General features: G+C 43.4%; 2 protein-coding genes across 4 annotated transcripts; one reads left to right on the forward strand and one right to left on the reverse strand.

Moving 5' to 3' along the window:
- The first annotated feature begins 15,361 nt into the window (after positions 1-15,361).
- Positions 15,362-51,490, forward strand: LACTB (lactamase beta). Its single transcript, XM_044980566.1, has 6 exons — positions 15,362-15,671; positions 21,934-22,000; positions 26,195-26,385; positions 26,763-27,120; positions 29,587-29,752; positions 47,946-51,490. The coding sequence occupies exons 1-6, from the start codon at positions 15,390-15,392 to the stop codon at positions 48,475-48,477; spliced, it is 1,596 nt and encodes a 531-aa protein (XP_044836501.1). The 5' UTR covers positions 15,362-15,389; the 3' UTR covers positions 48,478-51,490.
- Positions 51,491-54,161: 2,671 nt separating this feature from the next.
- On the reverse strand, positions 54,162-59,547 carry RPS27L (ribosomal protein S27 like). Of its 3 annotated transcripts, none has more exons than XM_044981115.1 (4): positions 59,414-59,547; positions 57,750-57,858; positions 56,544-56,654; positions 54,162-55,301 (listed from the first exon to the last, which is right to left on the reverse strand). In XM_044981115.1, exons 1-4 carry the CDS (start codon positions 59,417-59,419, stop codon positions 55,273-55,275), a joined length of 255 nt encoding a protein of 84 aa, XP_044837050.1. In that variant the 5' UTR covers positions 59,420-59,547; the 3' UTR covers positions 54,162-55,272. The 3 variants fall into 3 exon arrangements, with proteins under 3 accessions (XP_044837050.1, XP_044837052.1, XP_044837051.1); XM_044981117.1 differs by lacking the exon at positions 59,414-59,547 and adding an exon at positions 59,220-59,238; XM_044981116.1 differs by lacking the exon at positions 59,414-59,547 and adding an exon at positions 58,676-58,834.
- Between the last annotated feature and the right edge of the window lie 1,401 nt (positions 59,548-60,948).

Here is a 60,948-nt window from a genome sequence, read left to right on the forward strand (position 1 = left end):
GGGGTTTGTCTGAAGAGAAATTCAGGAAAATCAGGAGGTAAACCTGATTGTTATTTTTATATTTTTATTTTTACACCATTAAAATATGTCTTTCCCCAAAGTTTCTCCCACCACTTATTTTTAATTAGTCAAAAAAAAATCTTTTTAAATCCCAGGAGAATTAAGATGATCTCAATACAAAGTATGTAAAATCCTCCACATGAGAAAATGGAGTTTCTAAATAATTTTCTTTTTTCATGAAGACATTACACATCTGTGTCCCTTTAATTTGCCTGCAACCAGACCATGGTCTCTTCAGGATTATTTTCCCAGGCATCTGGAATAATAATAATAACTTTCCAGTGCCCATTCATTGTTCCCAGGAAGGGTTTCAGTCTGATATAGCAATTAAGTAGCATTGTGGTGCTGCAAAATACCCTCATTTTCTATATTATTTAAAGTCAGTCTTTAGCAGCTAACAACCTATGCATATATAGGAAAGGGGAGTAAATCAAGATTTAATCACATCACTTTTGTGACATGTATAAAGAAACAATAAACAGCCTATGGTTGTACAAAACCCAGGGCTGCACAGAGGAAGCCATTTGCAGTGCACAACCAGTTCCTACAGTACGTAGGAGCTGTGCTACATAATTGTGAGCACCACCTAGACTAACACGGCTACCCCTCTGATAACTGCCACCTTATCTGTTAACTACTTACAGATACACAGCTATAGAGCATTCCTATAACACCAGTCCTGCCACAGTTACATCAGTGGTCTTGTCTAGGCTAGGGAAAGATCATGCTTAACTAGACTAGACAGGATGTAAAACCTTTAAATTGTGTTGGCTGGTTGTGGTCCAGCTACAGTTAATCATGACCATCTAATTCATTTTTAAAGTTGCTAGAATTGTCTGTTAGTGTTTACAGAATTCTTAATTAAAAATGACGTCGCTACCATGTTTTTCAATGCTACTATTTTGCTAGTCTAGGTATGGACAATGGGCATTTTACAATTTACTTCAATAGGAGTAGAAGTGAGCCCATAGTATCTTATTCCCAGAATCTTGAAATTAAATAAGCATTGGTGAGAAACAGCTGGCTAGTCTATCCTGCATTTGATATGGGGAAGGACAGAGGAATGTGTCGCCAAACATACCTATAAACTCTGTTCCTCTAAAAAGCAATGGAACTGGTTTTTAGAGGGACAAAATGAAAAAAGATAGATCTTTTGCTTAAAAAAAGCCACTTGATCATGCATAGTAGAGCTGGTCAAATAGTTATAAAGCAAATAAACCCTGATTTGTAAATATTTTTATGACTCAAAGTGGTGAGTTCAATTTCTTGGGTCACATTATTCATTATTGGTAAGGCTGCGGGTTTGTCATGGAAGTCACAGCTCAGGCGGCGCCTGCACCAGTCGCACTGGCTGCTGCTGGGGCAGTGTCGGGCAAATTTAAGTGTGCCCCTCCCCACCAGCAGCAGCAGTTGGGGTGTGGGAGGGGACAGGGGGTTGAGGAACGGGACTGGGTGAGATGGGCTCTGGGTGGCGCTTACCTGGGGGCAACACCCCCCTCACTCAGCTGCTAGGCTGAGGTGTGGCTTCGCAGCTCCCATTGGCCAGGAACCGTGGCCAATGGGAGTTGTGGGGGCAGTGCCTGCAGGCAGAGGTGGGATGTTACTGCTTCCAGGTAGCCCCCCAGGTAAGTGCCGCCCAGAGCCCGCCTCATCCCATCCCATCCCATCCCCCAACCCCCTGCGCCCCCTCCCACACCCAAACTCTGCTGCTGGGGGTGGGAAGAGGTGCGGAACCAGGTAGGGAGCCTGCTGGCCCCACCAAACATCCCCCCACCAGCACCAGTGGGGGTCCCAGGCAGTGTGCTCTCCCCCCCCCCGCCCAGTACCAGGGCTGCCCTCCCCCGATACCTTCTCCCTCCCAAGTTTTAGTGGGGGTATATAGTAAAAGTGATGGACAGGTCACGGGTCAGGAATTTTTGTTTACTGCCTGTGACCTGTCCCTGACTTTTACTAAAAATACCCATGACTAAAACGTAGCCTTAATTATTGGTGATCATTCAGACAACCTCTATGAATTGCTGAAAAGATTTGCAAATCCTGAAAGCTTCAGAAATGTTTACACACCTGTAAATTCATGCTGGAATGGCACAATGCCTTATTTTCCTATTTTAAAAGATTCCGTCATCCAATTAAGAAACAGAAACAAGACAGAAACAAGTTACTCAGGGTTTGTCTACACAGGGAGTTATTCCTAATTAACAACATGTCTGGACACTCTTATTCCAGAAAACGTATGTCCCCATGTGGACTTAATCAGGAACAATAGGTAGACAAATCCACACACACTCATCTAGAGTGAACAGTTGGGAAATAACACAGAGATTGGAAATTATTTGGCAAATTATTCTTACACAAATTTTCAAAGAAAATCAGGATCCACTTGCAATGATTCACAAATGGGGGAAAGGAGGTGAAATATGTAATGCATATAATTCACAACAGATGGTTTACATCCACATCCACATAATGAATGGTGCAAGGCAGGTTTTTCCTCTCAAAGCAAAATCTGTAACTATATAGCCACTTACATACCTTTGGTGAAGGAATGTCTGGATTTCAGCCAGGTCTAGGCATCCTAGCATAGAATTTTGTTGTTCCTCATTGGTGAGGACAGCACTACTTCTGTAAAATCTCACATCCAGCAATAATACTTAGCATGGAGATTTAAAAAGCTGAAAATTGTAGTTGTTGCCCATAGCAAAAAAATAATGTGTTTGGTTGGTCAGTCTGTTTTAGAGCCAGTTTAGCTAGTGTGTCAGCTAGTATAGAGTCCTACTGTAGTGCAGCTATTTCTTTTTCTGTTGCTGGTTGATTAAACCAGTAAGGTTTCTTACTGCCACCTACTGAATGAATATTCCATGTCAAAGGGAATTTAAAGTTCCATCCCTTGGTTCTCCAAAAAAACAAAAAGTCTGTCTGAAGAAATGATTGATTTCTAACTACATTTAACAGTCTCTCCTTTACTTCCCTTCATCTAAGAGTTTTTGTCTTGTTTTGAAACGTCCCTTTCATAGTATGAGTGCGGAAGCATTAGATGTGGTCAAGTAAATCACTAACCATGCTGGCTGAATCTTCCACTAACTTGTCTGTCTTCCCACAGAAAATAACCATGTACTGATCTGCTGAAAATGCCTTAATCTCTTCTAGATCCTGAATTTTTTATTACACAATAAATCTTTTAAGTTGCAACCTTCCCACCCCCTTATTTTCCTTCTGGCATTTTCTCCCTCACAAATAATAAATTAGATTCCTAGTAATAATTTTCACTTTGCACATATTTATAGGGACCTTTCCATTTGATTTAACTTGCTGATGGGTAGAAGGGAAAAGTTGAGGACCTAATTTTAATTTATTTGTTTTTAAAAAGTTTTACAACTGTTATAGACCCTCATATTAATGAAAAAATAGAATGTGTCAGTCATATCACATTAAAATTATATTTTCTTTGGATTTAAAAATTCCTCTCACATCAGTGGCTTCTGAACTCTTTAAATTTGAACCTCCCTCTTCAGGAAAATTAAATCAATTGTGCTCCAACTGCAGACTCATTGTCTGGTGTTAAAGTCAAAATGAGTGGGCACACTGAGTAGATATATGTGGCACTTCTTAATATGATATTTCTTCTTTCTGAGGCCTGGTCTATACTGTGAAGCCACCTTGTGTCGACTTAGCTGTGCACATATTCACGCTTAGATTTGTCTCCTGCAGATGAAAGCATCCCATTATGGCAACACACCAACACCACTTCCCCAAAGAGCATTGCACCATGAGTGAGGTACTGAGGTCAATGTAGTGTGACTGTAGTCATGGTGTGACCTATGTTGACCCTAACAGTTCTCCAGCAGCTGTCCTACAATGCCCAGCGGTGATCGCTCTGGTCACAGTGGTGAACTTCACTGCCCAGACGCCATGGAGACTGGAAGCCATCCCACCCCTGCTTTAAAATTGTAGTGAATTTTTGTAATGCCTTTTCCTGATTGCCCAGCTTGGTGAGCACCCCCAGCAACTCTCCCTGTGTGCTGCTGCCCATGTCAGCTTAGGGTGACCAGACATCCTGATGTTATTGGGACTGTTCTGATATTAGGGGCTTTGTCATATATAGGCAACTATTCCCCTCTCCCACCCCATGAAAAAAATGTGTCTTGATTTTTCACACTTGCTATCTGGTCACCCTATGTCAGCTACATGCTCCAAACGTGCTCCTGCCTAGAGTAGACAGGAAGTATTGGATCTCCTGGGTCTATGGGGAGAAGAAGCTGTGCAGGCACAGCTACGCAGGTGTCATAGAAACATTGACATTTATGAACAGATTGCACAGAGGATGCAGGCAAAGGGGCATGACAGGAATCAGCAGCACCCCAAGCTCCTTCGACACTGATGTCTCCATGGGCAGAGGGAGATCCGCAAGCTCAGCACTGTGCTGTCTTGTGGCCACAGCAGGAGCAGAACATCCAACTGGGAGGCAACCTTTTACTGAATGTGTTGGGAGCAGGGAGGGGCTTCGCCCTTCCACCCCCACTTGCGGCGCCCCTGCTGGGAGGTCCAGCCATGCTGCAAGCCAGGACATGTTTGAGACTCCACCACAGTCCTGGCAGTTGAGCCTGGGCAAGCCTGATGCAGGGAAAAGAACCTCGGGTAAGTGTGTGACGCATGTCCAGTTACAACATTTCAATGTACTGATGGCATCCAACCGCAACATAGCAGGACACTGCTATCAGCTTTTCATTAATTTACTCGTATTAGACAAGGTAGCAGTGCAACGAAGAGAGGCAGAGAGAGTTATAATCTGCTTTTCATGCCCCTGTAGAGTTAGGCAGGAGGGGGACGTGCAGAGCAATTTGCTTATGTGCACAGGGATGTCCCTTCAGTACTCCTGAGATATCTTGATGAAACGTACATGGAGGTACTCTGCAATCCTCTCCCAAAGGTTTCTAGGGAAAGCACCCAGTCCTTGTTATTGTACAGGGCACTAGAACTCATGGGATGAGTGGCAAACACAGCGTATTAATTATAAAGGTACAGCAAGCACTGCAAAATGAATAAGTTAATTAACAAACAGTGTTATCATAAATATACACCAAGCACCACGCAGTCCCTAATAGCCCGGTGATGGGGTGTATTCCCCACACTGGCCCTGAGATGGTAAATTAGGCCAGGCAGGCCTAATTAACCAATTGAGCAGCAAGTAGGGGAGAGACACAGGCTACAAGGAGGCTACTAATTAGAAGCAGGCTCATCTGGGCAGGAACAGGAGGAGCCTGTATAAAGGGCAGGAGCTATGAGTAGCAAAGGTGGGCTGCAGGGAAAGAGTTACTCTGAGAGGAGGGAGAGTGCGCTGGCAAACCCAAAGAGAGAGCCAGAGCCAGTTATGTGGGAAGAAGCCATGGGAAACTGCAGCAAGGACTAGGACAGTACAGGCCTTGGCTGTATGTTGTAGGGTCCCTTGTAGAGGGTGGGCCTCTACCAGCCACTGGGCAGTGGAACAGGGCATTAGAGACATCATCTGGAACAGCTGGACTGGAAGGACTGAGATTTCCCCAGAAGGGAAGGAACTTAGTGACCTGTCTGGAGGGCCAAGCCATGAACTGGAGTCAAAGAGGCTGCAGACTGAGAGAAGACAGGTAGAGAGACCACTGAGGAGGGCACAATGCTTGGCAGAGCTAATCCCCAAGACAAGCAGGAGGAGGTATCACAAGCGGTGAGGGGACCCCATCACAAGTCCCTCAGATGTAAGGGCCAGGTGGAGCACAGTCCACCACACTGTGTTTCTGTGGCTGATGGTAAAAGTGCTCTTTCAAGGCTTCCCTCAGTCGCAAAGCTCCATGCTGAGTTCCTCTAATAGCCCTTGTGTCAGCCTGTTCAAACTTGGAAGCCAGCCACTCCCCCTCTACCTTCTTGGCAACCTTTGCCTCACAGATATTATTCAGGACACAGTGGGCAGCTATAATTATTGGGTTTTTTTTTTCCACTGAGGTCCAATTTTGTGAGTAAACAATGCCAGTGTCCCTTCAATTTACATTCAGCTGTCATTCTGCATCTGCTGAGAGGATAGTTGAATCTTTCCTGGGTGCTGTCGAGGTTGCCGATGTACGGCTTCATGAGCCTAGGGAGCAAGGGCTGGGTTCTCCAGGATCACTGCTGGTATTTCAACATCGCCAACATCATAATCCACCAGCTGGGAAAGAAAGTCCCTGCTTGCAGCTTTCTGAACAGTCCTGTGTTCTTAAAGATGTGAGTGTCAGGCACCTTCCCTGACTAGCCAACACTGATGTCAGTGAAGTATCCTCGGTGATCCACCAATGCTTGCATAACTATAGAAAGTAGCCCTTTCTGTTGATGTGTGGCCAGGTGGGCTGGTGCCAAAATAGAGATATGCATGGCATCTATTGCTCCACTGCAGTTCAGGAACCTCATTGCTGAAAATCCAGTGTATCCTGCCCATTGCCAAGAGTCACTGTCCTGTATAGCAGGAAACAGTAATGGCCCCCCACTGTTGATTTGCCAACTCCAAAATGATTTCCCACTGACAAGTAGTAATCTTGCATTGAAAGCTTCCACAGTATGGTCACCAGTCACTTCTCCACTTTCATCTCTCATTCGGGTCTCCCTGCACTGGATGGGTGGAATGGGCTCAGCACACAGATCCATTCCGCATCTGAAAGTTCTGCGACCACTGCTCATTGACCAAACCCGCATTACAATGTGATCCCACCAGTCAGCGCTTGTTTCTCAGGCCCAGAAGCGGAGCTTCACCATCTACAGCTGCTTGAACAACCAATTCAACAACCTTGAATTGGTTTTCGCTATGTTGCACAGTAATCTGTCCTCCATGAAATTGTCATGTTCCCTACTGCTGTGGTTCTTCTTGCAGCACTGCAAATACCAGAGGATCGTGCATCCTGCCTTTGCACTGCTCATGACAATAGTGCAGAGCTGTGTGGGTCCATGATTCTGTCAGTGATGGCGGACAGTGTCAAGTCCTGAATCAGTAAATGAAAAGCAAAAAGTGAACATGTAGCATCAATAGTGAAAAATAAACTCAGTTAATAAAAAAAGTCCTGCTTTAATCCAAGGTATTGTCAGTAATACATATAAGGAAATAATTGCATTAAAAAACAGTATAAGGACAAATTCTGTACTGTCTTCCATCCTGTGCCATCCACGGACATAAGTGGGGTTGAATGGGATATAAATCAGGGCAGAATTGGGCATGTGATTTTTTTGACCTAACATTGTCCCTTTATTGGAGGAATATTACTATCTACTGATAACTTCTTATTGTGGTTTTTTTTTTTTTACAACCCTACCAAAACAAAACATTACACTGCACACACACAGTTGTGTAGGGAAGAGAATGAACCATATGTGACAGATATGCGTCATGTTGCTTAGTGCGGTACTAGAAAGCAATTGGCTACTATGGGGATGAGGGTGGTACAAGAATCAATAGAGACTAACAGAATGACTTCAGTTCCAACACAAAAAATTCCCTTAGGATCCATTAAGGTTGTATCAGAAATGGAGGAATGTCACTAGAAATCATGGAAATGTTTCTGAGACTGACTTTCATAGTACCATATCTGGAAAAAGACTGAAATAACTTCTACTGAAACCTGACTCCTTGTCATCCTTTCTAGACCATGCAGCCTGTAAATTTGAATTAGCATATGAAGGACTTAGCATATCACTCTATTTTGAGGGAGGGGCAACTGTTGAGGTGCAGCAGTGCAGTATAAAGTAACAGCTGCTACATGGATGAGTTATCCATTCCCCAGCTCACATACTAACAATATTATGAATGGGCCAATTAACACAATAATCTTCAAATACCGGAGCAGGATAATTGGGTGGATGCCTGAGTACTTTGTTTCAAAGACTCATCTTGTTGAATGTTTTGTGTTTGCCTTACTCAGAGGCGCTGAGGCCTAAATGGATTCTCCATGGTGAGGTGGTAGGCAGGGGCTGAAATTAGCCTGTTTTGAAATGTTAGAATAGCAATGTAGGTGAACAAGGACATGGTTTGTGTTGCTGCTTGTCCTGCAAATGTGGAAGAAATGTGTAAAGACAGAGTCAGGGGCGGCTCTAGGAATTCCGCCGCCCTAAGCAGGACGGCGCGCCGCGGGGCGCGCTCTGGCGGTCGCCGGTCCCGCGGCTACGGGGGACCTCTTGCAGACGTGCCTGCGGAGGGTCCGCTGGTCCCACAGCTCCGGTGGACCTCCCGCAGGCACGTGTGCGGATGCTCCACCGGAGCCGCGGGACCAGCGGACCCGCCGCAGGCATTTCTGCGGGAGGTCCGCCGGAGCCGCCTGCCACCCTCCCGGCAAAATGCCGCCCCAAGCGCACGCTTGGCGCGGTGGGGTCTGGAGCCGGCCCTGGACAGAGTTTTATGACACTTCCTAACTAAGGCCCTCTTTCCATGCAGGCTTTTTCAAGCATGATGAGTTCTAAAGCGTGGGGGGTGAGAAGGGAAGCAGAATGGTGTAAGATCCAGCTATGCTGGATTTAAACCATCTGGTGTCTCCCCCATGCCAAAAGCAGCACCAGCTCGGGCTTTCTAGCTACTTTCCAGCCCCTTGAGTGGCACAAAGAAGCTAGATCGTAGCTAAGAATCTGGCCCTGTATTTCTGAGTACCATGTGAAGCTGGAAGAGGCATAATACACTATTGAACAAAACTGACTCTTTTCTTTTATTCTTTTATTTTCTTCTAAAATTTAAAAGTGAATAAGTGTCCAGTCCTGCATAGTGCTGAGTGCCCTCAACTCCTATGTAAGTCAATGGGAGCAGAGGACGCTCAGCAATTTACAGGATTGTAACACTACAACACTGAAGCACACAACACAAATAATTCAATTAAAATGGCAGCTTTGAGGAATCCCCCGTTTACTATAGAACTATGGGCCATATTATTACACTGTTTTTTATGCAGAGCTCCTCACTGAAGTGAATTAGAAAACTATGGCAAGATCTAGCCTGGGAAGATTAATATTTACAAGAATGATGCTAGAGTCACCCTGCTGAACAGGTTATTTAAGAATGTAGCGAATCCTCTCACTGCAAACTGTTTCCTTTGTAAGTATTATAATATGATGAAATTAAATGCTACACTGCTAGAAAAGGGGTTCAGCCCTTGTGCATGTTAGGTATGAATTTGCAGTGTGATAAACGACCAAGCTTTATTGAGAAAATAGTAAGAGAAATCAAATCCTGTACACTGAAATGTGTATCATCTGTTCTGCATTTGACTTTACACATGAAAGCTATTTGGTCTGGCTTACTGCCAAATCCTGTAGTTTGAAAGATCATCAGATGTGGGGAAGGATGTCAAAATTCCTTAGGCTGGATTCCTAGAATTTTCTCCTAGTTTATTATATGATGAGTTCTAACAGCTCAACCCACTCCCTGCAGACACCCCCACCCCCTTCGTGGCTCCATTTTGTTGCAGTTTTTAAGCTGTCCTGTTCCCAGTCAACGGTAATAAGATTTATGGAGTGGACATTGTTAACACTCAACAGCTATTGTGCTGGATTACTTAAACTTGCATATTTTTTTTAAGTCACTATTTAAATGCCCTGAAATTCACCGGAAAAGGAAGCGCAAAACCCCGGACAATCCATTTAATATGGCACTATAGGTGCATACCCTTCAGTGTTATGCATAATGAAATGTCATTGCAACAATTTGGAGTGAAACTTCCATCATTCCTGTCTGTGCTTTGTCTATTCTATGGATCATTGGAGGAGTTCAGGCTCCAGTGCACGCCATTAAAATAACTAAATTAAAAAGTTTAACAATAAAAGTCACTGTGATAATTTCTCAACCTTACTGAGCACTTTATTCTTTCATCCATTAGTCGTATGTCATCAAAAAGAACCTTTGGGCTCCTTTTTCCCTATGTTACACCATCAGAGAGAGATTGATGTGAAAAGTTGAAAATCCAGTGACTTGTGTATGTCTTTGACCCTTGTCTCTTGGTTAGCCGATAAACTCCTCCTCTTGCTAACTTGGCCACTTAACTAGTTATTGTTTCCCTATCAGTCAGTAGATCATCCCCTCCATGGAAAAACACAGGTAAGGGGCCCAGAGGGAGGAAAACTCAGTGAGGTATCCCCAGTTCAGTAGTTCCCAGATTATTCTGAGAGGAAATGGTTAATCCAGCTCTCCCCTTGGGCAAAATAAGTGAAGATTCAGCCCTGCCAAATTTGCAGATCTCCCAAGATCTACAAGAAGTTAGGGCCATTTGTGTAGAGGCCCTGTGCCTTTACACTAGTGCTGCAGCCTCTCAGGACCTTTTTGGTTCCATGACAGCACAGCACCAATGGAACCGCATAGCCAGGGGCTCCAGTATCTCCTTTAGAATTCACTGCTTGCCAAGGAGGATAATGCACCCATCCCAACCCCTCCCTGTGCACAGATCCCTGGATTTGTTGCTCCAAAGAGGGAATGTCATGAAGATGGCTGACTCCACTGCTTTCCATGAGGTGAAGAGGGAGAACCACGTGCACAGTTCTTTTCCTTAGCACAGTGGTCCCCAAACTTTTGAGGGTTGTGCCCCACAATACCTCTGTCTGCGCCCCTCCACCCCCCAGAACTGGGGCGGAGAGTGGGGCCAGTGGGGGGATGTGGACGGAGGTAAGGTGGCCAAGGCTGGGGCCGCAGCTGGGGGTTGCCTGGAGTCAGGATCCAAGGCTGGGGGCGGGGGCAGAGGCAGGAGCGGAGTCACAGCTGGGTTGTGGCCAGGTGTGGCTCCACTCCTGGCCCCACCCCCCCAGACTTGGCCCTGGGCCAGGAACGGAGCCAGAGCCAGCTCACAAACCAAGGCTAGGGGCAGGGCCAGGAGCTGGGGATGCAGCTGTGGGTGGGACTGGAGCAGAGCTGAGGGTGGGGAGGGGCTGGGTGGTGCTTCCTCTGCACCCCCCATGGGAGCTGGCCCGGGCCCCGCTTGCACCTCCCTAGAAGGTTCCACCAAGTCTGGGGACCTTTGCCTTAGCAGATCCCGGGGGGATAGTGCTCCTCCACCCCTAAATCATTTGACTCAACCCAGGGCCGGCGCTTCCATTTAGGCGACCTAGGCGGTCGCCTAGGGCACCAGGATTTGTGGGGGGGCGGCAATTTGGCGGCGGGGGGTCCTTCTGCGCTCCGGGTCTTTGGCAGCAATTCTGCGGCGGGTTCTTCACTCACTCCGGGACCAGCCGCCGAAGTGCCCCGAAGACCGGGAGCGCAGAAGGACCCCCCCACCGCAGAATTGCCACCAACGACCGGGAGCGAGGAAGGACCCCCGCCTAGGGCGCCAAAAACCCTGGCGCGGCTCCTGACTGAACCACTATAGGAACAGCAAGTTGCCCTTTTGATAATCTCACTAATGTACTAATGAGGGCACTACCAGAGAGTATAGGCTCAAATGTTAGGTTTTGTACAAATCCTAATAAATGTTTTCACAGTTTGCTAATGCCAACACCTTTGTTTTTTTTAGCATTTTTCCTCCACTATGTGCACCCCAAACACTGCAGCAGTGTGTTAATACATGAAAACCAGGACATGCCACTGTGTGTGTAATGTGTGAAATGGGAAACTGACCTCTTCATTGTCCCCACTGAGTGAAATTCAAAAAAGTAAACAAATAGTATCAATGCTGAAAAGATAATGATCTTTTTACCATTGTTTGGGACCGGTTCTGTTCTCACTTCATCATATTAATAATTTTATAACACCAAAATGATAAACTAGTGAGAGTGGAGGAAAGAAAAGGATTAAGGGGATGGGATTGCTCAGCAAAGGGTCCAATAATAAATACAGCTCTTCATCAACTCACTTAAACTGGTGTAAATTGGGAGTAATTCCACTGATGTCTGGGGGTAACTCTGGATTTGCCCTGGTGTAACTGACGTCAGAATCAAACTCTTTAATGTTAATAATCCAAGGGCTCTTTAACTGTCAACTAGACTACTTCCAAAAATTGTCAGGTTGCCAGCGTTGCAGATTTAGCTGCTTGGGTAGCTCAGTGGAATCCTGACTGTTGGACCCAGACTCTTGGCTAACTGCCTGGCTCTTGGTGAGTTGACACATAACTCACCAGTTGTCATGCTGAATCTGCTGATGACATGAAAATCACTTTTCTCTCTGCCGTCTTGATTTTTGTTCACTTTAGTCTCTGTATTTTTCATTCCCTTTTTAAATCAATATTCAAACTGCAGAGTAAACTATTAAAGGGTGCTTGGAAAACAATTATATGGAAAGGCTAGTGAAAAACCCCAATGTGAGATGCTTTAAAAGTGTCATGCTAGGAAACCTAACTTTCCCAGCTAGTCTCAGCTCGTAAGAAAGAGGATAACTATAGGAAAGACTGTTTTTAAAGGGAAATGCCTGCTTTGCCATTAAAGTGCTCTGATCTGAAAATTGACTCTAAAAATGGCATTAAGGGGGTACCATGTTTGTAATCTTTCTCAGTGATTCCAGATCAAATGTGTTCAGGTTACAAATAAAATGTTTTATCTTACTGCCACACTACCCTGAGCTCTGAGAGTCAAAAGGGTTATTTCTGGCTCATACATCCCCAATGATGAAGATTTTTCACCTGGACTTTCACTGAAATGAATCCTGCAAACATTTGCTACCCAGTGCAGTGTTTACCATCAAGAGTGATCTCATAGCAGCCAGTCACGCTGGTAAGCACTTCGGTTACAATTGGTCCCTTTACCATAGCACTGATCTGTGGGGACAGAATAGAATCCAGTTCATTCTCCAAATGCTGTATTGGTGTGGCAGTGCTAATAGGGGTAAAAGGTAGTATCAATTTATTTCAGTTGGTGCAAGCAGCAGATAAGACTAATACACACTGGGAGTAGAATGGTTGAGTTAAGGCGATGTCACTTTTTCAGGCACTTTTCCGAATAGAAATTCACTTCAATCAAATCAAAACAAACTGGCAGGAAGAGAATTTATGATGATTTGACTGATCTGAAGGGGTTGCAAATCACTCATGACTGTAGATGGGAATATGGATTTTTTTAAAAAGGTTAAATAAGCAAAAGTGCTATTAAAAAGACAAAAATGTTGCTTATCAACTTTATCAGCTATAGTGAAAATTCCTTTGGAATACAATCCTGGCTATCAAGGGTTATAATCAGTGGTCACATACTTCTTCAAGAGAGAGCTGTAGCCACTCATTAGGAGCACTGGCTCTTTGAAACTAATTCCCAGCCAGCCTCCAAAAGCAATAAAGCCTGCAGGGCAGGGGCACAGGTCAAGACTATTAACTAGCAGCTCGAGGGCTGGTTAGATCAATCTATTTTTTCCCCAAAATTAATTTAATCTTTCTAAGTGTGGATCGAATTGTTCCTCTGGCTGACTTAAACTTGCATTTGTTCAATAATTGTGCACAGTTAACCAGTATTTTTATGGGTCTGATTGGTGCTGGAGGATAATAGGGGGCTTAAAAAAGCAGGCTTTCATGTATGGAAAGCAGAGCTTCTTGGGATTTAGGCCTTGTCTACACTACTGGGGTAAGTTGACCTAAGTTACGCTACTCCAGCTACCTGAATAACATAGCTGGAGTCGATGTAGCTTAGGCTGACTTACTGCGGTGTCTATACCACGCTGCATCGACAGGAGACACTCTCCCATTGACTTACCATACTCCTCTCATTCTGGTGGAGTACTTGAGAGTGCTCTGCAGTCGATTTAGAAGACCCACTAAATTGACCCCCCTGCTGCATCGATCACAGCAGAGTTGATCCTTGGTAAGTGTAGACGGGGCCAGTGTTGTGACTAGGATGAAGCGATAAATGGACCAAAATAGGGCACGTGCTGCTAGGCTGCCCACCAGTAACTGTTCTGTGCTTTCCCCTTTCAGGGTCTTCTACAGCAGTGGTTCTCAACCAGGGGTACGCATACCCCTGGAGGTACGCAGAGATCTTCCAGGGGGTACTCAACTCCTGTAGATCAGTGTTTCTCAACCTGGAGGTTAAAACAACAAGGAGTCCTTGTGGCACCTTAGAGACTAACAAATTTATTTGGGCATTAGCTTTCGTGGGCTAGAACCCACTTAATCAGATGCATAGAGTGGAAAATATAGTAGCAGGTAGGGGGTCATGGGACAGGTTTAGGGGGAGGTTGCAAGTGCAGGACTGGCACTAGGGGGTAGCAAGCAGAGCCGTTGCCTGGGACCGCACACCACAAAGAGCACCACGAAGCAAAATTCCATGTTTCAGCCCCAGTAGGTTTGCCAACTTTCTAATAGCACAAAACCAAACACCCTTGCCCCGCCCTGAGGCCTCGCCCCTTCTCCGAGGCCCCACCCCGCTCACTCGCTCCCCTTGCTCTCCCCCACCCTCACTTGCTTTCACGGGGCAGGGGGTTGGGGCGCAGGAGGGGGTGCAGGCTGTGAGATGGGGCCAGAAATGAGGGGTTTAGGTTGCGGGAGGGGACTCTAGGCAGCAGTATGGGGGCGTGAGGGCTCCAGCTGGGGGTGTGTGCTCTGGAGTGGGGCTGTGGATGAGGGGTTTGGGGTCCAGAAGGGAGCTCAGGGCTGGAGCAGGGGCTTGGGGTGTGGGAGGTGGTGCAGGGTGCGGCTCTGGCTGTGGTTCCTGGCCAATAGGAGCTGCGGAGCTGTTGCTCAGGGTGGTGGCAGCATGTGGAGCCCCTGTGGCCTTCCTGTGCCTAGGATCCAGACACGCTGGCTGCTTCGGGAGCCGCGCGGAGCCTGGGCAGGCAGGGATCCTGCCTCTGCCGTGCTGCACCGCCAACTGGACTTTTAGTGGCCTGGTCAGTGGTGCTGACTGGAGCCACAGGGTCCCTTTTCAACCTGGCGTTCTGGTCAAAAACCGGACGCCTGGCAACCCTAGCCCCGGTGGCAGGGTGGCAGGCTTCAGACAAGGCTCCCAGGCTCAAGTATCACCCTGAAATGTAAGTACAAGCTATTCCAGTCTATCTATTTTATAATTCTATGGTAAACACGAGAAAGTGACCGATTTTTCAGTACTAGTGGGCTGGGACATGTCTGTATTTTTACGTTGGATTTTGTAAGCAAGTGGTTTTTAAGTGAGGTGAAACCAGACAAACCAGACTCCGGAAAGGGCAAAGGGGCACAGCAGTGTGGAAAGTCAGAGAGCCCCTGCCCAGCCCCCTCCCCCAGGCTGTGGCAGGGGCGAACCCACAGGCGGGAGGGAAAGGGAAGGAAGGGGGCAAGTGAAGCGAGGGGGGGGAGGATGGGCACAGGGCGAGGACGAGGTTAGAAGCCAAGTGACTCCAACCCCACTCGATGTGCTCGGGGCTTGGCCGGCCGAGCTCTCGGGAGCAGCTGCTCCTGCCTGGCGGCGGCCAGGCTGAAGCGATGCACCGCTTGGCGCGGGCGCTGCGCCGAGTCTCGGGCCCCGTTCGGGGCCGGGGGCAGCACCGGCTGCAGCGCCTGGGGAGCGGCCCGTGCCCACCCCGGGGAGCCGGCGCCTGGGGCTGGGGGGTCGGGCTGGGTCTCGCGCTGGGGGTGAGGGTGGCGGCCGGCTGCGAGCAGGAGGGGGCCCCGCGGCGGGAGGCGGCGGGAGAGGTGAAGCCGCCGCCCCCCAGAGGCTTCTCCCGGGCCATCGAGAGCAGCAGGGACCTGCTGCAGAGGATTAAGGTGCCGCGGCCTGGGTCCCCCTGTGGGGAGGGGCGGGGAGGGCCCGGCACCCATGGCCGGGGGGGAGGTAGGAGAGGAGGAGCCGCGGGCCCCTTGTTTCCCAGCCCACAGCTGCACGTGCTTGTCTTAAAATCGCTTCTTGCTGTTGCCCTTCCTCCCTCCCTCCCCCTACCCCCATCTCCACTGCCGCATGCACCCAGCCCCAGCCTGGTGCTAGGCGCTGCACAAAAATCACAAGAAACCTGCTCCTCAGGGGGGAGGGATAGCTCAGTGGTTTGAGCATTGGCCTGCTAAACCCAGGCTTGTGAGTTCAATCCTTGTGGGGAGCCATTTAGGGAACTGGGGTAAAAATCTGCCTGGAGATTGGTCCTGCTTTGAGCAGGGGGTCGGACTCTAGATGACCTCCTGAGGTCCCTTCCAGCCCTAATATTCTATGATTCCTGCAGGGCTTTGGTGTGCAAACAGAGCGAGACTGGCACCAGGTGACTTTACTCATCTGGTGGGAATTCAGATGCCCCTTGCAGGGGGAAGACGTTTGAGACAAATGTGGTTTTGAAGTTGAACGTGTCCCTTAGGGTACGTCTACACTACAAGACTATTTCGAATCTACTTAACTCAAATTTGTGGACCTTATGAAGTCGAATTTGTGTATCCACACTAAGTACACTAATTCGACTGTCTGAGTCCACAGTAATGGGGCCAGCGTCGACTTTGGAAGCGGTGCACTGTGGGAAGCTATCCCACAGTTCCCGCAGTCCCCGCTGCCCATTGGAATGCTGGGTAGAGCCCCCAATGCCTGCTGGGGGAAAAAATGTGTCGAGGGTGGTTTTGGGTAACTGTCATAATTGAACCGTCAATCATGCCCTCCCTCCCTGAAAGCGCCGGCGGGAAATCTGTTCGCGCCCTTCTCTGGTCGGTTACAGCGCGGACGCCACAGCACTGCGAGCATGGAGCCCGCTGCGATCATCGCTGCACTTATGGCCGTTGTCAACTCCTCACACCTTATCGTCCACCTCTTCCACAGTCAGCTGCTGAGAAATCGGGCGAGGAGGCTCCGTCAGCGCGGTGAGGACAGGAAGTCACAGAGTGGCGCAGACCTCTCACAAAGCAGGGTACGCCGCGCAGTGGAGATCATGGTGGCAATGGGTCAAGTTCATGGTGTGGAACGGCGATTCTGGGCCTGGGAAACAAGCACAGACTGGTGGGACCGCATAGTGCTGCAGGTCTGGGATGAATCACAGTGGCTGCGAAACTTCAGGATGCGTAAGGGCACTTTCCTTGAACTCTGTGACTTGCTTCCCCTGCCCTGAAGCGCCAGGACACCCGGATGCGAGCAGCCCTGACTGTGCAGAAGCGAGTGGCCATAGCCCTCTGGAAACTTGCAACGCCAGACAGCTACCGGTCAGTAGCGAACCACTTTGGCGTGGGCAAATCTACCGTAGGGCTTGCTGTGATTCAAGTAGCCCGCGCAATCGTTGAGCAACTGCTCTCAAAGGTAGTGACTCTAGGAAACGTCCAGGACATCATAGATGGCTTCGGCGTGATGGGATTCCCAAACTGCGGTGGGGCTATAGATGGGACTCACATCCCTATCCTGGGACCAGCCCACCAGGCCAGCCAGTACATTAACCGAAAGGGCTACTTTTCTATGGTGCTGCAAGCACTGGTGGACCATAGGGGACGTTTTACCAACATCTACGTCGGGTGGCCGGGCAAGGTTCATGACGCGCGTGTGTTCAGGAACTCTGGTCTGTTTAAACGCCTCCAGGCAGGTAGTTTCTTCCCGGACCACAAAATAACGGTTGGGGATGTGCAGATGCCTACAGTGATCCTCGGGGACCCAGCCTACCCGCTAATGCCCTGGCTCATGAAGCCCTATACAGGCGCCTTGGACAGTGAGAAGGAACTCTTCAACTACCGGCTGAGCAAGTGCAGAATGGTGGTGGAGTGTGCTTTCGGACGTCTCAAGGGGAGATGGCGGAGCTTACTGACTCGCTCGGACCTCAGCGAAAAAAATATCCCCGTTGTTATTGCTGCTTGCTGTGTGCTCCACAATCTCTGTGAGAGCAAGGGGGAGACCTTTATGGCGGGATGGGAGGTTGAGGCAAATCGCCTGGCTGCTGATTACGCTCAGCCAGACAGCCGTGCCGATAGAAGATCCCAGCGGGAAGCGCTGTGCATCCGGGAGGCTTTGAAAGATAGGTTCCTCGGAGAGCAGGGTAACCTATGACTCTCCAGTTGATTTACAGAGAAGCTGAACCTGAGCCTGTTTCAGTGACTGTTGACTTCGATCTGCGGTTACATACCCCGTTCTCCAGGTTTCCCCCCTTCCAACACACGTTTTAAAATAAATTTAATGGAACACTGATTATTAACAAAGTTTTCTTTAATTATGAATTCCTGTTCAAGGGTTGAAACATGGACGCAGACTGTGGTGGGTACGGTGTGCACTGATGTACAGACCGCTTCTACACTAGAGGAATGACAGGCTCCTGCTCCTACAGCGGTCTGGGGGGAGGACGGTTGCAGGTGGGTGTGCAGGAAGGGGTGGGTTTGCAGGAAGGGGTGAGGGGTGCCGTCTTTGGGACGGAGTTTGGATGCAGGTTCTGGGCTGGGGGTTGGGGCGTAGGAAGGGGTGAGGGGTGTGTGGGAAGGGTGAGTATGTGTCCGTGGATGAGGGCTCTTGCTGGGGCTCAGGGCATCAGAGAGGCTCGTGGCTAGGGTGGAAGGGCATGGTAAGGGCAGCCTGCCTTGCCATTTTGGATGGCAGGCGCTAGGACCCTGGGGCAGCATACACCTCACAGACTGACCCGGGGCAGCATACACCTCCCAGACTGACCCTGGTGCCTAGTGACTGCAGTCTGTGTGTGTCCTGCTGTTGATCCTGCCCCCAAGTCTGTACCCTGGTAATGGAGGCTGTCCTATGCAATTAAAAAACCCCTCCCCCCCTTCACACAAAGTCTTCTGACAAGGAAAATGTGACGGAAACAGTGAATAACAACAAACTACTCTTAATACTCAACTACACAGTGGGGGGATGAAACTTGGATTTGGGACTGGGTGATCCAGGAAGGGAAGCACTTCTCAAAATTTATGGCATGAGAGCTGTTTGGTACATGAGCGCTCTGCTGGGGTGGAGTGACAGTTTTCACGGCCCCTAGCGCCCCTCCTTCTTGGGTGAGAGGGGGACAGGACTTTGTGGCGGGGGAGGGCGGTTGCAGATACAGTTCAGGGGGGCTCTCTGCTCCTGCCTGCGGTCCTGCAGAACATCTACAAGGCGCCGGAGCGTGTCCGTTTGCTCCCTCATTAGCCCAAGCAGCGTTTGAGTCGCCTGCTGGTCTTCCTGCCGCCACCTGTCCTCCCGTTCGCTGTGTGAGCGCTGGTGCTGACATAGGATCTCCCTCCACTGTCTCTGCTCGGCCGCCTCGGCTCTGGAGCAGGCCATCAGTTCCGAGAACATGTCGTCCCTAGTCTTTTTCTTTCGCCGCCTAATCTGCGCCAGCCTCTGTGAGGGGGATGCCGGGGCAGTTCGTGAAAGAGCCGCAGCTGTGTGATGGGAAAAAGGAAGTGATTTTCTTGAAAAGATACATGTTTGCGAACACTGAACACAGTCTACTCAGTTTCTGTGAACAAGACCATACAGGGCACCTAGTCTCAGGAGCTCTCAGGACAAGTTCGAGATTTCGGAATACGCTTTCATTGGCTGCGGTCTTGCACAGGAGATCGGACAAGCGGGGCGGTACAGCTGAATCTGTGTAGCAGCCAGGCCTGGTAAGCCCTACACTATAGGCTGCTTAACAGTTAATGGATAGCTGTGCCCTCCCGCTGAAGGCAATCTGGAAAGCATAAAGTCTGACCCTGTTCCAGCCCCTCGCGGCTGTGCCCGGGAAAGATCACTGTATGCTTTTCCTCTGCGGCCTCCAACACGTGGCTGTTAAACGAAGGTCATTGCTATGCAAAGTAAAAGTCAAGTATTCACAATAGTAACAGTACACTAATTGCCCTAATTAGATGCAGCAGTCGCCGAACGAGATTACCCTGAGGCGGGTCACTCGGAGAGAGAGAGAGAGAGGATGCTGCGAGAATCCCTGCACAGACCAGGACCGTATGCTGCCATGCTGGTCGAGGCAATGATTCCGCTGTACGTTAGAATGGCCTGGCGCGGAAGAGTGTGCTTCCACGGAGCACCAAATAAGGCACCTCTCCCCAGGAACCTCCTGCGGAGACTTTTCGAGCTGCTCTACGAGAGCTTCGTGGAAGTGTCCCAGGAGGATTTCTGTTCCATCCCTATATGTGTGGACCTTCTTTTTATATAGTTTTATAGGGAAAAGTTTTTATATAGTTTTTATACATTTTTTATTCCTGTTTTTTAAAAAATAAATGTTTCCATGTTTATAGCACTTACCGACTGATCCTTCCCCTGATTCTGAGTCCGGGTTAACGGCCGGGGAGGGTTGGTAGGGGATCTCTGTGAGGGTGATGAAGAGATCCTGGCTGTTGGGGAAAGCGGTATTGTAAGCGCTGTCGCCTGCATCGTCCTCCACAAACCCTTCCTTATCTTCCCCATCGGCGAACATCGCCGAGGAACTGCCCGTTGACACTATGCCATCCTCAGAGTCCACGGTCACTGGTGGGGCAGTGGTGGCAGACCCACCTAGAATGGCATGCAGTGCCTCGTAGAAGCGGCATGTCTGGGGCTGGGCTCCGGAGCGTCCGTTTGCCGCTCTGACTTTTTGGTAGCCTTGTCTCAGGTCCTTGATTTTCACGCGGCACTGCGTTGTATCCCGGCTGTATCCTCTGAGTGCCATGGCTTTGGAGACCTTCTCGTAGGTCTTTGCATTCCGTTTGTTGGAGCGCAGCTCCGAAAGCACAGACTCATCGCCCCACACAGCGATCAGATCCAGGACTTCCCGGTCTGTCCATGCTGGGGACCTCTTTCTATTCTGGGATTGCATGGACTCCTCTGCTGGAGAGCTCTGCATCGTTGCAGGTGCTGCTGAGCTCGCCCCGATGTCCAACCAGGACATCAGATTCAAAGTGCCCAGACAGGAAAAGGAATTCAAATTTTCCCGGGTCGTTTCCTGTGTGGCTGGTCAGAGAATCCAAGCTTGGACTGCTGTCCAGAGCGTCAACAGAGTGGTGCACTGTGGGATAGCTCCCGGAGCTACTAAGTTCGATTTGCATCCACACCTAGCCTAATTCGAGATAGCCATGTCGAATTTAGCGCTACTCCCCTCGTCGGGGTGGAGTACCGAATTCGAACTAAAGAGCCCTCTAGGTCAAATTAAACGGCTTCCTGGTGTGGACGGTTGAGCGGTTAATTCGAATTAACGCTGCTAAATTCGATTTAAAGTCCTAGTGTAGACCAGGCCTATAACTACATCACTGAGTGCTGTGTGTGTCTGAACACTTTCAAAAACTTCCTCTGTATAACCTAATCACTAGTGTTTAGGTTACTGGGGAGGAGAGAGGAACAACCCTATACAGCCAGGGCACTCTTAGGAGTCTGGTCCCTGACTAATGCAATATCTCCACAGCCTAGGGAATGTATCTGTACTTTTCTTCTGTGTGGCTTGTGGTGGTGTTTGTTCTGTTCACATCAGGATTTCACAGTAAATCACTGAATGTGATCATTGCTTGTATGTAAGAACTGTCAGAAGGGTCTGAAAGTGCATTTCAGTTACTGAATATATTTACTGTCAGGAAGGGCTGCCCTTAAAGGGGCTAATTAAACCAGTGCAGACCTGACATACGTTAGCGGTAGAAGTATCTTTAGTGATGAGTACATGTGAACTCAGGACTATTTGAAGGACTGGAGGCGAGCACAGAGCCATGTGAACTATATAAATAGAATGTCATGGTTCTTCTGCAAATTTGGAACTGAAGCTTCAGGGTATAGTTTAAATCAGAACATCCCAGACTCACTAAAATGATCTGTGTTGACTGTCATGTGATATCACTCACATATTGCATCTTAGTTTGAAAAATGTTATGTTCCCTGTCTGCAGTTGTTGTAGTTAGTATTAAATTAATCTTTAAGCTCATTGGACTCTCATTGTAGCTGTCCAGCACCACAACAGATAGCTGCAGCTTTTCAAAGGGGATTTGTACAAATTTAGCCCAATTGGTATTTAAACAAAATAATTTCAATAATCGTGTACTTACTGGGAACACTGCTTATCCTAAATCCCATAAAAGCAGAATGTATGTTTGAATTCTGAAGGAGCAGAACCTTTTAATGACTGGAGTATTTTTGTGACAGGATGAAGTGGGAGCCCCAGGCATAGTAATTGGAGTTTCTGTAGATGGAAAGGAAGTATGGTCAGAAGGTTGGTATACAGGAACTCAGTTGTTCTGCATGCTCTTTAAAATTAACATTTCATTTGGGTTACAAATCTTAAGTAATTATTGTTCTTCAGTTTGTGCCAGGTGCTGTCCATTAACTTCACAATCTTAAAAGTACAGGCAGTCCATGACTTTACGACGTTTGAGTTATGATGGAATGGCACTTGCAACATTTGTAAATTGATATCTTGTTCTGACTTTGACATTGGTTCTGACTTTACGATGCTTGATCCCACAGTGTTCCTATGGGATTCGAGTTATGACGTTTTCGACTTACAGTGCGATTCTCAGAAACCAATTGTGTCATAAGTCTGAGGACTGCCTGTATTATAAAATTTGCCCTAAAAACTACAGATGACAAGACATAATAATAGTCCCTGTGGCCTTAAAATGTATAAAATGGGGGACGGTCCAAGTAAAGGGGAGAATAAAGTATCTCTGTAGAACAGTGTTTCCCAAACTTGGGACACCACTTGTGTAGGGAAAGCCCCTGGCAGGCCGGGCCAGTTTGTTAACCTGCCGTGTCCGCAGTTCCGGCCGATCACGGCTCCCAGTGGGAGCTGCTGGAAGTGGCGCGGGCCGAGGGATGTACTGGCCGCCGCTTCCAGCAGCTCCCATTGGCCGGGAGCAGTGATTGGCCGGATCTGTGGACATGGCAGGTAAACAGACGGGCCCAGCCCGCCAGGGGCTTTCCGTACACAAGCGGCATCCCAAGTTTGGGATACACTGCTGTAGAAGATAGTAGTGGTTGTAATTGAAGCACCCTTTTGGGGGATTGTTTATAAAGCATGTTGACAAGTGTGGAGGAAAAGGCCAAGACCACTACTGGGAGGCGAACAAGTTTCACGCTCTGAAGGCATTACAGTATGTGCACAGTTGAATGGTGACCTAAAATGGGATAAGGTAATTCCTAAGAGGTGAGTGGTGTCAAAAGAAATGCCTCAATATGAGGCTTAAGAAGGTCTTGACTATACACTAGCTCAAAATGCTTGATTTTAATGAGAGACTTACCAAAGGGAGGTAATGTACTTTAATCCTGCTTGCATAGGTCTAACTTGCATTGTAACTAATTATGAGGAAATTTGCTGTTGTAAGTCATGCTAAGTGATTTTAGTTCTAATAAGTGGTAACTAGCAGTCCACACTTAGCTTGCCACTTAACCTGTTGAGTTAGGCTGAACGTGGTTTAAATTGTTTGCTTAATAAAGTCTTTCCCAAACTCTTTCTGCAAACATTTTACAGAAGAACTTTTTCCCCCAGTAAGCAGTATGGGAGACTCATGGAAGAGGGTGGATATTGTAATTAAAAAAGAGAATATTTCTTTGGGCCCTTTCCTGATCTACATCTAAATGAATACCTACTGTGCACAAGCAGCAAAGAATCCTGTGGTACCTTATAGACTAACAGACGTTTTGCAGCATGAGCTTTCGTGGGTGAATACCCACTTCCGACGAAGTGGGTATTCACCCACGAAAGTTCATGCTGCAAAACGTCTGTTAGTCTGTAAGGTACCACAGGATTCTTTGCTGCTTTTACAGATCCAGACTAACACGGCTACCCCTCTGATACTGTGCACAATTACTCTGCCATACGTCCCCCCCCTTAAAGTTCTCCTTCACTGCTAGGTGTTATATGGTACTCTTTGAGACAGAACTGTACATCATATTTATGCAGCTGCTGGTGGAAATAAAATAATTGATATCTACAGTTAATAAATTGATTGTTTGGCTTTGCTTGAGAAACAACTGTTATTTTACTATTCTATATTAGGGCTTGGCTACACTTACAAATTTGCAGCGCTGCAGCAGGGTGTGAAAACACACCCTCTCCAGCGCTGCAAATTGCGGCGCTGCAAAGCGCCAGTGTGGTCAAAGCTCGTTGGAGGTGGAGTACGGACAGCGCTGGGAGAGCTCTCTCCCAGCGCTGGCGCTTTGACTACACTTAGCGCTTCAAAGCGCTGCCGCGGCAGCGCTTTGAAGTGTAAGTGTAGCCAAAGCCTTAGACATAATCTTTCTCTGAGAATCTACATAATGGTCAGAATAAACTTGAGTGGTTCCAATTCAGTGATACTTCATATACTAGTGGGCTAGTGCTTAAGCTCCCTTTGGGAACATGTTGAGATTTGACAGCTGTAATCCTTCCAAAAGTCATAAACTATTTTGCAGGTTATATAGATTGCCCTGGAAAGACATGTCTAGATAGGTCTGAACAGAACTCCAGTGAGGACTTTATTGATCTTTATTAACCCTACTTACTTATCTTTCCAAAAATATTTTGATGTTTGTTTCAGGCAACTAAGATAACAGAAACAAACAGTAATGTACTTTGCTAAAGTGCAATTATAGAGTCCCTGAAAGGCTCATTAGCAAGGTTGTAAAAGACTTTCCACTGTAAGCCTGTTTGTGGCAGAATCTTCAGGTATTCCTTCAAAAAGCTGATTTCCATTTTTCATGTGCCTTTTGTTGCCACAGGAGTGTGTTTTTTGGTGGGGTTTTTTAAATGTGGCATGTGAAAATTATGCCACAAAAAAAAATTCCTCAGATTATGCTTTTCAATTCAAAAGGTTTTGCAGCAGTGTTGTTAAGAGAAACTGTCAGTGCCACAGAGACCCCAGGAGGAGGAGTTTATGCTTCTTTGCTGCTTAAGCAGAATCTTCCTCCTGGAGACATGGAAAGATATTGGTTAGGATAGAACTCTCAGTGCCTACCACAGTTGAGTCCTGCTCCATGATTGGTGTTCCTAGGCACTGTGGTAATACACATAATAAACAATAGTATCATAAAGGGGTGCAGGTTGTGATAGATTCTTCCCACCCCTTCATCCACAGGGCCAAGGAGAGCACCATTATCTTAAAATAAAGTCAGGAGATTGAAGGGAGAAACATGGAAAATAAAATCTGTGTCTTCTGTAAAAATTCTGCCCAATTTCTTGCCAATCTGATCATAGTGACTTGGGACTTGGATGTGCTACTTTTGCAGACAGTTGAATGGGGAGGAGTGCAGCAGCTGCTCTCAGTAGCACAACATAAGCGTCTGAGTTTCAGCTTCCTTTAGAGGAGAAGACTTGGGCAATATAGACTGGTCAATCTGATTTCTCCCTTTCATTGTGTTTTGGCAAGTTTTACTGCTTTATGAGAATCTAATCACTAGACTGCAGTGTGTTAGGGGACTGTGTTCCACTTATATACATAGACACATATGGCTAATAAAAACTGGCCTTTGCCAGTGTGCTGTATCTAAAGATTAGAAATAAACCAATAGTGCACTGCAACATTCCATATACAACTTAACCAGTGTAGCACAGATTGAAATATAACACTCTGGTGAGCCCACTACTGAACTTGTTGCTGTGGAATTGCACACTACTATGCAGCGGTTCTAAGATGTGTAACAAATATACTGGATGGAGACTACTGAATTTTTCTTCATTTCTGATGTAAGCCCTCTTTAAGTCTATATCTGAAGAGGTTAAAAATAATTTATTAAATCACGGTGTAGTTAAACTTTATTAATTGAGTTAAATGCTGTAAGGTTGTGTGTAAATTTCCTGTTTTTAGATGATCTTATTTTCTCTTTATAGAAGTTACATTGTATTTTTGAAAAGAGTAATTCACAGTAGCTCTTTCAAAGAATTAAAATATGGATTTATGAATGTGGGGCACTTAACTTGATTGACAGTCTAGGTTATGGTTTTTGAGAGTTTTTTCCATTGAATGTTTGCCTTTAAGGATGTATGCAGTATGGGGCCCAGGATATTAGAGAAACCAGATGGGTGAGGTAATATATTTTATTGGACCAACTTCTGCTGGTGAGAGAAACATGCTTGTCTGCCCTTAGGATATAATTTAATTTTTCACTAAGCTACATTAGTCTTCAGTTTTATGTTGTCACTGGTCAGAGTGATTCAAAGGGGCAACGGAGGATGTATTTTTCAAAAAGACGCTTAAATGGGCTGTCTCTGCTCCCATTGAAATCACTATTGTTGATGTCAATGGGAGCAGGGTTAGGCCAACACTGAGCACTTTTGAAAATAACACCTTTCATGCCTTTGTTTTGCTTAGATGCCAAGTGTTCTGGAGAATTCTGGTAAACTTCTTAAGTTTGTGAACATTGTAAAAGCTCAAAGAATTCTCTCTATATATGTAAAGCTACTAACTGTGACCTTTTATTCTTCCTAAAGGTCTGGGCTATGCTGATGTAGAGAACCGTGTAATCTGTAAACCAGAGACAATCATGCGAATTGCTAGTATTAGCAAGTGTCTTACAATGATGGCTGTTGCTAAACTGTGGGAAGAAGGAAAACTGGATTTAGATGCTCCAGTGCAGAAATATGTTCCTGAGTTTCCAGAAAAAGAATATGAAGGTGAAAAGGTAATGGGACAGTTTGTTCTGTAACCATTGTTGGTTGTCTGAGTTTCATGTCTGTCCCATACCTTCCCTATCCACCTACACGCTTCAGGTGCACACAGCTTTATGTATATGGTGCACCACACGTAAGTTAAAAGAAGTAGGGGCAGGAAGCAATACATGCTGCTGGAAAAAGGAATGTTGGAAATTTTGGATTTTCAGACTAATATTTAAATGCGTTTTTTTTTAACAGACTGTACAATAGAAAGAATGGCTAGGAATTCTTATTTCTTCGTTTATTTCTTAACATACCAAATATATAAACTGCAGAAATAAAAGTGCACCTTGTATAGTATGTTTTGTTAAGCAGGCATGTACTTAATACTCTTCCTTTAAACTAGGTCACCATTACTACAAGATTGTTAGTGTCACATTTAAGTGGAATTCGTCACTATGAGAAAGATATTACAAAAGTAAAGGAACAGAAGGAAAAAGCCAACAAAGCCCTTAAATTAATGCAAGATGTAAAAAAATCTAACCAGGAGAAGGAACTGAAAGAAAAAGAAGATAAAGACACTGAAAAAAACAACTTTGCTAAATCTAAGTCAGAACAGGATGGTGAAGCTAAAGGCCGAAATTTAAAACCTGTCAAGAAAACAAAGGAATTTGAACACGAAGAGTATTATTTGAAAGAAAAATTTGAAAATGTGATTGATTCACTGAAAATATTTAAAAATGATCCTTTATTCTTTAAACCAGGTGAGTTTCTATTCCGTTTGATCAAAAGTTAATATTTTTTCTTTAAGTTCTAGATTTTTAGTATACTTCAGATTGTAGTTTGTCTGATGCATTATGTGGGATTGAGACTTTACTGAGATTAAACCAGAAGATTCATTTTCCTGTTATTCAATGAGAGCCTCAAAAGGGAATGTTCAAGCCATGTTCTAACTACCTGGTCACTTTAAATATGCCCTGCAAAGGATTAAAAAAAATAAAATTGGGAAACTTACTGAATATAGTTACATTGGTGCAACCCCCTTGTATGTATGCAGTTATAGCACTCTAAAGGTGCTTATCTCAGTGTAGCTTATTTTTCATAGTTTCAGAAATAAACTGTACTGATTATAAGCACACCTTCTACTAGTGTAACGTGCATCCACACTAGGAGTTGCACAGACTTAACTAGCAGTTTGTAGAAAAATTGCATAGACAAGCCCTAAGATGGAATATAAAGAGTCCTGGAGAGTGGGTAGAAATAGATTCAAGTGAGTTCTTTCAAAATAGTTCCATGTACAGCATATGCTGCAAAATTTGTCTATTGAATTACGAAGGTTAAGGTATATCGTAAATTTGTTAGCTGACTCACTGTAACACACACATGGCGTTTTATTGAATTTCAACATGGAGACCTTGTAAGATGAGTCAAATTAATCTTTTCCCATAGTCTTTTTTCTTAACTGAAGTTTTCTTTGGCTCTCTTGCCTCTTCTTCCTACAACAGCATGAGTTTTTTAGGGTAGGTAAGGAACCAAACAAGTTGTTTAATCAGTGGCTCAAGAACTGGTTAAGAAACAGAAAACAAGGAAAATTAAATATTACATTTTCAGTATTGCAAAAGGTTAACTACAGAGTGCCTCACAAATTCCTACTAGATTTTGTGGCGTTTATTTTATTTATATAAATATGGAAATTGGTATTGAATAGTGAGGTAGCAAAATTTGAAGATAACAAAGTTAGGTTAGTCAAGACCAGAGAGAACAGTGAGGAACTTCAGAGTCTTAAACAAGCTAGGTGAACAGGCAACATGATGGCATATGAAATTCAGTGCTGATAAATGCACTGGAGTGAGAAAATTAAACTACTCATACAACTTATCGGGTTCTAAATTAACTATCAATTCAAGACAGGGACTTGGGCATCATTGTAGATGGCACTGTGAAAACTTTTGCTCAACATGCAGCTGCGGTCAAATAGGTAAATAAAATGTTAGGTTGCATGAGGAAAGGGATGATGAAATGTTATAATTCTCTATATAGATCAATGGTGTGGCCTTATCTAGAATACTGTGTGCAGTGGTGGTCACCCCATTTCAAAAAGGATATTGCAGAACTAGAGGGATTCAGAGAAGAGCATTAAGAATGATAAAGGGTGTGGGAAAACTCATATTAAACAAGATAGAAAAGATTGGGATTGTTTATTTTAGAAAGAAGATGAATAAGAAGGGACAAAAATATAAACAATAACAAACAATATAGGGAGGGTAGATCAGGAACTTCTCTGCCCATTTCATAACACAAGAAAAGGGATACACTGAATGAAATTTAAATGGTGGGAAATTCAAAACCGATAGAAGGAAATACTTTTTCACACAATGTGTAACTAAACAGTGGAATTCATTGCCGCAGTCCTTGAGGCCAAGAACGCATCCAATTATTTTTTAATTTTTCTATTTATATGAATAATAAGACTATCCAGAGTTGTCATGAATATTTTGGAAAGGTTATTAAACCTCATGCTTTCAGGGCTTTGCCAGTCTCTAACAGAGATCAGGAGGAGACCTAACATGGGGGTCAGATTGCTCTACATCTGCCTGTTCTGGGTTTCTTACACATACCTGTGAGGCATGTGGTGTTGGAGACAGGATAGTGGAGTAACTAGACCTCTGTCTGATCAACTATATCAATTCCTATGGCTATGTTCTGGGTCTTTATTTTTTCATTTTAACATAGATTAAATATCACTTCTTTGGTTGACTATTCAGTTCCATGCATGGCTTTTAATTGCATTTATCTTATTTTTACCCTTAAAGTTTTATCCATCACTGTTGCATACTTAAATCTTATTTATTAGTTTGTCTTCTGGTGAGTACGGGTATTTGAATAGTAGCTATTAAAAAGAACAAAATAAATGCAGGTCTTCCTAATTACATGAGTAGAATTCAGCTGATGCTATATTTCTGTGTAGAGTTAACATAGAAAAAAGAATAATAATTTTTAATTCTGTATGTTTCTGATTACACTGTGGAGAAGCTATTGATATTGTGGTGGCATAAGATGTACTGGGAATAAGTGTGTTCTGACAAAGTTACACTCAGATCCATGTGTAAAAACTTTATTTGTTTTCTAGGAAACTTCATAGGAAAAGATCGCAGAAGGAAACATTAAACTTTTCTTTCAAGCGGTATTTAATAACCTATCTCTTTCTCTCCTTCCATTTTTTTTTCAAGGAAGCCAGTTTTTATATTCGACTTATGGCTTTACCCTTCTGAGTGCTGTGGTGGAGAGAGCTTCAGGATGTAAATTTACAGACTACATGCTGAAAATGTTTCATGACTTGGATATGCTGGCAACTGTCTTGGATGACAATGAATCAATGATATACAATAGAGCAAGGTAAATGAGAATGAAATTGCACCCTGTATTCCTATGCTGGCAACTACTTGCTCAAGTTCTTCACTGTACTGGCAAGGGTTAATAGATGTGTGTTTTTAAAAGATAATTTAAAGATGAAATGATACCATTATTCCAGCCATATGATATTATGTAGGGCTGTCAACCGATTAGAAAAATTGATTGTGATTAATATCATTTATATAAATATTTTTGGATGTTTTCCACATTTTCAAATATATTGATTTCAATTACAACACAGAATACAAAGTGTACAGTGCTCACTTTATATTTATTTTTTATTATAAATATTTGCACTGTAAGAATAAAAAATAGTATTTTTCAATTCACTTAAAGAGATTGCACTACAGTACTTGTATTATCATGAAAGTTGAACTTACAAATGTAGAGTTCTTTACCAAAAATAACTGCATTAAAAAATAAAACCTTGTAAAACTTTAGAGCAGGGATTGGCAACCTTTGGCATGCGGCTCGCCAGGATAAGCAGCCTGGTGGGCCGGGCTGGTTTGTTTAACTGTTGCATCTGCAGGTTTGGCCGATCGCGGCTCCCACTGGCCGCGGTTCGCCGTTCCAGGCCAATGGGGGTGGCGGGAAGCGGTGGTCAGCACATCCCTTGGATGGCGAGCCATGGTTGCCAATCCCTGCTTTAGAGCCTACAAGTCCACTCAGTTCTACTTCTTTTTAAGCCAGTTGCTCAGACAAACAAATTTTGTTTACATTTGCAGGAGATAATGCTGCCTGCTTCTTGTTTACAATGTCATCTTAAAGCAAGAACAGGCTTTCGCATGCATGGCACAGTTGTAGCCAGCATTGCAAGATATTTACATGCCAAATGCACTAAAGATTCATCTATCCCTTCATGCTTTGGCTACCATTCCAGAGGACATGCTTCCATGCTGATGACTCTTGTTTAAAAAAAAAAAAAGCGTCAATTAAATTTGTGAATGAACTCCTTGGGGGAGAATTGTATGTTTTACCCACATTCTGCCATATATTTCATGTTATAGCAGTCTTGGATGATGACCCAGCACATGTTGTTTGTTTTAAGAACATTTTCACTGCAGATTTGACAAAATGCAAAGACGGCATCAATGTGAGATTTCTAATGGTAGCTACAGCACTCGACCCAAGGTTTAAGAATCTGAAGTACCTTCCAAAATCTGAGAGGGATGTGGTGTGGGGCATGCTTTCAGATGTCTTAAAAGACGAACACTACAGAACCCAAACCACCAAAAAAGAAAATCAACCTTCTGCTGGTGACATGTGAATCAGATGATGAAAATGAACATGCATTGGTCTGCACTGCTTTGGATCGTTATCTAGCAGAACCCATCATCAGCATGGAAGCATGTCCTCTGGAATGGTTGCCAAAGCATGAAGGGGCACGCAAATGTTTAGGATATCTAGCATGTAAATACCTTGCAATGCGGGCTACAAACGTGCCATACGAACGTCTGGTCTCACTTTTAGGTGACGTAAATAATAAGCTGGCAGCATTATCTCCCGTAAATGTAAACAAACCTGTTTCTCTTAGAGGTTGGCTGCACAGGAAGTAGGACTGAGTGGACTTGTAGGTTCTAAAGTGTTACATTGTTTTGTTTTTTAGTGCATTTATGTAACAAAAAAAAATCTACATTTGTAAGTTGTGCCTTAAGAACATAAGAATGGCTGTACTGGGCCACACCAAAGGTCTATCCAGCCCAGTATCCTGTCTACCGACAGTGGCCAATTCCAGGTGCCCCAGAGGGAGTGAACTTAACAGGTAATGATCAAGTGATCTCTTTCCTGCTGTCCATCACCACCCTCTGACAAACAGAGGCTAGGGACACCATTCCTTAATCATCCTGGCTAATAGCCATTAATGGACTTAACCTCCATGAATTTATCCAGTTCTCTTTTAAACCCTGTTATAGTCCTAGTCTTCACAACCTCCTCAGGCAAGGAGTTCCACAAGTTGACTGTGCGCTGTGTGAAGAACTTCCTTCTATTTGTTTTAAACCTGCTGCCAATTAATTTCATTTGGTGGCCCCTATTTCTTATATTATGGGAACAAGTAAATAACTTTTGCTTATTCACTTTCTCCACATCACTCATGATTGTATATACCTCTATCATATCCCCCCTTAGTCTCCTCTTTTCCAAGCTGAAAAGTCCTAGCCTCTTTAATCTCTCCTCATATGGGATCCGTTCCAAACCACTAATCATTTTAGTTGCCCTTCTCTGAACCTTTTCTAATGCCAGTATATCTTTTTTGAGATGAGACCACATCTGTATGCAGTATTCAAGATGTGGGTGTACCATGGATTTATATAAGGGCAATAAGATATTCTCCATCCCCTTTTTAATGATTCCTAACATCCTGTTTGCTTTTTTGACTGCCACAGCACACTGCGAGGACTTCTTCAGAGAACTATCCACGATGATGCCAAGATCTTTTTCCTGATTAGTTGTAGCTAAATTAGCCCCCATCATATTGTATGTATAATTGGGGTTATTTTTCCCAATGTGCATTACTGTACATTTATCCACATTAAATTTCCTTTGCCATTTTGTTGCCCAATTACTTAGTTTTGTAAGATCTTTTTGAAGTTCTTCAGTCTGCTTTGGTCTTAACTACCTTGAGCAATTTAGTATCATCTGCAAACTTTGCCACCTCACTTTTAACCCCTTTCTCCAGATCATTTATGAATAAGTTGAATAGGATTGGTCCTAGGACTGACCCTTGGGGAACACCACTAGTTACCCCTCTCTGTTCTGAAAATTTACCATTTATTCCTACCAGTTCTCAAGCCGTGACAGGATCTCCCCACTTATCCCATAACTTAATTTACGTAAGAGTCTTTGGTGAGGGACCTTGTCAAAGGCTTTCTGGAAATCTAAGTACACTATGTCCACTGGATCCCCCTTGTCTAAATGTTCGTTGACTCTTTCAAAGATGTCTAATAGATTAGTAAGATATGATTTCCCTTTACAGAAACCATGTTGACTTTTGCCCAACAATTTATGTTCTTCTATGACAATTTTATTCTTTACAATTGTTTCAGCTAATTTGCCCAGTACTGATGTTAGACTTACCGGTCTGTAATTGCCGGGATTACCTCTAGAGCCCTTTTTAAATATTGGCGTTAAATTAGCTGTCTTCCAGTCATTGGGTACAGAAGCCAATTTAAAGGACATGTTACAAACCAGAGTTAGTAGTTCCACAATTTCACATTTGAGTTCTTTCAGAACTCTTGGGTGAATGCCATCTGGTCCTGGTGACTTGTTACTGTTAAGTTTATCAATTCATTCCAAAACCTCCTCTAGTGACACTCAATCTGTGACAATTCCTCAGATTTGTCACCTACAAAAACCGGCTCAGGTTTGGGAATCTCCCTAACACCCTTAGCCGTGAAGACTAAGCAAAGAATTCATTTGTTTTCTCCGCAATGACTTTATCGTCTTTAAGTGCTCCTTTTGTATCTCAATTGTCCAGGGGCCCCCGCTGGTTGTTTAGCAGGTTTCCTGCTTCTGATGTATTTAAAAAACATTTTATTACCTTTTGAGTTTTTGGCTAGCTGTTCTTCAAACTCCTTTTTGGCTTTTCTTATTACATTTTTACACTTAAATTGGTTGTGTTTATGCTCCTTTCTATTTACCTCACTAGGATTTGACTTCCACTTTTTAAAAGATGCCTTTTTATCTCCCACTGCTTCTTTTACATGGTGATTAAGCCATGGTGGCTCTTTTTTAGTTCTTTTACTGTGTTTTTTAATTTGGGGTATACATTTAAGTTGGGCCTCTATTATGGTGTCTTTGAGAAGTGTCCATACAGCTTGCAGGGATTTCACTCTAGTTACTGTACCTTTCTAATTTCTGTTTAACTAACCCCCCTCATTTTTGCATAGTTCCCCTTTCTGAAGTTAAATGCCACAGAGTTGGGCTGTTGAGGTGTTCTTCCCACCACAGGAATGTTAAAAGTTATTATATGATGGTCACTATTTCCAAGTGGTCCTGTTATAATTACCTCTTGGACCAGATCCTGCGCTCCACTCAGGACTAAATCAAGAATTGCCTCTCCCCTTGTGGGTTCCCATACCAGCTGCTCCAAGAAGCAGTCATTTAAAGTATCGAGAAATTTTGTCACCTCAGAATGAAATCCAGAGACATGTTCCCAGTCAATATGGGGATAATTGAAATCCCCCACTATTATCGAGTTCTTTATTTTGATAGCCTCGCTAATCTCCCTTAGCATTTCATTGTCACTATCACTGTCCTGTCATGACAGAGATTGCACTACAGTCCTTGTATGAGGTGAATTAAAAAAAACTATTTTATCATTTTTACAGTGCAAATATTTAATAAAAATAATATAAAGTGAGCACTGTACACTTTGTATTCTGTGTTGTAATTGAAATCAATATATTTGAAAATGTAGAAAAACATCAAACATATTTAATAAATTTCAATTGGTATTCTATTGTTTAACAGTGCGATTAAAACTGAAATTAATTTTTTATTGCGATTAATTTTTTTGCGTTAATCACGTGAGTTAACTGCGATTAATCACAGCCCTAGTATTATGATATTGATTCCATGAGTTCAAATTTATTTTCAAGTCCTAATGTTTAAGGATTGATCACACTTGTTTCCTATTGTGAGAGCATATATTTTAAGAAGGGAGAGGTAGGAATTCTGAAATTCACATTTGCTTAGTTCAGTTGGGTGAGGAAGTGAAAGGAAAATAAGGATATAATAATAAACCCCCAAAATACTGCTACAATTATTTCTATAATAAGAGTAGAAACAATACAATCTTGTTATAGTGGAGATAGTTGCATCAGTTTCTTTAATCCATTAATTTTAATTGCTCTCCAAAAATGTACATTATCAGATTTCTTGAATCTCATCTTTTTTCATTTATTTGAAATCTTCTTTAATCTGCCTCTGTCACTTAAACCTACATATCATAAAGAATGATTTCAAGTTCTTTATCAGGCTTCAATTATATTCACTGAGGAGAGTATGTTGTAAAGAAAATAACTTTTAAATTTCTTTTTAGACTCAAAATCCATTATAGTTGATAAAATACTTATGGACTTAAAGTATAGTGTCTGAGTTTACAAAATCTTTGATTAAAGTATTGCTTAAACTGCAAAAAAAAAAATTAAAAAAAATTGAGGGGTTTAATTGTAAAGTATGTAGACACCACAATATGCTTCTAAAATTACCTCAAAAATGTTTCATGGAACAGTAATAGTATAATGTTCCTATAATATTCCACAGTTATTTATAAATTAGACTCTTTAAATGCCAATGACAGCACCAGAACCCTTTTATAAATATCTGTATCTAAAAGAACCTTTTAATAGTTTGCCATTTTGGCAGCTTTTAAGAACGTTAAGGAGGAATTTGTATATGAGTTTGTATTTAATGGGTTAGAGTCATTCTTGCTGCTTCCCTCACCAATCTTATTTTACTGAGTTACCTAGCCACAAAAATCACCCACAAGCACTGAACTTGAGGTTTGTTGACTCAGCCATTAAATGTTGGCCCGGGAAGAGGATTCTAATTGAATGTCATGAACAGATTATGGAAAAACCTCATGGGTATCTGAGTTTGATATGCAGCTTTCAGATTTCCTGTGTTGGAAAAAATACTTTGTGTTCTTAATGAAGAATGGTTATCCAAGTTAACATTTTTTTTTGTTAACTCTAAAGCAGTGGAAATGTAATTCAAGTTCAAGATTTATAGAAGTTTGTTACGTCCAAAATTCAAATGTGTATAATGGACTAGTGTGTTGGTATTACTGCTTCAGACATCAGAGGGTGGTTTTTTTTTTTTTAATTTAAAATATTTTGATCTGAATTTTGCAGCTCTTTTACAAATGCACATTAGAGCAAGTTGCAGACAATGATTATATAATATAGATAATAACCATAATCACATCACCAGCTGGTGGTAGTATGTGTAGCTAGAATGTTTATGTATGTGGCAATGCTCCTATTGCTCAATTTAGGAAAATGTAATTTTCATAATGTATTTCATTGCTTTGATGGAGGAGGAGAAAATAATCTGTTAAGAAAATTGGTCACACTGCATGGTCAATTTATCTGTTCTTGGGAAACCCACTTATTTCACTTGCTTAAGTAACTTTCATCAGGTCTCAAGGTGTAGCAAAATATAAAGCAAGTTTTCTCTCCTAAAACATGTGCTTGGCTACGCTTCAATATAGTAGTGGCAAATTAACTGTAACTCAGTGAGCCGCTGCTCTCATGAATGTAGTTATAATGGGCTGATCTTGCCTGTTGCTGAGCATGCTGCAACTCCAGCTGAGCACTTTGAGGGTAGTAGGTTGGTTAGATCAACTGGCAAGATCAGGCCCTCGGTTTTAGTGTATTTTTTGGGCTGCTAGTAGGGTGACTAGCTGTCTCGATTTCATAGGGACAGTCCAGATTTTGCGGGCTTTTTATTATATAGGCACCTATTCCTCCCCCGCCCCCCGTCCCCATTTTCACACTTGCCCTCTGGTCACCCTAGCTGCTAGTGATGAGACTTTTTAGTGTTTGAGCTGACAAAACATAAGGTAACAGTGTGCATATCTAGTATTGTGGGGAAGGGTGGGTGAATGCAAGCCTTAGCCAGCCATCTCTTCTTTTCCACCCCGGGTAATTTTACATGTAGATACGTTTTGCTTCTGATCAGTACCACTCTGGCTGTATTCTAAAGTTAAACCAGGATTTTTCCAATCTCTTTATTCTGCTGATGTCTTTATAAGAGAGTGCCTCTTCTTAGTAGGCTAGCTCCCTTCTCAATACCCCAAGGCCCTATTATTATTATTGACTTTCAAAATATTTCATTCTGCAGACCACTAGACAGGGCTTTGCAGGGTAAAGTATAAGAAGTACTAAGCTAAACAAAACCACAGAGGCTGTAATATACCCTTGTAGTATAATGGAAATGCTAGTCAACTTACAAGCCTCTATTTTTACTTAGAGAGTGGGGATTTTATGCTAAAATGTGGGCTCCATTTTTCCACTTAAATTGTGAAAGAATTTATTTGCTGCTTCTCCTTTGATTTGTTCTTTCTTGGCCCCTATATTCCCTGCTTTGCTGGAAACTACTTCATCTGCACAACTATTTTCGCTTCCAAGTTTTAACGTTCAGCTATTCAAAGTGAAAGTTAATTAATTTGAAATGGCTTCCTAAACTTTTTTCTCTTCCTTTCCTTCCCTTCCACTTTTTCTTGTCCCTTTTTTATTTCATTTTAGTAACTATTATTTTTTCATTGTGTCAGTTTCTAGTTCCTGTGTTTTCATAATCTTTTTCCTGGCTGACTGGTTACTTAAGTCTTTTTTTTCCTAAATGGGAATGTTCTTACAGTTTTCTCTGAATACTGTCGGGGTGCCTCAGTTTCCCCTGTGCATTTCTTAAGTATCTAGGTGGTGGGATAAGGGTGTGTGATTGTTGTAGAGCCCCAGAGGGCCAGTGTTATGATGTCTGCACAGAGAATGGCCAACACCCTGACTCCTGGCAACTGATGGCTTGGGCCCCTCCCCTGCAAGTGCCAACTGAAAGTGTTGGAGAACAAAGAGATCAGGTGGCTCCTGGCCTGGGACAGAGACAAAGACCAGAAGAGGGGCTGGAGGGGGCTTTCAGTTTGGAGCTGACTGGGGAAATGGAGGGATGCCCAGGACCAGCGTCTGGGCTCCCTACCTGGCAAGATGGACCTGACTGAGAGGTCCTGGTTTCTGTACCTACAAGCTCTATTTTGGACTGTATTCCTGTCGTCTGCTAAACCTTCTGTTTTCCTGGCTGGCTGAGAGTCATGGTGAATCGCAGGAAGTGGGGGGTGCAGGGCCCTGACTCCCCCACACTCCATGAGACAGTTTTGAAAGTGATCTCATCAGTAGCGAGTCAACTTGGTGAGCAGGCAAGATCAGCTCTGCCCTGGCTTGTTTATCTATTATTTAGAAACCAAGACTATTTCACTGAGTACTGAAACAGAAGGCAGAGGTAATTCATGTAAAACTGCTAAGCCGCCGTAGTAATTAAATCGCCTTTGCATGTCCGCACTATAGTCTTTGTGTCAGCGGTGTGTGTCCTCACTTGCATCGATGCAGGCAGCAGTGCACCCTGGGCAGACATCCTACTGTGCAACTCACCACTATCTAGCTCAGGGTGTTTTGGGAAGGGTTTGCAATGCCTCAAGGGGCAAACGAGTCGTACAGGGGTGACTGGGAACATGGTTTCAACGTCCCATGATGCAGTTTTCTCTATCCTGTTATTTTATATACATCCCATAACATTTTATGCTGTTTTTCAAAAGCCGTACAAATCCGTGTCTCCGCCATCTCTGTGAGAAGCATGGATCCTGCACAGCTTTGCACTATTGTGATGGGCATTGTGAACACAATGCACCTAACCCTGCAGTAGCAGAGCCATAGGGGAAGATGACGATTCTGTGCAGGCTGGCTTGGTATGCGCAATGGAAAGAAACAATTCAAGATGGTTGTTGGCAGTTGCAGAGCAACTGCAGATGGTGTAGCAGCAGTCTGGGCCCAAGAAACAAGCACTAACTGATGGGATCGCATAGTTATGCAGGTATTGGATGACGAGCAGTGGCTGCAGAACTTTCGGATGCACGAGGCCACATTTCTGGAACTGTGTGTGGAGCTCGCCCAAGCCCTCTGGTGCAGCGACACCAAAATGAGAGCTGCACTGACAGTGAAGAAGCGAGTGGCCATCGCTGTGTGGAAGCTTGCACTGCCAGATTGCTACTGATCAATTGGGAATCAATTTGGAGTTGGGAAATCCACTGTGGGGGTTGCTGTGATGCATGCGTGCAGGGCCATTAATCACATCCTGCTACGAAGGACTGTGATTCTGGGCAATGTGCAGGACATAGTGGATGGTTTTGCAGCATTGGAGTTCCTGAACTGCAGTGGCGGGGATGGGCGGCACGCATATCCCTATTTTGGCAGCAGGCCATCTTGCCACAGAGTACATCAATAGAAAGGGCTACTTTTCTATGGTATTGCAAGTGCTGGTGGATCATTGGGTGCATTTTACCACCATCAATGTGGGATGGTAAGGGAAGGTGGATTACACACGCATCTTTAAGAACACAGGTCTATTCAGAAAGCTGCAAGCAGGGACTTCGTTCCAAACCAAAGGATTACCATTGGGGATGTTGAAATGTACTTTTGGATGCTTGAAAGGCCGCTGGCACTGTCTACTCAGCGAAAAAAGTATCCCAATGGTTATAGCTGCCTGTTGTGTGCTTCATAATATCTGTGAGGCAAAGTGGGAGAAGTTTCCAGTGGAGTAGAGGTGGAATGGCTGTCTGCTGATTTTTGAGCAGCCAGGTACCAGGGCTATAAGAAGAGCTCAATGGGGAGCTTTGCGGCTAAGGGAAGATTTGAAAGACCTAAGACGAGTGCCCAGGCTCCTTTTTTAACCTTTCATAAACTGAAATAAATATTGTTGGGGGAGAGGATAAATGTAATTGGGGGTATTCTGTTTGTCCCAGGGACTGTTTAACGCTAGACAATATTCAGGGCCCCTTGTTGAAATTATCCTTGGAAGCTAAACTATAAAGCATAGTGATAGCTCTCAAACTATAAAACACTGCCACCCTGTGGCTTATTTCATGATATTTATGATCTAATTCAATAGCACTGAAGTAAACTGCAAAACCTCTGAGAGGTATTATCGCCATTGTAGATAGGGAAAGTTAGAGTAGTTAAGTGCCATAATAAGTCTGTGGCAAAGCTGAAATCAGTTCTTAGTTCATTTTTTAGATAGTTACCCTACATCTCTCATATATTATGTAAAATAATCCAATTAAATATTTGAGTTATTTATGTTATTGAGACACAATTCAACAGTGGCTCTTTTTCCATTGTTGCTGATAGATCATCCCAGTTTGCAGTTCAGTGGTGATTTCCAAAGTCGTCATCTTGTGACAGCTTTTGCAAGATCATTGCATGTCTTAAGAAATGGTTCTGGAATACCTCCTGTTTACAGATGGCCTACAGTGGAATGAACAAAGTCCCAGTACCTTGATAAGGTGGCACTAGGAGAAACAGGATGAAATGAAGAAAGGAGAAACTTGGGCTGAATGGTAAACATTCAGACAGTTACACTAATAAGTAGACAAACCAATTTATTCATGTCTGAATATCAGTGACATCATAGCAGAATTACCTTAAGCTTGGGTAGTCAATTATTTTTTGTCAAGGTCCAAATTTCTTGATCAAGGTATAGTCAAGGTCCAGGCTCCAGAGAAAATAACAATAATAATGATGGTAAGTAAATAAAAAGATTTCAGGATCTATTCAAAAGTGGCTGGCAGTTAGGGTTGCCAATTTTGGTTGGATGTATTCCTGGAGATTTCATCACATGACAATCTTTAATTAAAGATTAATCTTTAATTCCTGGAGACTCCAGGCCAATCCTGGAGGACTGGCAACCCTACTGGCGATCCACCTATTGACTACCCCTGCCTTAAGCCTTCATGATCCAGCACTAATTTTGAGCACTCAGTAGCTGACCTTTCCGTGATCAGCCACAAACCATCCATCATTTCCTCACTGGTTGTCCTGTGCTATGATGACCCTCCACCATTCCTCCCTTAATTTTTTCTCAAGGTTATTTCCATCTCTGTGCTTAATGAGACCAAAGTGCATAAGATTGCATGTTAATTTCCAACATCAGGGTCTACTTCTAACATCGGCATTCATCTTTTTTCCCATCCAGGAGATATACAAAAGTCTTTCCCAGCACCACATTTTAAAAGCGTTTATTTTCTTCCTATCAGCAACATTAACTTTCCATGATTCACATCTATACATCGCTGTGGAATAAATTAAGTTTTTCGCTAGTCATACCTTTGTACATTTCAAGATGCCACAATTTTTCCATACTTTCTTAAGAGAGGCCATAGCTGAGCAAATGATCCCTTGTTGTCTTCTGATTTCTTTGGAACAGCCTCGTTGGTTGGTGTCATGAACATACAGCTGAGGGTAGCATAAAATCCCTCCTTTACCTGTAAAGGGTTAAGAAGCTCAAATAACCTGGTTGGCACCTGACCAAAAGGACCAATAAGGGGAGAAGATAATTTCAAATCTGTGAGGGAAGGTTTTTGCTTTGTGCTCTGTGTGGTGTTCTCAATGTGGCTATGGGTACACTTGCACTTCAAAGCGCTACCGCAGCAGCGCTTTGAAGCACTAAGTGTAGTCAAAGCGCCAGCACTGGGAGAGAGCTCTCCCAGCGCAGTCTGTACTCCACCTCCTTGTGGGGAATAACGTACAGCGCTGGGAGCCGCGCTCCCAGCGCTGGGGCTTTGACCACACTGGCGCTTTGCAGCGCCGCAATTTGCAGCGCTGGAGAGGGTGTGTTTTCACACCCTGCTGCAGCGCTGCAAATTTGCAAGTGTAGCCATGGCCTGAGACAAAGAGAGAGACCAAGCAAGTAATCCAGCTCCTACTGAAATGATGCATCTAATATTATAGAAATAGCAAGGAAATGCATTAGATTATCTTTTGTTTTAGGTTGTGAATTTTCCCTATGCTAAGAGGGAGGTTTATTCCTGTTTTTTGTAACTTTAAAGTTTTGCCTAGAGGGGAATCCTCTGTGTTTTAAATCTTATCACCCTGTAAAATTACCTTCCATCCTGATTTTACAGAGGTGCTTCTTTTACTTTTTTCTTTATAATAAAGTTCTGTTTTTAAGAATCTGATTGGGTTTTTAGTATCCTAAAAACCCAGGGGTCTGGTCTGTGCTCACCTTGGTTACCTATTTGGTTGGTATATTATTCTCAAGCCTCCTCTGGAAAGGGGGTGAAGGGGCTTGGGGGGCTGTTTTGGGGAAACAGGAAAAGTAGTCATTTTCCTGAATCTGTGTCTAACTCACTTGTTGGTGGCAGCGATACCATTCCAGAGCAAGGAATTTGTGCCTTAGGGAAGTTTTTAACCTAAGCTGGTGAAATATAAGCTTGGAGGTCTTTCATGCAGGTCCCCACATCTGTACCCCAGAGTTCAGAGTGGGGAGGGAACCCTGACAGTTGGATATATATGATCTCAGTTAATTAAATTAATCTACTGCCACTATAGTTTTCTGTTAATCAAGATGTCTGCTTGCATCCTTTTTTTCGTCATGTCAATGTACATAATTTTGTTGCATTCAGGAATAGTCCGTATTCCTTACTAATTCTTTTTACATTTATTGCATTGCATTGGTGATTGTAGCAAAGAGTATCATACCATCAGCATATCTGAGGTTGGTTAAGAGGTGTCTTTTGTAATTTTAATTTTGTGTTTGAGGCTAGCAGCTGATCATCTGACCCACAGACCACACTCAGTGTTGCTGTATCATTAACCAGCTGATTTAATTCTTTGTGTTATCAGATGATCTCCATGTGTACAAACATCTAGGATGCTGGATGAAGATAGTTTTTTGTAATGACCAGATGATTAGAGCAGTGGTTCTCAACCAGGGGTACATGTACCCCTGGGGCACTCAGAGGTCTTCCAGAGGGTACATCAGTTCGTCTAGATATTTGCCTAGTTTTACAACAGGCTACATAAAAAGCACTAGCGAAGTCAGTACAAACTAAAATCATTGGTTTATACTGCTCAGTACACTACACCTCTACCCCGATATAACATGAATTCGGATATAACGCGGTAAAGCAGTGCTCCGGGGGGGCGGGGCTGTGCACTCTGGCGGATCAAAGCAAATTTGATATAACGCGGTTTCACCTATAACGCGGTAAGATTTTTTTTGGCTCCCGAGGACAGCGTTATATCAGGGTAGAGGTGTATATGCTGAAATGTAAGTACAATATTTGTATTCCAATGTATTTATTTTATAATTATATGGTAAAAATGAGAAAGTAAGCAATTTTTCAGTAATAGTGCTATGACACTTCTGTATTTTTATGTCAGTTTGTACGTTTTTAAGTGAGGTGTAACTTGGGTGTGCACAAGACAAATCAGACTCCTCAAAGGGGTACAGTTGTTTGGACAGGTTGTGAACCACTGGATTAGAGCAGCAGAATTCAGCTAAATGTCTTCCTTTCTCACTCTGTGAACCCAGACCATTGTTTTCCATTACTTCTTTGAGAGCCTACAGCTCCATTGCTCACATTCAAGTCGCTAGTTTCAAGGGTGATATCTTTATTTGATGTTTTAGTGAGTGTTGAGTCCTTTATGGAATTCATTAATCACATTGTCATCAACTTGTGTAGGGGTGTAAACCGGTTTGATGGAAAGACTGACTGGCTTTGCTCAAAGACAAATTTTAATGATTCTTTCACTGAGTGGATTATATCCAAGCACACATTTGGATGAGATTAATGTGACCCCATTTTCTCTCGTTTTCTTGGATCCTGAGTAGTCCACTGCATATCCATCCATCGTCATTAAATGATCCTTACCCTTCCAACATAGCTTTGAGATTCCACATATTCCATCTTGCATCATTCCAATTCTTTCATCACAATGGAGAGGTTCCCTTCATACATACTCTCACATTCTGTGTTCCTACTCTGATTCATTTATGAAAGTTCAGGTCATTCATTTTATTTGGTGCAGACATCAGGCACAGTATTTCCCAGAGAACTTGGTGCAGCACCATCACAAGTACAGCCTGTACTCTTAGTGGCCGGAGTCTCCTCCCCAGTATTATTTGTTGTGCCTTCTGGCCTGGGGGGGGGTGTCTCACCTGTCCAGCGTTACATGTGGATCGCTTTGGCTTTGTTCTGCAGTAATACTTCTTGTCGGAGAAAGTACAGAAGGTTTCCTGTTGCTTTCCTCTGGTTTGTGGCTGCTGTTGGTTAAACCACTTAAGGCAACTACATTAGGCTGTAGAATAGTCTCCCAAAGTAACTGGTGGGAACCCTATCACCTGAAACACTTAAAGCTAGGCAAAATGGTAGTGAACATGGTCTGAGGAGCAGTCCTGCACTGGCCAGGGAGATGCACTGGATAACCTAATGATTCTCTCGCATCCCTTATTTCTCTGAGGGAAGTCTACACTACAAGCATTATAGTAGCACAGCGGCAGCACTGCCACTGTTCCATTCTAGAGCTGTAGTGTAGACACTTGGTACAGCAGTCAAAGGGTGTTTTCCGTCGCTGTAGTAAATCCACCCCCTCAAGAGGTGGTAGCTTGGTCAGTGGAAGAATTCTTCTATCAACCTTACAGTGTCTTCACTGGGGCATAGGTCAATTTAACTACGTCTCTTAGGGGTGTGAATTTTTTACATCCTTGATAGACGTAGCTCCTAAGTTTTAGGTGTAGGTCACCTAATTCTTTGATCTTAGCAGTATGCTCTGAATAGCCCTATAATGGGACTGAAAAACAGCAGCAGATTGAACAACTAATAACTACTTTTTTTTGGTCTCTGCCTCCTGAATTTGTGTCACAGTGCCCTTTCCCATTGTTCTTTAGTTTTGCAATACATCATCTTTTTATATGTAATTTTTTTCCTTCTGCTGTAAAAGTAACTTGTCAGAGCCGTATCATACAGCTTAAAGTATGTACGTGATCCCCTCTGCTGGTTCTGTGGTAGTATTAACATGACAAGAATTGTATGTGGTGGTGTAGCTGTATCAGTTCCAGGTAAAAAGATATTACCTCACCCACCTTGTCTATCTCAAGAATTGAGCATTATATCAGCCAGAGCTGGCCCAATACTATGGGGAGGAACCTCAAGGACCTTAAAAAGAGAATAAACCAGATTGGAGTGTTCAGATAGGAGGCGGGGCCCGCTTTTCAAACCATTCAACAACTGATCAGTGGGGACAATCAGTACAACTTGCTAAAAATTAGGAGTTCCGTTCAATCCATTTGCACAAAACCTGTAAAACTCACTGTGGATGCTTGTATTGCCGGATGTGGCCACTGGACATTTTGGTCTGTGCATTCTCACGGGTGAGTTCAGACTCTAGTCTAAGTCCTTGGGGTCTGAATGTGAAGGGGGTCACATTCAGATCTGCTCCCACGTGCTCTTTTTGGGGGATGTTTTGTCACATTGTATGAGGTTGTCTGGTCTGTGGTCTTCAGGCAGGAAAATCTTGTGACATCCTCAAAAACAGCCTTTCTCTGCTCTGTTTTGCTTTTCCCAGCATGCTAGAAAATGATTGCTTGTCTGGTAGGTTAATTTCCTTCTCTGTTGCAACTTGTATGGATAAGAGGTCATGTAAGGAAAAACAGCTAAACTGTTGCCCCAAATTTGGGGTGTGTACCCCAGATTTTGATCAAGCTAATTTGCAACCTTATTGTATGCATTCAGCCACCGTGAATTAATAAAATAGAACACCACATAGTTGAGGATTAATTTGAACAAGTAGGGCTTCTGGAGGCAAGGTCAGAACTAACTGCGGGCTTGCAGTGTCTGCTAATCAGAACGGGAGGAGGGGAGAAAAGAGTCAACAAATTGAGACAAAGAAAATAAGTGGATGGCTATCCTGAGTTTGGGCACCTTTCATATAGAAGCTTATATGACTAAGATTGTTAGCAATGTTTGTGGATGAGTAGTTTATTGAAGTCAGGAGAGGTGATGACCCAGTAGGGGTCACTATGGGCTGTGTGTTTTGTAAAAGTTAGTTATAAAAAGACTAGATAATAGTGTACTTTGGAGCAGTCCTCTGAAGCTATCCTGAGACACTTTCCTGATACCATACTCCTTGGCGGAGAAGCAACCAGCCATTTCAGATCTCTAGTTAATTACTCAATACCATCTCAGATTGTAGGTAATTATTTGGGATGTTCTAAACCTATTGCTTATGTTTGTGTGTGCTTTAATCTAATAAATTATAGCTTTAGATAAGAGCATGCTTACTTGTATTAGTCTTTCATCAGCCAGAAGCACTGTGTTCCCATTCATTTATTTCTGACACCGCCTGGAGTGAAACAGTTAAGTTACCACTGCTTTGGGTTCTGAAAACCCTGGGTAACAGAGTAACATTTACTCACAGGGCTATTTCCAGATTCCCTTGTTGCTTCTATATCTTGGCTTTTACCGTAGGCTTTAAGTTCTGTTTAAAGTTCTAGGTTTAACTTTTTATTATTTATTTGTATTACAATAGGACTTAGAGGTTAACAGTGAACAGTTTGTGCTAGGCACTCACTGCACATACCTAGAGAGATGGTTCCTGTCTTAATGAGCTTACAACCTAAATAGACAAGACTGAAAAAGCATTAGGGAAAGGGATATAAAGTACAAACGAACAGGGATGGTTTGCAAACATCTTATTAGTTCCATGATTTTTGAGGGAGAGGGCAGTTAAGGGATTGGGTTTCTTTAAATGTTTTGTTGGGGATTCGTTAGGCGATCAGTTAAATGGAAATGCAAAGGAAGGGAGGGGAAAATTGCTGGGAAGGATAAAAGGAACATGGAAGGCAGGTGGAGGGAGTCAGGTCTAGAAATTGTGAGGGAGGCATGGGTGCGGAGGGTTGTAGCAAACAATCAGTTGGCTCAGGGAAGAGAATGTCCAGAGTAAAAACTGCTGCAAGGACTCTGATGGTCTTTCTCTCTGGCTGAATACCTGCTGCAACTGGCTAATTCTTTGGCTGGTGCTGTTCAGGAGTTTCTTTTAATCTATAACTTTATAACTCTCTGCGATCGGGTGTATCAGGCATTTGCTGCCTACTGCCAGAGACCTCACTGCCTTGGTACAACCTGCCCTAGGAAAAGAAGGGCAATGAGTTGGGACCTCCAGTTGTTTAGAAAGGCCTCCACCAGTCAGCTGCTGGCGGAACCAGCAAGTTGTTTTCCTCTCCGCAGTTGGAAGGCTGGGAGCAGGCAAAGGCCGATCAGGGATCAGCAGGCCAGATGATAAGGACTGGCTGCTATCAGATGGCAGTTCTGGTGAAGCAGAAGAAAGGATCTTCACTCTGCCTTAGCACACAAAGCTAGGCTTTGTCAGGGGCTAATTCTGACCACTCTTCTCTTTTAGGTCAGTGAGAGCCTTTTGATTTATTTTGTGGCATGTGAGCCTCAGACAGGTCATTGTGAGTCCAATATTAATTGGACTTTGAATTAGGCATGCTCACTTCACAGGACACCCCCAGCTTCAGGCAGCTCCATGACACACTTCTATCAGTATTGCTAAGCCGAGGCATGGTACATTTAGGCCTGGTCTACACTGGGGGCGGGGGGATCAATCTAAGTTATGCGACTTCAGCTACGTGAATAACATAGCTGAAGTCGACGTACTTAGATCTACTTACCGTGGTGTCTTCACTGCAGTAAGTTGACAGCTGATGCTCTCCCGTCGACTCTGCCTATGCCTCTCACCCTGATGGAGTACCGGAGTCAATGGGAGAGTGCTCGGCAGTCGATTTATTTTGTCTAGACTAGACACGATAAATCGACCCCCGCTGGATCGATCGCTGCCCATCAATCCAGTGGGTAATGTAGACAAGCCCTTGGTCAGAAAAAAGGAGCCAGCCATATTTGGTGTGACTTGCTTTTGTGGATTGCAGACTCTGAAGGTGATTAGAACTTAGGTTTTAGTAATTTTAAATGCATCCCTAAAGTGAGTTTGCAGTGTATGGAGCACACTGATGTTGAACAAAGTTTAGTACTCACTGTCCTTTTGTCTGTTATGAAACACATGCTCTTGGGGACAAATAGCAGCCACTGGGTAAGACTATCAGAGCAAGAGTCCTGAGATCCATTTTTAGCAGAATTTACTCTCACTGTGCATTTACTGCCTTTATGCACACAAATATGTATTTAGCCATCTATTGGCCATTGAACTCTACAAGCCACATACTTTATCCTTCCCCTAACCAATCTCCTACATTGCCCTACAGAATCTTACTGCAGGACTTCTCTGTTGTTTTCTGTCTGGGCTGCAGAACAATGTCCTGCTGCCTTTAAGGTTTTCTGGGCTTGTGGAAGGTGAGCAAGTTTTGGTGTGTTTTTGTATCCTGAATTCTCAAGCTGTTTTTAATCTCTGATAGCTGTAAACTCCATGGCATCAGAAATCCAGAGTGTTGAATTGGTCCCTAGTACATAACAATTACAACTCCCAGTATTAAAATGGCACTGAATTGCACAGTGTCTTGAGAGTGCGCTGTCTCATCACTGTTTTGCTTTTATTATAACATAGAAAATTAAAAGATTATTATTTCCATTTTATTTATGGGTGACAACTAAAACTTTCTTGTTTAATTCTAGGTGTTATGTTTGCAACAAAAAAGGACGGCTCGTAAATGCACCCTATGTGGACAACTCCTACAAGTGGGCTGGTGGTGGCTTTCTTTCATCAGCGGGTGACCTCCTGAAATTTGGAAATGCCTTGCTGTACAGTTATCAAGTTGGACAGTTTAAAAACAGTGCCAACAAACTTCTTCCTGGCTACCTCAAACCAGACATTATTACAATGATGTGGACCCCAGTGCCAAACACTGAGGCATCATGGGATAAGGATGGTAAATATGCAATGGGTTGGGTTGTTGTGGAGAAACAGCAAGAATATGGTTTTTGCAGACAGCAGCGACACTACGTCTCCCATACTGGTGGAGCAGTTGGTGCAAGCAGTGTCTTGCTTATTCTTCCTGAAGAGTTGGACTCTGAGGTTATAAACAGTGGGTTAGTGACACCTCCCAGAGGAGTAGTTGTTAACATTATTTGTAATATGCAGTCAGTTTCCCTCAACAGCACTGCCTTAAAGATTGCAAAAGAATTTGATAAAGACAAATTGGCATGATACTTTGATTAAAATATAGCGTAGGTCTGAATAACTGTACTGTTGTATTGAAATAGGAACAAAGTTTTAAAAAAAACAAAACATAAGGGTACATGTGAGCTCCAAGATTGCTAGGAATACACATTTTTCTGAGAGAATGTATCAGATTGTAAAGAAATTAACCTCTTTGACTTTTGTTAGTGGTGCTACATTTTAGTGCATTTAGAAGTCTTCGCTCAGGGAAGTAGCTATATAGTTGCTAACTTATGGAAAACGGGGGAAAAGGCGTTCCAAGAGAAGTTATTTTGCAAATCACCAATGTTGTAGCAATGTTTTTTTCATATCAAGCCAAGGTACTGACCAGTCAAGATCAATAAATATTATTGTTGGCCTTTACCGGAAAGAGGGTGATGTTTACTCTTGTCTTCTAGACATTTTTGTATTAGCAAATAGTTTCCTTAAATGTAGTAAAAGTAAGGAAAACTTGTATAGAATCAAATAATAAGAAAATGCAAGACTTGACTTCGTTTATTGCCATGTTACATTTTTCACGTTCATGCTGGCCAAAGTTGTGTTCACCAGTATTTTTGAACAGTCACTTTAAAAATAGAGATTTCACTTTTTAAAAAACATTGAATACAAAGTTTTGTACTTCTGTCCAAAAACAAACCCCACTGAAATTAAACTGAAGTTGCTCCCAGGCTGAGGATGCACACTAGATTTAATCAGAAGCATGTTTTTAGCAGAGTTGTAACTCTCAAATTCCTGTTCAAAATTAGAAAAGGATGAAACAGCATGGTGCGTTAAGCTGATTTTTCATCTTTTAGAGGACTGCTTTTCTATTCTAACTGGGAACAAAACAAATGAGTGAAGCCAGCCTGCTGGCCCAGTGGTATTCCTTTACTCTTTTGTGTTGGATCAGAATTAAAATATTCTATATAATGAGCAAAATCAAGAGAGATTACTCTTGAAATCAATATCAAAATTCCCATTGACTTCAAGAGGAGAAAGATCACACCCAGAGTATCTCTCACTTCCCAATTCAGAAGCTGTGCTGTGCAGACAACTCTGTTCAATGGTAATCCCCTCTGGATGAGCAAGAAGTGATGCTGAGAGCTTTCCAAAGGAAATCTCATCTCTTTGCTGTAGAGGCACAAAGAATATTGAATCAGGGATCCAGCACCTAAGGGTGCTCCATAATGGCTGTGGAGGGTCTCTTCTCTTTTCCTCTTTCCATAGGGACACTAAAGAAAATTAGCTAAATGATCTCTGCTTAGTATTTAGTCATCCTTCACTTACAAATAATCTACAGTCTTTCAGAGTCCTCTTTAATCTAGTTTTGATCTGAATATCTTCAGTATGGGCAATTATGTTCTTTTTGGCAGGTTATTATATTGTTTAATTAAAACAGTTACAAAAGGCTTCCTACTACTTTATTTTTCTTAATTTTAAATAATTTTGGTTATACTTCTTAACAGAAAAACTTGTCTAAAATTCCCACAAAACCTTGTAGACAAGGACATATTTTATGTATCTCCTTATCACCTTTTTTTGTTTTTACATTATCATTATTTTTAATCCATTTTTTTTTACTGTAGATGTGTCAAGTTCTTAGTTTCCCCTACAAATTTAACATATTTAGCCCAGATTGAGTTTCTTGGAGTGCAAGAACTGCTTAAATCTATTAACTTTGTTCCTTTCATGTGCATCTTTTGGTTAAACTTGTCACCAGCAAAACAATTTTTGATACTGGCTTTGTTAGAGTGACCATGTCTTCCTTGTTCAGTGACAAGGCCGTTGTGTGCCCTCTATTAAAAAAAATAATAATAATAATCAGGAATTTTATAAGAACTGAAATGTTTTATCATTTAATATATACACTTACTGAAGTTTGAGCAAATGGAAAGGTGGCACAACATGCATATAATTTAAATATGCATGACTGTATGGGTAATGCAGAGTTGAGGCATCACCCATGTTCCTTTTGTTCTAATGTAATATTTATTTAGAGATGGCCAAGTGTTCACAGGTTCAAAAGCAATCTGCAGAATATGATCATGATGAAGACTTGCTATAATAGTAGATCTTCTGTATTCTCATTTTTTGAGTTGTGATTACAATGCAACAATCTGGATTTTAGGTGTACTGAATGGAAAATGAAACTACATTAATTCATAGTTCAAGTTGTGGGTTATTTTTGTAACATTTACAGTATGGTCTTAATTCATTTATTTTAGCAAATGTTTTGCTTAATTTGAATGGATTTTGATAAAGCTGTACCTGTAATCCAGAATACTGTTTTAGTATTAATAGTGAATTAAAGGAATTTAAGTACACTTTTTTTTCTTCCTGTATATTGTGCACAGAGCTTCAGGTTGGTGTACCCAAAAAAAAGCACTGAACTCCCCCCCACATGTAGTTAGCTACTCACAATGCTACTGCTGCTGTTGATATTGCAGAGCTTGGCTAGCATTCTTTTAGCCCCTGTGCTTGCATACTTCACTGGTGATGTATTTCTTCATGAGGTTGCAATACAGGAAGAACGTTGGATATATACATCTTTCTCCAGATTATATCTGGTTTTGCAGGAGCATGCCCTCACCCTTAGTCAAAACCTTAAACACAAAAGTTGCTCCAAAATGAATCTCTTAACACTGATGCAGGTGCCACAGCACTGCTTAGCAATTCTGTTTCTCTGCCTGAAGGGTCAGGATACTACAGGCAGTAGCTGAGAGAATATTGATTGGCTTGCCTGTCCCTAACCTTACCACCACTCTTAACATTAATTTCACAGAGATTTGACTTCTACCATATGGAGAAATACCATGTCAGTGCTGCTTTCACATTTCTCCTATGTTATAGTTTGAGATATGACATACCAAGAAATGTATTTTATTATAGATCTGTGATATTTAGCAGAATTGTCAGTGGTTTACACAGATTCTTAATTAAATGTAAATGCCTGTCTAGTGTTTTCATGATTATAGTTAGTTATTTTATGCCTTAAACAATAAAAACTCATTTTATTAAACTATTTGTTTTGAGGTAAGCGAGTTTGCTTCTTGGCTGACCAAAACTGTATTTTTATATCAGTATTAGGTCTATTCAACAATTTTTTTTATTTACCAAATGTTGGAAAAAAAATGCTCATGGAAGCTGAGGATTAAGGTAAGGTAATAATTGGAGATATACCAATCTCCTAGAACTGGAAGGGACCTTGAAAGGTCATCTAGTCCAGCCCCCTGCCTTCACTAGCAGGACCAATTTTTGCCCCAGATCCCTAAGTGGCCTCCTCAAGGATTGAACTCACAACCCTGGGTTTAGCAGGCCAATGCTCAAACCACTGAGCTATTCCTCCCCCCTCTAACGTTACCTCTAACGTAGCCAGGAGCTACTTTGACATTTCTGTATTGTCGAAATCAGTTAATGTAATTTTTAACCTAAATCTTAACACTGATGGAAAAATATATCCAGTAGGAACGCTCTTACATAGTCTTAGAGTATCTAGTGACTTGATAAATGTTGCGCAATAGCATAAATCTGTACTGTTTCATAAACAGAACATGAGTTGTTTGCCCTGGATGGCTTAGTTCCTGCAGGGTTCATGAACAGATAGTGTATGAGCTATTAAATGCAGAAACACTAAAAGGTAAAACTTTTACTCTAACATGCCGTTGCTTTATTTTTTTCGTTGTCATATAAATACTCCGAAATAGTGATCTTTGTTTAATGGTTCTTAAAAGTAAGGGTTTTTTTGGTTGTGGGGAGGAGGTTTAGGAAAAACAAACTCACTAAACATTGCACTGGATCAGATAAAGATCTAATATAACATGTAAAAACCCAAGCATATTGCTAAGACCACCTGTAGTGAGAAGGCCTGGCTCCCAGCTGCACCTGAGGGGGCAGAGCCAGCACAGCTGCCAAAGTGGGCGGAGTCACTGCCACCTGTTCCCGCCCCCTGGAAGTCAAGGGGCGGGACAGGAAGTATAAAGTCCCGGTCCCAACGCTCAGTTGGGGCCTGGCCGCTGGAGAGGACAGACGCTGGTGCCCGAGCTCCTGCTGAACCAAGCCTGCCCCGAGCCCGGTACCCTGAGGAGGAGTCGAGCCCTCCCGTGCACCCGTATCCTGAGGAGCCGATGCTGGTGGACCCCCCTGCCGAAGCCACGACAACACAGGTACCAGTGGAGGGGGAGATTGGAAGTGGCCCGGGGATAGCCGACCCGTCTGGCTGTAGCAGACACTGAGCCTATGTCAGTGTGTTGCGGCCAGGATCCCCACTGACTGCAGCGGATCCACGCCGCTGCTAGGGCCCCGGGCTGGGACACAGTGGAGTGGGTGGGCCTGCGTCCCCCCTGCCACCCTCTACTCACGGGTGGCAGTCTCCCCCTCACCCCACCACTCCGGCGTAGAAGCCGGGACTTACCTGTTTGCTGCTCAGCCCTGCCTAAGGGTCTGAGCCCTGTATCTGTTGCTGCCCAGCCCTGAGCTAGGGCTTGGGCTTTACAAACTGAACTGCTGTGTGTGTTTGCTCAGCCCCTGCCTGGGGGTCTGAGCCCCGGAACTACTGGTTGGTTGCTCAGCCCCTGCCTGAGGGCCTGAGCCCCGGAACTACTGGTTGGTTGCTCAGCCCCTGTCTGAGGGCCTGAGCCCAGGACTACTGTCTGTTGCCCCGCCCTGACCTAGGGCTCAGGCTTAACGTACTGTTTGTCTGCTCAGCCCCTGCCTGAAGGTCTGAGCCCAGGGCTACTGCCTGTTGCCCCGCCCCGATCTAGGGCGTGGACTTTAAGACTGAACTGCTACTCAGCCTCCTGTAGTGAGGCGGCCTGGGTCCCAGGCGCCCCAAAGGCGAAGAGCGACCCCTCACCTGACAAGGGGACCCGTACACGGACCCTTACACCACCACAGAGCATACAGCACTAGTGATAGGAAACACCCCAATGTAGATATTTGAAATGGATATGAAAGCAAGATTCATGGCAAGAAATAAGTTTGAAAACACTTTTAGCAATCAAAGCTACTAGTGAGAACATTTTACCAGTGTACAGTATAGCAGTCGCAGACTTTCCATATCCAAAAAGAACATACTTTTGGATACTTACCTCACTGTGGAGGTATTGTCTGATTGCTTTTTATTTATTTATTTTTTAAAAGGCATTCTTTAAGGTAAATCAGAATCACTGGTTGATGTAATTTCCCTATATGGAAGCATTACAGGGGTTTACATCTCATTTAAGCTACTGCCAACAGCCAGGATTAGACAGAATGACAAGATGGGTTATTCAGCTACTCTGGTTTGGCAGTACTTAGTTATTCCTTGTTTTCTTAAAATCTCATGTGTGAAAAGGGTATCAAACACTAATTTTAGCTTGTGCTTATATCTAGAAAGAATTGTCCGTCTTGCGTCATTGGCATTTCTAACAATCTGTGGGCAGTGTTAAGCCAACCTAGGGCAATTTGAATGACACATCAAATCTGACTTGTTACTTTGCTCTTAAGTTATCCTGTGTTTGTCATGAAATCTCAATATGGTTTAAAGTCACTTGATCCCTACATAACTATTACGTATTCTACCAATTGACACAAGCCACTTTGCACCTTTAAGAAAAACACATACATACTAAGGATTTTTTTTAAATGGAGATGGACACTAAATTCATGCTCACTCTCTAAGAAGTGCAGTAAAACATCTCACAAACTGATGCAAATACAGTATCAAGCATTCTTTATTGATTTTAAGCTGACATGCTCTTACCACAAAAGAATACAGTTTAAATGGGGAAAGACAAAATTTCCAATGCCAGCCAAATGACGAGAAGACGTACTTAATTTGTGCAATTTTGAAAAAAGTTCTGTTTACATATAAATCAAGACATTACTATAAAATTATTCTTCTGAAGATACAGATTTAAGAATGCACAGTTTACATGGCTTACCATGTAAAGAAATAACTGAAATGTCAATTCTGTTAGTATTCCATGGCAATTTAGAAAGAGAAGCAGTCCTTTTAAAAACAAAAGCCAACCAATTTTTTTTCTTGCTCAGGTGAACTAGGTAATTGTTATGCATAATATCTTTTCAGACTTTAAAATGCTAGTTCATGGTCTAATAACAGGATAAAACCTATTTAAGAGCAATGTACTAGACTTAACAAGCATTATACCAAGATACTTTATTTTCTAGATTAACCCTGTCACTGCATGGAACTAACTTTTTTTAACTGAATGTTATTCATTTCCTTGTGACTTGATGCCACTCACAGCTCTCTAATAGTTTGCTGTCTAATAGGTATTTGTTCACATACCATATCCCCTATGCATAGAGAATGCTTTCTAGTTTTCCTGTGGAAAAATGTTTGTTTTTATATACCCATCTAGCAATTTTAACCCCATGTCTCACAGCAGTGGCATAAAAAAAAAAAGCTTAAATATACTAAATGTATTCCTACAGCAGTCTCCATTTGTAAGTGCACTGGCACTTGCCTTTCATCTCTATAGCTGATATAGCAGTGGTGATTACTCAGTTTATAATTAACAAAACAGTGTGCAGCAAGTCTTAAGTTCCGATTCTTGTGTGGAATGGCATCACCCATTCAAAATACAGTAATAAAAAGCTATAAAAATAGAGCTCAATTACCCTAGACTTCTAGGAAAAATCTGCACATTATTAAGACGTTTTATTGGGGAAAAAAAAACCCACCAGGTAACTGCTAGTGTTTCTTACAAAGTTGAACAATTAACTTGTTAGATTAACCGACATTTTTGAACAGATAAGGCTTCCAGGAGCATATAACATGAGTCATGTTGGCAAAGGGAGCATTCAATGCTGCTTTCTTCTAAATGAGCAACCTGTAAACAAATCACATAAAAGGATATCAAACTGGGATAGTCCTTAAGTTGTTATAGGAGCCAACCCTGAGAACATCCTATTGCCCTTGACATTTCTGTAGCTGCGTTTACATAAATAATGGGTTTAATTTACTTTCTCTCTACAGGACAGTCAAGTGAAAAATTAGCATTTCAGATCAGGCCTAATCTGATTATAAAAATGTAGCTATGTCATTATATAATCTCAATGTGCAGTGAGAGGGGCTTTATGCCTATGCCATTGAAAGCTTAACTTTGCATCTTTTTAAAGGCAGATCTCCTGCTCTCTCCTCCAATGGCTAACACCCTAAATTGCAGTGACTTCTCTGGCAAAGGTGGGTTGTTCTGTAGCTTGGTCAGCCAGCAGCCTTATTCTAGGCACCCTGCACTCTTGTAAACTCTTCTGTGAATGTACATAGATGCATCACTACTATTTAATACCTATATATCCACAGTTGTTGGCCTGTTTTACCACTGAAAAGTATAGCCCAGAAATCAACTTTGAATGCATACTTTTCCAAAAAGATTAAATATAACCTCATGGGGTTTTTTTATACCACTTTTCATATCTTAAGCATTTTGCTACACTTAAATAGTAACAAGTTAAACACTGGTTCTACCCCAGTTATCTATGCAAACAGAGCAGCCATTATTTACTCAACTATAGTTTGACAAAAACAAATTTTAATCACAGGGAATGTTAAGTAAGGAATCTTGCTGATACTAGGGGGAGAGGGCAAGCTGAGACTGTTTTAATCTGACAGCAGTACCCCACAACATAACAGTGAACGTGTGACCCAGGGATTTAAACCTCATAACCTTCAGGTTCAGAAGTAAATGAACCATACTATAAGCATTGGCCATATGCTTTCCATTACTGTTAATCTGAAAGGAATTACAACTCAGAGTATAGGGAATCATTAAAGCCTATTCAGGGTGTTTAATTTATAAAGTATTTGATGAATACTGGTTTAGTTACACCGCCCTTATATAATACAAAAAAGATGAGCTGCATATACAGTTGCAATCCAGCTCCCAATTTACCAGAAATCAACACTTCTCAAACACACACTCATTTCAGAGGGATTTGAAGAACGTTGTTAATTTTCAGTCTTTGGTTTTTAAGCCACAGAGAAAATTAAAGCTTTAGCACTTTGCAAGTATATTAATGCACAGCCTTCAAAAGGAATAAAACTGGCTTAATTATTAAACATACGCCCTTACCTTCTGTAAGCCTGGCCTTTCCTCCAGTAGGCTGGCACAACACAGTTGAGCACCCAACACACAGAACCACTGTCTGAGCATGGCTGAACACCGTGGTGATCTTGTAGCATCCTAAAAGGGAATATTAGTAGACTTCATTAAAGTGGCCCAGGTTAAATGTTTAAAGAGACATAGCAAAGTCTGCATTTATTTGATTTACAACCTTCCTCCAACAAAAAGTTGGCAACTGCAAGATACTAGACAATTAAATTTAAAAGCGCCTGATATTAGCAGTTGGACATTGCCTACAACAGGGGTAGGCAACCTATGGCATGCATGCCGAAGGCGGCACGTGAGCTGATTTTCAGTGGCATTCACACTGCCCGGGCCTGGCCACCGGTCTGGAGGGCTCTGCATTTTAATTTAATTTTAAATGAACCTTATTAAAAAATTTTAAAACCTTATTTACTTTACATACAACAATAGTTTAGTTATATATTATAGACTTATAGAAAAAGACCTTCTAAAAATGTTACAATGTATTACCGGCACGCAAAACCTTAAATTACAGTGAATAAATGAAGACTCGGCACACCACTTCTGAAAGGTTGCCAACCCCTGGCCTACAACAATACAAGTTACTCTAGGATGACACATAATTGTGTTACTGAATCAAGCCTCCGAAGCCTTATCTACAGTATCTAGTTAATCTCTCACTATTATGACTCCATCTGGGCAGAATTAGATATGACTGATTAAAATGCCAAGAACTAGCTTACATTCATACTCCCATTATTAGCACCCCGAGTGAATTTGGAATAATGGAAGATTAACAAAAGTACAGCTAAGAGTTTTTCCTATTTTGAGTCATCTGAACAAAAGGCTTAGCCTTTCGTTGCCAAAACCCCATCCATTTCACTCAAACTTTTAATATACATTTGGAAGAAAAATTAAGAGCCTGAAGCATAAGAGAGCTCCCAAGTCAGTCTTCTGGTAAAAACAAGTGAAATCTTGATATTTCTAATATAAGAAGCAAACAGAAGTGTTCTGAAGAAAAAAATCAAACCCTCTATTGGAGCACAGAAAGTACACCCATATTCCCTTTTATAGCAGGTTTACATCACAATTAGGAATGACATTTCATTGACCTTTTGTTATCACTCTTCACTAAATATAAGTTTCATTACTGTTATGCATAATGAAAGGGTAAAGCGCTTAAATATTTACCTGGACACTTTACATCCATAAAGTAGGAATTTGGACTCTGCACCAGACGTTTCTTTTTGTGCTTTCTCTTCTCCTCCTCTAGAGATGGATGTGCTATGTCTCTATCCAACTAGATTTAATAGCAAAAAAAAAAGGGTAAGTCATGGTATTGGATGGTAAATACTGCTCAATCCAGTTACATCAGTTGGATAGGAGACTTCCTGTTGATGTTATGCTGCTGTTTTGTTCCTAGTTAGTATATGCATATTAATGCGCAAATTCCAGTGCATTAAACCAAACCACAACATATGCAAGCATTTGTGTGTTAGAAGCAGCTGCAATACCATCATTACCTTTGGAGATGCTTCTTATTGTAATGTAATAGAACATGTACTATACTAGGACACACACTATTACATCATTCTTACCAATGCAATGTCTCACAATATTGAGCTAGCTGCATGAATGAATTAATCACTCTTGACTAAAAAAAAAATCAGATGTGAGCAGTGGAATAAAGAAAACTGGCAATGATTTCTGGATAGTTTGTTTCAGAAAGGAATTTCCCATTCTACAGTCTCTGTTGGTGTCTAAAATCAGTGTGAAGGCATCAGGCTGCCATCACTGGAAAGGCTAAGCGGGTTGCTAAAAGCAGCATTTCTACACAAACAAAACAGGAATGCATGGAAGAAACAAAGCCCCTAAAAACATGCATAATGGAACCGATGATTAAAGAAAACTCCTAAAACCTAGACCACTGAGCTAGCTCAAGGTAGCTGGAGTGCAGCCAATAGGCCAAGCCCAGTACCATGTGATTGATTGTTCCTTGAACTGCTTTTCAAAAGACAGCCCCACAGCTGCCACCTGGTAATCTGATAGTTCAGAACAGATTAAACCAATTAAGAACCCAACCCTCCCAAAGTGCAAACAAGTGTCCTCCATGTTACCAGAGCAGAAATGAAAAGGGAGCTCAATCCTCCTGTCCTTGACTTGAATGACTAAACTTTGTCTTCACTAGAGGAGGATGAGATGCAACACCCCCTACCTGGACTCCCTCCTGGCAGAGACAGTCCACACTCAAGATACAGGAAGAGGACGAGGGCAGGAAAAGGGATTTGGACAGGTCCCACTACAGGGCAGAAGGGGGCAGGCTCAGCAGTCAGGCCCCTGGGTTAACAGACCCCAACACAGGGCAGGCCGGGAGATTGGAGCAGCCAGGCCCGTGGCGCTCGGCTGCTATATTCTGAGAATCCAACGTGAGACGCCTGTAACGGGCGTCCCGGCACGTGCGGAAGGCGCTCGGCGCCCCCAGGCTCCCGTGAGCACGCGGGCGCCCTGCTAACGTCGCCGCCTCCCTCCCTCCCAAATTCCACGGGTGTCAGTTACTCCGTCCCGCAGTGCCGTTCGTGTCACGTGGCCGCGCCCCCTCCCCAGTGTCCCTCCCGCCCAGCGCAGTGGCAGGAGAATTCCCCGCGGCCCCCCGCGTCACACCTATCCAGGTCACGAGGGGAGGGTTGCCCGTGAGCGGCCCGCCCTGCGGGCCCCTGGAGCTGGGTCCCATACACAGGGCTGTGGGAGGCGGGCACATTTCCCCTGGCCGCAGTCTGAGGCCCCTCACCCCACCCTTCAGGGGGCTGCCAAGCTGATTCGCTCCGGGTCCCAACGTTGTAAACAAAACAACTCACAGGCATGTTGTCTCCCCAACCGGAAGTACCCTTCGACTGACTGAGCAGCGAACGGGGCGGGCCTGTCGGGCCACGGCAGCGAATCGGGGCTCATAGTCCGACTTCCGCTTCCGGGAGGCGGCGCGCAAGAAGCGTGGTGGTCTGTACTCTATGGTTCACGTGGAGCTTTTCTCCCGCCTACGGCGGGGCTCGGTGATTCTCTGCCTTGGAGAGTGGCGGGAACCCGAGCGCTTTTCTCCCCGCTTCCTCCGCGTGAGTCCTGCCGCCTCCCCGGGACTTGCGCTGCGATATGGAGCCCGGGCGCCAGGCCCGAGTCCCGCTTGCAGCTGCCCACAGACAGGACGGAGCGGTGGGCACAACCCCAGGCCCCGCGGCCTGATCCCAGCCGCCCCACGCCAGTGGATGGATGGCCAGCCACTGGGCACCCCTTCCTTAGAGGGCGGGCGGGCCCCAAGGCCTGGCTGCCCTGCGGAGATCACAGGGCCCAGCACCCAACCCTGAGGTTAGCCCTTCAGCGGTGACCAACCCAGTCCCCCAGAGACAGCACCGAGCCTCAGGCCTGGCTCTCTGCAGTACAAAACACTGGCGCTACAAAACCTTTCTTCGACCAAGAAAACCTCCACCTCATTCTGCAGGAAGTGTCCCAGGAGGACCCTGTAGTGCAGTGGTTCTCAACCTTGCCAGACTGCTGTATCCCTTTCAGGAGTCTGTTTTGTTTTGCATACCCCAAGTTTCACCTCACTTAAAATGGCCTGCTTACAAAATCAGACATAAAAATACCGAAGTGTCACAGCACACTAGTAATGAAAAATTGCTCACTTTCTCATTTTTACCATATAGTTATAAAATCAATTGGAATATAAATATTGTACTTACATTTCAGTGTGATACTTGAGCCTGTGTTTCACTTGTGAGCCTTGTCTGAAGCCCGAGCCCTGCCCCCCGGGACTGAAGCATGTAATTTAGCTTTCTGGGCACCCTGTGGTGTGGGGCCCCAGGCAATTACCCTGCTTGCTACCCCCCTAATACTGGCCCTGCACTTGCAACCCCCTAAACCTGTCCAGGTTGAGAAACTGATCTAGAAGAGTTGAGTACCCCCTGGAAGGCCTCTCTGTACCCCCAGGGGTATGCATACCCCTGGTTGAGCAACACTGCAGTAGTGTTTCAGGCCATTATATAGGCTTTCCACTTTTAATGGTTTCTTCTCTAGAGCACACAAATTGAGTTATGACACAATAACATTAAGATGACAGTGTTTCTCAATGATCTGATATGTTGATGGTAGGGGCATTTTAAACATTTTATTGTATAATTTTTAGATTAAAGTACTTATAATACAAATTGCATTATAAATGCTTTAATCTGAAAAGACTCAGCTAACACTTTGCTCTGTTTACTGTCCTACAAGTTATCAGTATGGAGCAGCTGACTCCAATTCTTGCTTTGTAACTCCTCTCTCTTCCAGTCTTTTGCCTTCAAATGTATCCTATTTACCTGTAGGTTGAAAATAAAAATGTAACAACCAGATGGTTCAG

This window comes from Mauremys mutica, chromosome 11 (assembly GCF_020497125.1).
Source record: "Mauremys mutica isolate MM-2020 ecotype Southern chromosome 11, ASM2049712v1, whole genome shotgun sequence".
NCBI classification, from domain to species: domain Eukaryota; kingdom Metazoa; phylum Chordata; order Testudines; family Geoemydidae; genus Mauremys; species Mauremys mutica.

Excerpts from the sequence above, each read along its gene's own strand:
- LACTB (XM_044980566.1), top strand. The coding sequence starts at position 15,390 with ATGCACCGCTTGGCGCGGGCGCTGCGCCGAGTCTCGGGCCCCGTTCGG. Across the intron at positions 15,672-21,933 it reads ACCTGCTGCAGAGGATTAAG|GATGAAGTGGGAGCCCCAGG; the intron begins GTGCCGCGGCCT and ends TTTTTGTGACAG. Across the intron at positions 22,001-26,194 it reads AAAGGAAGTATGGTCAGAAG|GTCTGGGCTATGCTGATGTA; the intron begins GTTGGTATACAG and ends TTCTTCCTAAAG.
- RPS27L (XM_044981115.1), bottom strand. Across the intron at positions 56,655-57,749 it reads TATGGATGTAAAGTGTCCAG|GATGCTACAAGATCACCACG; the intron begins GTAAATATTTAA and ends ATTCCCTTTTAG. Across the intron at positions 55,302-56,543 it reads AAAGGCCAGGCTTACAGAAG|GTTGCTCATTTAGAAGAAAG; the intron begins GTAAGGGCGTAT and ends ATTTGTTTACAG.